The sequence below is a fragment of the Nelusetta ayraudi genome, unplaced genomic scaffold, assembly GCF_046127955.1.
Source record: "Nelusetta ayraudi isolate G7.1 ecotype Tasmania unplaced genomic scaffold, CSIRO-AGI_Nayr_v1 ptg000002l, whole genome shotgun sequence".
NCBI classification, from domain to species: Eukaryota; Metazoa; Chordata; class Actinopteri; order Tetraodontiformes; family Monacanthidae; genus Nelusetta; species Nelusetta ayraudi.
In genome coordinates, this window is record NW_027466052.1 from 308,531 (window position 1) to 368,572 (window position 60,042).

The window sequence follows — 60,042 nt, forward strand, 5'->3', positions numbered from 1 at the left end:
ATGTAAAAACCTGCAACGTGTAAACGCCGGCCTCAGACAAATCCTGTGTGCAATAACAGGTTACTGGAACTGGCAGGCGAGGTTGGGAGTGGAGACAATCCTAGTGCGTGTCGGAAGCTGCATGCATGTGTATTTTCATTCATTTCATGTCAGAACATACAGACAAAATACTGAAGAAACCACCACTCAACTGCCGGTGGACTTTGGGTGAGGTGCTGGAGCCCTAAAGTAGCAATGATTGCAAGCTTTCGGTCATGGACCTTCTTCAGGCATAATAATCAGCGACAATGACAGGATATAAAGGGTGTCGTCGTTGATTAATTGATGTGACACACCTGTGTCAAACATTTCAGCAAATACTCATGGGGGTTGCAGTCCTAAAGATAAGAAGGACAAAAGCCTAAAGGCGCAAGTGTCCACTGAGACGAGCAACACCAAAAAGGAATATTTACAAAATATACACAAAACAGAAAACAAAATAACAGTAGACCAAACGCAACACAATGCAAACATCAGTCAGAAGACAAATCTATTGTGATTTATTTATAGTGCATGTATGTCAGAACATACAAAAAGAAATAGATTGATCCCTTTGTACGTGTGAATCATTACTAGTAATGCTTTATGTGCATCATTTCATGTTTTGTAATACATTTTATGTGCATGGTCCTCAGATGAGCTTCCAACGGAGTCTCCAAACCTTCCGGTTCTCCATACACCCGGCCAGCTCCGAAGAGCCTTCAGCTCCCGCATCCTTCTTCAGGACGTCCACATACGTTAGCGCAGAACGTCCTCGCGATGTGTTGGTTCCCACAGGACCAGCCTGCTGGCCAGGAGCTCCAGATGTTTGTGGCAGTGGCCGGCCAGCTTCATCCTCCTCGCTGCTACCTTCTTGCTGAGCCTCGGCAGTTGCCCGTACAGGTCCTTGTTGGTAATGTGGAAGTTCTGGTCCACATTCAGAACAGTTCGTAGCATTCTGGTGCAGCACCCATCCAGGGACTTCTGCAGGGTGGGTGTCAGGGTCCAGCTTTCGCAGCTATACAGGAGGACAGACTCCACAGTGGCGTGGAATAGGCTCAGCTCTATGTGTGGGGGGAGATTCGAGCACCACACTTTTGACATACCATTCATTACTAGTAAGAAGTACTTCTGCTAATCCTGAAAACATGGCCTGCTAGGTAGCGGTCTAGTGCAGGGTATACATGGGTATATAGAAAGTATACCCACTCATTTTTTTAGTCAGCATTGCATATACCAACTTCTCAGGCACCTCTGATGCGTAACATCCAGTAGTGTGTACAAGCCAATTGGTCTGACTTTTCTTCATAGGATGATGAGGGCATGTCCAACCCCACACTGTATTGAATTGGCTTGCACTTGCTGCCTTCATTGGTTAGCTAGAGGTCTGATTAGTTGAATGTGGGCATGAAAAAGACTGATAAGGCAATCAGGGGCACGGTAGGGCGGGCGATGCCTGGGAAGAGTTCTGGCCATGTTAGGATTAGGTTTAGGGTTAGGTTAGGGTTAAAATGAAACTATTTGCCTATATGGAATACAAGCAAGGTGAGAGAGTAGTTGTCCGATTTGCAGGTGTGGGTGATCAAGAAATAAGGACCTGTTCACTCAAAATGCGTCATTATGTAATTGTCTTTCACTGGCCTATGGGGGCAGGATTAGTTCTGTAATTACATCATTTCAGAAATCCTGATTCTCTGAGGTCAAGCAGCAGAAATTATTAGACAGTGTGTAAATACTACTGGCTCGTGTTTGGGTCAACTGAAGAGAGTCTTACATGTCACTGTTTATAAAACAGGGCGTTCATCTTTTGCTGAATGGACTGCTGAAAAAGGGCCATGAATTAAGAGTATACACCACTGCTGCTGGGCCTGAGGGTTGCACATGTAAATGTCCGCTACTTAAAAGGATATTTCCTCATAATTGCGAACACTTTGACTTAAAGGTGTAGTCAGATCATATATATATATGTATATATGTTTATATATATATATATATATATATATATATATATATATATATATATATATATATATATATATATATATATATATAGGAGGAGAGTTACTGTGGCGGGGGAGGCGGGGGAAGATGAATTTTAAATATAAACCCTGTCATTTCAGTCCATACAGTATTTACTGTATGTCCATTAGATGCCCAGAGAATTTCACCCTATTTTAGGGACAGTGAATAATCATTTATCTGTATTGGCTGCCCTACAGAAATGCCAGTGATGGTGACTTTTATTTTCTATATTTACGGGTACTATGTTACCCTTTTGCTCATAAATCTTGTCAGAATATATATATATATATATATATATATATATATATATATATATATATATATATATATATATATATATATATATATATATATACACATATATGTATATATATATATATATATACATATATATATATATATATATATATATATATATATATATATATATATATATATATATATACAGATATATATATACAGCCAATACAGATAAATGATTATTCACTGTCCCTAAAATAGGGTGAAATTCTCTGGGCATCTAATGGACATACAGTAAATACTGTATGGACTGAAATGACAGGGTTTATATTTACAATTCATCTTCCCCCGCCTCCACAGTAACTCTCCTCCTCCCATTGGTCCTTTGTAAAGTTGTTTCATGAACGATCACTCTTATACGTGCAAACAGTTCAATAGTGTAGGTTCTTCTTCACCAGGTTGGTTTGCAAACCACCTGCTTGCTGCAGTTCAGTGTGTCCCTGTGCTGATGTAGCGTGCAAAACGTTATCAACGAATATTTAGTATTAACTTTTGACAAAACAACGACCATCCAGCCATCCTCGCAGACTTTAACATCTATCACACACACGAGCCAAGTGAGAGCTGATTGTATCAGCATATCCAACACAATTGCATGAGTCAGCACTGTGCAAAACTACTCACAGAAGTTAACCTTGCAAAACTTTTATCACGTCAATTAATGCTCACTGTGAGTTTGCAGTTCACTTGGAAATAAGCTTAAATAAATGCCTCCCTCTTGGATTGCATTCTAGGTAACCATGCCTAAGAACGGCAGCATTAGAGGTGGACCGTGCAGTTTTAACGGAACATTTTGAATCTGAAGTTTTTGCAAACGGGAGGCTTCTTTTCGTAATATTGTCTGCGTCTATTGGCTCGCTCCCAGGTGGTCATTCTACACATACATTACAGTGAATGTGGAAACATTCCATTTGGGTTTCATCTCCGAGGAACCGAGCCAGAGCTGTAAGCAGGCCTCAGGGAAAAATTTACCACTTTTAGTATGGGCGATACTTTGAATTTTGAGGAGTTGCTTTTGTACTTAAAACAGGCTGGACGTAGCAGGTTAATGGATCTCAACACAGAAGTTATGGTGGGGGGGAAAAAAACAAAACAAAACAAATGTCAGATTAGGCAAGTGGGGGCCACGGGCAGAGCGAGGCAGAGGGAGCAATCGGCAAACCAGTTGGGAGTAACGGGCTGGGAGGTTAATATTTCCTGTGTCTCAGTTGGACCCTGAAGGAGAGACAGAGGGAGCAGGTAGGGGGCTACTTGTTGGTGGTGTTATGCTGGCGGGAGGAGGTAGGCAGACGCGGGTCACCTGTAATGGCCAAGTGCCACACCATGGCCATTACGCACTCATTACACCATTTACAATTACTGCTACCTATTCACCCTCCACCCCATCTCCCCAATCCACCACCTCCCCAAACTTTCCCAAGAGACCAGTCGCCACCATTAGCGCCACGACTCAAATGAAGTGGATAATTGTGTCTCTCTGTGGCATACCATGAGACAAGAGAGTCAGGCCAGAGGGGAGGAGGGAGAGGAGAGAGACGGGGGAGGAAGAAATGTTGAGACAAAGAGCCGAGCCAAATTAAAAAGGAGGATCGTTTGTGATCACAGATCCCAGCTTTTTTGATTTTTTTTTTTACATAGTATCTTATAAATTAATGAGTATGCTGTTAAAGGTCAGACCAATGTGATTAATGCCGGTAATGTGTACTGCAGCAGCAACAGCTTTAAAGTCAGTACCAGTCAGAAGTGATGTTAAAGCCAAAGGTGTCCCATCAGGTTCTGTTTTTGCAAGTGACGTTTGATTGCATGTTCATTCAATTCATGGTTTGTCCAGCGGCAACACTGTTTGGTTATTCTCTCTCTCTCTCTCTCTCTCTCTCTCTCTCTCTCTCTCTCTCTCTCTCTCTCTCTCTCTCTCTCCTCTCTCTCTCTCTCTCCCTCTCTCTCTCTCTGAACATTCCTTCAAGTCTCGCTTGGATTTGGTACATTTTTGACGAAGTAGAATGTAAGTTGATAAAAAAAAAAAATTAAAAATTAAAATGAGTATCCTGATATCTGAAAGGCACTTGTTTAAATCAGGTTCCTTTAGTTGTGCCAGAAATGGCATCCAGCTTAAAATCCTGTGCCGGACTGAATCCGTTACCGTGCTGGCAGACCGGCTCCTTTTTCTGGTCAGTCAGTTTTCTTAACAAAAGGGGTTCCTCCTGGGTGGGTTGTTAGCCCTCCGTAGGAGAGTCGGTTGGTGGGGCTGCCACCTCACAGCGTACCGACACGCTGGGGTCTTTGTTTGTATGGATCCTACTCTGCAGACCGGCCCGCCGAGGGTAGCCCTACCAAGAGTGAGCTCCTGATGGTATCACTCTTCAGGGTCAATGGAACACACAAGCCCCCTCGCCACGTCAAGGCCAGACCCAAGGAGGAGGCTTGAGGCTTGGGGGGTTGAATACTGACCAAAATAAAAAGGTTTAGAAGGAATAATTAATTATAGTGAATTGTTGAAAAATAATCTCACTCACATTTTCTTGGGAGGAAGAAAACCATATTACTCTTCAACGACACCCGAGTTTGGTGAAGGTATGCAGCCGGTTATCCTCCAGCATTACCTGAAACTGAAGTGATAAAATTGAAATTGTCAATCGTTGATAAAGAAAAGAAGACTGGGAGACGATGGGAAAGCAGAGGGTGTCTGACATGTCACGGTGGATAGATGAAACAATTGCCATCGACCTCATGTTTCAAGTCTCTGAAGACCCCAGAGTGTCTTCAGGATCCTACAGTTGAGGGCTAAAGCACCCCACAAGAGCAGCTTCAGGATCCTGATGGGCTGTTGGGGGGGTGTGGGGGAGGGCCACCGCTGAGTATTGGAAATGGAACACTTCTTTTATTTTTGCACATCGGGTGAAAAAGAAGAATTCATGAATAGGAAAAGGAACAAAAATGGAGATTCATCTCGTGGCGTCTCTTGAATACTAAATACAAGATGAAGGCCGATGATTTTAGAGCAAGCCAAGACAGACTTGTCAAACTTTGCGCTATTACTATCCTTTGTCTTAGCGCAGTTGTCATGTACAGCCTGTACCCCAATGAAATATTAATCCTGCATAATAACTTTCAAAGGGAAATAAGGCATATGGTTAATTATTAATAGCATGTGTATTCAAGGCATCTCTCTTTTTTTTGCGCAGGCACACCACAACATTCCCTGGCAGTTGCCATTCCAAGGAAGAGAATCCCCACAATAGCATGCTTAAGCAGAGATGACAGCGACTAAACACTGATGCAACTTCCACGAAACATTTAACCTACATTTTACTGCCGTCAATTGAAAAAATAACCAGGTGTGTTGTCTTTCATCTAAGTAAAAGGTGACTTGCAGTCGATTCACAGTCTATTCATACCGTCATGAATGGGCTGTAAAATATGAATACGAGTCACAGTAGTTTGGCGTCACATTCGAGCAGTCATTAGCATGGAGTCAACGTGATATATAACCTTTACAGGACATCACTCTGGGCCCTGAAGTAGACAGATTAACTGGGGGGTTGATTAATTGGAGAGCAGCTTTTTAACATCATGACCAGTGGCCAATACTTGACTTCATACAGTCTATTAAAATAATCATTTGGACCTTTGTAAAAGTTGTTTTAGGTTATTTGCTAAATTTTGGTTGTTCGGCTTGCTATGTACATAACTGTTGACATACCAATAGAGTAGAATACGATGAAGTCACATGACCTATATGTAAAAGCTATGTTATGCTACGTTGATTGCAATATACAGTATAGGAAAACAAAATAATACAGAAGATACAAAGAAGGAAATTATGTCATCTTGTCCTTATTTTACCACTTTCCACAAAACAAGTGATGGTCCCATTATATTGTCATTTGCACAGTGTATTTCTCGTACTTGCTACACTTGAGGTCGATGAGGATGTGCCTGCCCCTGTGTGTTTTGGTCGTACGTACAGTTTAACACCACAGGACACCCCTGATTTCATGCAATGCGGTGGGTTTATGGATATGAATTGGAGGCTGGGCTCCTTTTTGTGTTCCACTTTCCAAATTAGAATTTCCTGCCTTTCGTAACGACACAAAGCATTCTCTTAGTTTTACACTTCACAGTGTGGGCCAGTACGGTGGGACAGAAGTCTACAGCAGTGTTGCCAGGTGCACGAAAATTATTGTATGTTGTAATGAATTATTTTTTGTAAGAGTGTTTGAGCCTCTGTACGATGCATGATCACTAATGCGGAATGGATGATAATTTGACAGTTTTGTGCGTTTGTCAATCCACCACATTCTGTCAAAGTCACAGGTGTTGACAGTAAGAAGGTGTCCAATAATTTCAGTCAAAATACAATCAATTTGAATCTCTGCTAGTAATCCTTCATTTCCTGCCTGGCAACACTGCTGGACTGCTGGTTCCCCAAGAGGTCCTTCAAGCACAGTAAAGAACTTTACAGTGCTGAAGTCCTCTTCCTCTAACTCTCCATCAGTGCCATCAGATTCTCCAGAGCTCTTTCTGTGAGGTTTCTCCAGTCTCAACAGTTCTGGACCGTGGACGTACGCTGCACCGTCTTTTTGTGCACCAAACATTTGATTGGTGACTGATTGCCACAGATGCATTTATTCATCATTGTTGGGAGTCCAAGGAATTCCAATGTGGTCATTGCTAGTTCTGTCCTGATTGGGTTGGTCACAGGTTGTCATTTCCCAATCATCTGTAGCCGAGGTAAGACATCAAATTATCAGGTGATGTGGTGGGGGTGGGGGGGCGGGTGGATGTAAAAATAAAAAAAAAACTCTCCTGCTGGCTTTTGTAGCTGAAAAACCACTATGTACTTTGTCCGTCATCAAATTGGCCTGAAAATTTACAGTTTTTTTTTTTCACCTCGCGCCAATCGTAATCAACAACATAACACAAAACACAAAAAAAAAACAGCTTTGTTGTGGCTACTAGGTTTGGTGTGTGGTGTGCACAGACAGGAAGGCCAAGGTCAGTTAATTTGGAGTGGCTATGTCATAAAGCCATCAGACTTCGGCGGGGGAGGAAATCAGGCATACTGCTCTGATGAGAGGAAACGCTATCTGCCAGCAAATGGATATCACATTTAGTGCATTTCTGTCCCTTTTTAGAACACTTTGTGCGGGGCCCGTTAATATGCACGTTATCCTGCCTCGCTGTGGGGTTGCGCGGAGCCGAGCAGTGAGTAGGGGGGGCTCGGGTTAAGGGAGGCTGGCGAGACGGACCATTTCAGTGTCAATTTACAGCAATTCCTGCTGTCAAAAAGGAGAGGGAGAAAAAGTGAGAGCACTTCCCATTTTCTTCCTCAGATCTTTTAGTTTAATTCAATTGGACCTTTCAATGTCTTATTTATGACACACAGGAAGCATTCGCCCTATTGCATTATGGACAGTAGGAGGGAGATAAAGACACAGATTCTTTAAAGCTCTTTGGCACAAAGGGGGATAATAAGCAGATAAGACGAAGAGTCTGTTTTTCATTGTGTTCTCCTCTGTAAGGGAGGAGAGGATTAAGCCGCATTGCACCTACAGTAAGTCTGTCTGTGTTGAGGAGACGAAACACAAGCTAACCAATTTAAGAACACTTTGAGCAGGTTTGCATCTGTCTCCTTGCTGTTTCCCCCAAATGACAATACGCCGCGCTTACCCAGAAGTTATCTGGACCTTCTGTCAGTGGCTCAGAGTGTTTCAGGTTTTCATCCTAGGACAAGTGAAATAATCTAAACCATTAATGAAAGCCTTTGCATAATTCATATATTTATCTTAGGGCATCGATCAGCGCCCCCGCCTCTAAATTGGGATAGTTCAACTACCCTAGACTGATCAGCTGCGGAATCCTCAAAACTGCAGCGGGGGGGGACCATATACAACGATGGCACATTTAACTCCAAACCCTCTGCACACGTGAATAAAAGGTCAGCCATGATCGAACAGTTCTATCTCTGGCAGCGGTGAGCCGGCATTTCTTTTCCAGGAATCTCAATCAATGTGTCACTAATGTGTTTAACTGAGTGAAACGCAATTCATATTTAAATACTGGCGGGGGGGCGTGGAGGGGGGTTGGTGGTGGCGGGGGATGGGAGGGGGGTGCGCACTTTTGCACACATCATCTCCCTCAAGTTACACGTGATTGGATGCGTCTGTATTCACATTTGAACGTATTTGCCGTTAATTATTCACTTTTTTTCGTCGCCCTCTTGTAATGACTGCCTTTACCGCAGCCTTCTAAGATCACAACCCCTGCGAGCTCCTACGCGGCGCCCTTTTTTTTTTTTTACGCGGCAAAGCACAGGGGGAGGTTGCCAGATAAAGCATAATAACATGACACATTTCGTCGCCGTGGAGCGCTGCCATGATGGCGCCAGGCGCTACCTTTGTTTCCGTCACAGCGATGACTAAAGTCAAGTATTGTAACGTGACACCCCTGATTTCATGCAATGCGGTGGATTATGGATATGAATTGGAGGCTCGGCTCCTTTTTGTGTTCCAATTTCCAAATTAGGATTTTCTGCCTTTCGTAATGACACAAAGCATTCTCTTAGTCAAATCAGTGGAAGCTATTTATATGAGTAATCCCTCAGCCAGCGCTAAACTGCTGTGAAAGGAGGGATGGCTTTTAAAGTAGTGCCGCAAAAGAGAAACGCTTCCCCCGGATGAATGTGGAAACGGCTCCGAATTTGGGAATGTCCATCTCTGGGAGCCACGGTTCAGCCAGCCAGCCGGCCGGGGGGTTGGGCGGGGGATGGGGGTGGGGGGGGTTGAGAGGGGAGAAGCAGGACAGCTCATTTCGTAAATAGCCCATAACGCCGTGTTCACCACCAGTTAAGCTTAGAATAAAATGGTCAAATAAACACCCCTCCCCTCCTCTCGCGGCTGTGGCAGCGGCTCATTCCTCTCCGTCTCGCATTTCAACGGCGCGGGGCATGAATGCCTGACAAGTAGGCTATCATCCAAGAGATCATTAAGCACAAGGGTTGAAGTGCCATCTTCAGTGCCATGGCAACGGGGTTGAGAGATGACATAAAAACAATGCGAGGCAGGAGGCAGGAGGCAGGAGGCGGGGCAGGCGCTAAACGATTGCCCTGATCGATGGATCTGTCTTCCTGCCTCCCTTCAGAGGCCGGGATCAGGGGAGGGGAGGTCGGAACGGAGGAGGACAGAGCCGGGGAGGGAGGCCGAAAGGCTTTCGGGGCTTCATAGGTGCGCTAACAGTGGGAACTATCTCTCTTCAAAGCGCCGATCGTTTCCCTTGCTAGGGTCTAATTGAGGATGTCAAACAGTGCATTTGCATGGGAATGATTATTTTTACTTTGTAGCAGAGCTGAGCTGAGCTGGAGGCCTTGAGTCTGTGCCAAAAAAAAAAAGGGGTGGGGGGGGCGGGGGGGAGCAGGGAGGCATGTGTGAAGGCTCCTCAGTAAAAACAGATTCCATATCAAACCTGTGCGGCTGAATTGTTTCGTGTGTTTTCTTTGTTGTTGTTGTTGTTTTTTTGTTTTTTTTTAATACAACCAGTTTGTGACCTCACCAGTTGCGGCGCACTTTGTGCACGTGCCGTGGTCTGCGCTCTGCTACGGCTACGGAAAGCAGGTAGCGCGGCGTTCCTTCGCCCCCTCCTCCTCCTCCTCCTCCTCCTCCCCCCGAGCGTGTGATCCACGGTGTCTGCTTACCCCCTCCCTCTCCACGTAGCAGCCGTTTCAAGTGCGATAGAGGTGAGCTGCGAGGAGCGAGTGCATTATCTTTTGCAGCTGTCAGCAATGTTGGCGGTTTTGTGCCAAAGCTCCACGGGGCTCCCACTAAACGCCATCAGGTTAGGACTGTGGTTGTTTGCTTTTTTTTTTTTAATTATAGCGAGGGATGCTTTTTGAAGCGTGCGATAAGCACTTCACGACTCCCCCTCGCTCTTGGGTTGCACGCGCAGGCGGCGGCGGCGGCGGCGGCGGCGTCACAGCGCACCCACAAGCACACATGCAGGTGGTGCAAAAAAATAATAATAAAATACTGAAGAAAAGGCAAGAAAACACACAGTCAGAAACACACACACACACACACACACACACATCCGAGCCCAGTTTTTGGTAGTTGTTTCCCTCACAACATGTGCTAATCAGTCTGTTGAGAGCAATCTGTCAGGAAATCTTTAGCTTTAAACAACCCACTGTGAATAGGGATGAGGCCCTTTTCCATGGGGCAGGGCACTGCAGGGACTTAGCAATAGCTGTCTTTACGCATCCCAGAGTGTCAATAAGGATTATGAGAGTGAGCTTTTATCTCTTCAAACACACCGACCAGTCACTCATTTAAATGGATGAACAATTCAGGTCTGCTCAATAAATAAAAAAAATAAAAAAAAAGAATATACTTCCATAAATACATTCAAATCCCGACGCCGCTCAAATTCCAGCACCATATGCTTAATTTAAGATCTAATCTCCCGTTTTCTATTTCCACCGATTCACGGAAGGCAAATCTTTGTACACATACTTGTTTAAGACCTCAAAGGATAAACACAGACCTTCTATTGTTGTTGGCAATGCACCTTTATCCTCAACTTAAGACCCACATTTCCTTTGAGAGTGCTGCGAGCGCATGCAGTATGCAAAGCAGGTGCACTGAGGGAAACACGGCCGACAAAAGGCACATTATTGCGCCTCACAACCAACTAAAAAGACGGGCGGAATATTAAAGGTGACACAACTGTATTTACACATTCTTTCAATGGAACTAAAATAACCTTGTTTCTATCTAGCGGGATCAAATCAAAGGAGGCAATGCAAAAAAAAAAAAAAAACTGCAGAGAGAGAACAAATAAAAGCAAATTTTGACATTTTGCTTTTTGACACCCTCCGTTTATAGGTCAGAGGAAACACCAGCCGACCTCTCATTGTTTTTAAATGCCATTTTGTACGGCCGGAAAGCGAGAATTAATTAATGCGTGGGTAGCTGCCACTGTCAAGAGGCAGCGCATTAAAATCAATGATTAATAAATTCAAAACACACAACAAACTCAGCTGGGAGATGAAAATAGTATTGTGTGCTCCATAGGAAGCGGCCCTGGTGTGGGTCCTCCCACCGAATGAGGCGTCCACTCAGATGGCTAATGGAAAGTAGCTGTTGCCAGCTGTGTGCCTGTGAATAAAATCACTTTAATTAAAGGAATTACAATGGAAAAGGAACTGGGGATGTGTGGAGTAGTATCGACAGGAAGCGGCCTCTCATGTGTGATACGCTTGCGCACGCACGCACGCATGCACGCACGCACGCACGCACGCACACACCACACAAACACACACATTATGAAATCCAGTAAAGACTTAAAAGAACAAAGTGCCGTTGTGCTCACTTTATTAAAGGGACCTAATCCATTCATGCTCCATTGTGCTGTATGACTCTACGGTCCATTCCAAATATGTCCCCTCTCAAACCAAATAATAGGGAAAGATCCAGATACTACTTTCATCCCACACCACGAAGTTCTGAGTCGTCCACACAGCCAACATTGCTTCCAAGCGAGGTCACGTAAATTATTTCACTAGCCAATGTGTGTGTTTTCACGTATATGTGCATGTGCATGTATATCACGGAGTGTACTATAGCATGTTTAACAGGATCAAAATTTGAGGCAGGTGCACGTTCACCTAGATAGCAGCACATTATTAGATTTTTGAAAGTTGAATCTGATTTTGAACCACCTAGGTACAGCATAGTTGTTGATCACATTCATTGGTTTATTTGGCTTTAAAACTATTATTTTTTGTGTGTGTGTTTGTGCTTTGTTTTTGTTTTGTTGTTGTTGTTGTTTTTTTTGTTTTGAGGGGGGGTTATTTAATTTTGTCAGTAGAGCACATCAGTCTTTGAATGATAAGCACCGCCCCAATCATTAAACACAGCGTGCATAGGGAAACATAGAATACATGAACACAAGATCAAATGTATTCAAATTCACATTCTGTATGCTATTACAGCACTGCAGGATGCAACCAATACACCTATTAATATTATATAAGATCATTTGAAAAATATTTAAAAGGGGGGGTGTGGTTAACACCCCCTCCACCAGGGTGCGCCCTATGCAACCGCCCAGGTCGCCTAGAAACACCCCAAGTATGATTCACTATGCAGAGGAGAGAAGTGTTGAGGTTTAATGCATGTAGTGATATGAAAACACTTTCATTTAATGGTCCATGTGTCCACAGCGACATGAGTGTGGACCGCTCATTATAAAACATTATTATTTTTCACTGTAGGACCATTCATTCAATCAGATTAGGAAAACCCCTGTGGTGGAGAGGTTGAAGCAGTCTGGAGCAGTTTGGAGCTACTGTGCCCCTCTGCTGCCAGTAAAAGTAAATAAGGGGGGAAAGACACTTAAAAACACTTTGGACTCTCTTTCAAACCACTTCCTCTGTGCTCTTGCCTGCAGCACATGGTTTCAGCATGCGGCGGAAGACTTGTCTCAGGTAAAACACTTGGCTGTGGGTGAGCCAGCACAGGGAGGCTGCAGTTGACACGAGTTGAAAACCTGTTCACACTGTGAAATGCAGAGATATACCTGGCAGTGGTCAGCCTAATTAGCATTGTGTAAACTTCTTTGGCAGTGGGGCCAGAGGGTAGTGGACGTTTGCTCTCTGAAAACAGTCCCACACTCCAGGTTTAACTGGGAAGCGTGTCAGCATTTTAGAGGTTGCTGACAGCCTGCACGGTGAAACAAAGGTAAATGTTGCTTCTTGCGTGTTCAGAAGTGGGAAACGCAGTTATGCATGTTGCTACAGTGCTGTGTTTTAGGTTAGCGTAAAGATATAAGACCTGGGTAACATATTAGGGACATGAGAGCAAACAGTGAAAATTGAGTCTCAAATTACAGATTGTGTACAAAAGAGATCCCTTTAGATATGCAGCATGCTATCCAGGCACTAAGCTAAATTTAGAAGACAGGCACGACTGAGCTGAGAGAGTATCACAATGAACGTTGGCAAATGCGGTTTGGAACAATGTGACACTCTTTTCATTGTGTTATCCTCTGCAATAAATAGCTCAGTCAGTAGGATAATAGAAAATAGAAAATTCTCATCAGAAATTCATTTGACACCAAGTCTTTAAAGAAACCGAAAAGTAGTGTTCTATTTTACTTTATTTATTTATTTATTTTTTTTTAGAGTTACCGGGAAAATTATAGTGTGTTTTTTGTTGTCATACTGGAAAACTTGCCTGGATGTTACAGCTGCGGGTAGGATGTACTATGTAATTTCCTTGTTCTGAAGTGAAGGAAAAATAATCTTCACGCCACATAGAGAGACAAACAAGCATCCATGCTCACACCAAGTAGTTATCATGCGTGCCTTTGGAATGTGGGAGGGGGGGGGGGGGGCAGCACCCAGAGAGAAGCCACACAGACGCATGGAGAACATGCTAACTTCACAAAGACAGGCCATGGCCATGGCTGTGAAGTAAACAGTTTTGGACAAACGGTTGTTTTTTTTTTTTTAATTATTATTATTATAGAGTAAAATTACCCTTTAGTAAATCAGTTACATATGAAAGCTTGCTAAAACAATATGCTTCTCCCAGGGACACAATGGTTATTTTTTTTCCCCCCCGGCGTACTCGTTCGTGTGCATAAATCGATGGTAACACAAAGGCTGCTGCATTAAATCAGAATAGCCACAAGAGGGAGGCAGAGACACATGGAAAACCGCTTGGAAGTTTATCTCTGAACGTGCAGCTCGTCTCCTGTTCAAACACAGATTTGTTGTTCACCGTGTAAGAGCCCAAGAAGGTGGCCTAAAAGGCCCCAAAACAAGTGGCGACTCATCCTGAGCAGCGGCCACCGGAAGACAACAGGCCGCGGTGTGCGTTCCCCTGACCCGTTTTGTGATCACCACGCAGCAGCGTCTCACACTGGGGGTTTTTGAAAGAGAGGCAGCAATCAAAGAGCGTGATGCAGTCAACATCCCTCTCTCAGCGCTGTGGATTAGCCTAAGTCAATGAAATATTTAAGAGTAAGAGAAGAGAAAATAAGTCAGTGGCTGACATCAAAGTGTCTGCTTATACACACTGCAGCAACTTGTTTACATGGGATGGTGGCAAGGCCCTCGGGGAGGTCTGGCCTGGTTCTTGCTTTTGCACACGACGGAGTCGAGAGAATATGTGTTGTTTGGCGTGGCAGTGTCAACATACAGTGGGGGGGAAAGTAACCCCAAGGGACAAACAAGTTTGCGCTGTCGGTTAACACAAACTGCTGCGTGTTTGGTTGGTCCAGCGCGGCGACTCAGGGCATCTGGTGCTTAAAAACCGGCTGATAAGAAAAAAAGAGTGCAATCAAAGTGCAAAATAGTTTACCTCCATAAGGCTGTTTGAAACAATACTTCAATGCTTCAGTGACGTAAAATGTCGACAGAATGTGGACTTCGGCTCAGAGACTGTGTTGGTTTCCGACGTATCTCTATCAACAGAAAGAGTTTAAACAGCCAAACAGAGCAGAGGTGCTCCAAGGGCTGATTTTAGTAGCACTAACTCAATTAAAAATAATGGAATAATAAATGTAAAATAATCATAAATGAATACATAAATAAATCATTTTAAAAAAATATGATTGTCTTTATCAAGTGAAGACTCTCCAGCGTGCCAGGGAAGAACAGCCCTTTAAATATTGCTGCAGTGCTGTGACCAAAATCTGCCCTTGGCGGAAATCTGACGTTTCTGAGCACTTTTCAAGCCTTGCAAATATTGTACGTGCTGTGCAAATTTAAATATGAATGCTTCAGACAAAAGGAGACTCATGGTTCAGGTCAACTTGTTTTTTTTTGTTTTTTTGTTTTTTTTTAATGTTCTTTAGTTTTATTTTCTCACTGAAACTTTCAGAGTCACTGGTGAAGAGAAAAGTGAGAAAATGTGGTTAATTCTGACTTGAATACACTTGGGAACTGTTGGCAAACATCAGACTGCTTTAAATAAGTGCAATGTACAAAATCTTTACAGTCATAGATGAGGAGATGCAGCTGTGACAATCTGGAAATAATTATGTCATCTTGAGAGTGTTTAAAATCAAGTCTCTGTGTTAGAAATAGTGAACATCCTCAATTTGTGCTCATCAATTTTTCCCATATACAAATTGACCCCAGTGACCTTTATCAACATAGCCAGACTACATTTAACAAATCCAGGTCGTCAATGGCCAACTGGAACGCCCCTCATTAAATACAGTACAGGGTGCGGAGGCATACAATGTGAATAATCAGCCACAGACGGTTAAGCCCTGTAGTTCACACCACAGCCCCGGTTTGAACCATCAACATAAGAAAGCAACTCGTTTGCTGTTGGGGCGGGACATAAATCTGGGCTCCGAGGTGCCCCCCCGCTGGGGTTAAATCCCTGGCACTCCCTAAGCCAATTTTACAACTGAAGAGGCCTTTCAAATGAAAAGGCAAGACATCTTCAGATAAGAAAGAAAAATGTTTGGTTGCCTGCAACTCAACTCTGAAAGACAGGTTTAGAGTAAAATAAAATACATTTTGTATAGAACTTAATAAAACTCAAGGTAACAGGAGGAGCACTTGAATAGCGCACGCCTGCCTTTGTGTGTCAAATCTCACTAAGGCAGCTGTGTTAAATCAAAGAAGTGTGCTGAATCAAAGAAGACTTTAGAAGTGAGCAGAAAAGAAAGAAAAATGTAGACAACCTTTATCCATTCCACATCATTATGTCTAAATACATTTTTTAAAAAAAATCTCTTTAATCTCAATCTCTATATTCCCACAGGACCTTCAAGAAGAAGTATTGAAGACTGATTGTGGAAGAATGGGCCCAAATCAAACCTTAGCAATGCACTTTTGTCCGCACAGGTGGGATTTTCAAGTCGTTAGTGCCAGCACTGGCTTTTATACGGAGTATTGAATACATTTCAGTAGGAGTTTTCAAGTTGGCAGGAAAGTGTTTTGATTGGTAGCTGGTGAACTTGGCCCAAGTTTCTTTTCCTTCCATCCGTCTCTAAACAGTTGGTCAAACTTGTTTGTGCCGTGTTTATTTTGAGCCTGTGCCGGTGGAAAAAAATAACAGCAGAGTGAAAAGATATAATTTTCCAGAGGCAGTGAGTGATTTGAAGGTTGCCCACCCCGGGCTCCATTTATAGAGGCAGAGAGAGTGCAGAGGTTGACATAAGCTTGGGTTCGCTATCTATGGCCTGACTTTGATGTGTGTCGATGCTGCACGGCGCTCGGTGCAACGCTGTGGTGGCAGACGTAGAAACTGTGAAATGATCAAAACGGGTGGGCGTCAACACACCCTGTTTTGACGAAACACCGAGGATTTATTTTAAATGATCTAACGCACCAGATGGAATGATTCACATATGTATGGGATGGGGAATATTTGGATGGCAGGCGGTGTTCTTCGCTCTAATTTTATTGAGGAAAAATACATCATCCATACATTGCCTGCTGTATTATCACAACCTACACCCACACAAGTCTATATATACAGATAAAGACATGACTGAATGACTGATTTAAAAAAAAAAACAAACAAGACCTATAAAAATGAACAGTCAATTAATCAGACCTGCAACATTACAAGTTAATGAACTTGAGCATGACAGTATATGTGCTGTTGTTTTGCTACCAGACTTTCCATTTGTTCTTGTTATACACTGAGTGCACTGAGGATGGATGATCGCATCATTGGTATGGTGTCCAGTTGGTGCCAAGCAAAGCCAGTTTCAAATAATAAAAAGCAGTTCAAATAACAAAATAAATTAATTAATTAATTAATAATACATCCAAAAAAAATCTAAAATCTGTATCAACTGGTCAACTTGGTTCTCCGGGTTTAGCGCTTTAACGTGCTGATAGACAATGCTGCACTGACATCTAGTGGCGTAAAGAGTAAAATAAAGCCCGTTCACAGCTTCACATGAGAAGGCACGAATACTACTACAACTCCTCCAACTACTACCACCACTACCAACGACGACGACGACGATAATAATAATAAATAATAATAATAATAATAATAATAATAATAATTTTAGAATGGTCACTGTATTTATTTTCACCTGGGGTTCAATAAGTCTCGAGTCGAGAGAAACAGTCTTTCTTGGAAGAAAAAAAATGTAGCAGCATTTTATTTTAAAAAGTCAAACAGAAATCTTACATTTGGTAATGGGAAACCGATCGCTGTTTAGGATTCAATTAAAAAAAAAAAAAAAAAAAAAAGTTAAATACAATCAACATTTTAGCTTCTCAAGCCTGACTGGTTCACTTGTCCATTTAAGTAGCCAAGCTACTGGTCCCTAAGTAATATGTGGCCACGTTTTGTCCAATAAAATGGCGGCTATAGAACCAAAAACATGACTAATACACTATTTGTCAAAAAATAAAAAATAAAATAGAGAATAAAAATATACATAAAAAATGAAATAATGCAAAAGCCCACTTTTATAGCAGCACATAGAGCCAAACATGACCCTCGACATAGGTTTTTTGGGCAAATGAGGCCACCGATGACAACAGTGAACACACACACACACACACACACACACACACATGCGCACACACATACACACACACAAACACGCACCATTGAGTAGAGACTCTATAAAATATCCAATATATTTGGCCTCTGCATAGAAAAATATGGCAACAGTTAAAATATAAGTATGATTAGTAGTTCGTGTAAGCATTTGTGTGAAATGGTCTTAAAGACAATAGAACATCCTTGAGAACCCTGTTCTGCTTTTTCATAGAACAAATAGGTTATTGAACTGCTGGGTTTCCTGTGTGGATGGCCATCATCTAAGCTGGGAGGGTTGCAGTGTATCTCTAACACAGCCAAACCAATGTATGCACCTGCAACAGATATACTGACACAGTACGAAGAAAAAATAATTGATTCGACGCAAAACTTCTTCCATTATTAAGGAAAAATAAAAATATAAAAAATGGATTCCAATTCACCGTCATCTCAATATTTGTCAGTATTACATCACTAATTAGAGGCCTTTGTGCATCCTTGGTCTAATTCTTAAATCTGCAGAACCCGGTCGGACCAGGTCTTCAGTTTTCTCACTGCTCAGTGGCGGGGTGAGGACACCCGAAGGTACAGGGCAGGTGCCGTGGCGCTCCAAATCCGCATCCTGGTATGAGTGGGCCTTTTCCTGTCGAACAGAGGAAACTCAAAATCAACCTCGTGAGCATTACAATATGAACAGAAAAGGATGTTAAGCTTAAAACTTGCCCAGTAATGTGAGACTTAATGATTTTAGCTGAACAGGTCCATTGGGACGCACATCCGCAGAGGTTAGGGAACATGTTCATGAATAGAAAGCATGGGTGGCTGCGCTTCCGTTACAGGTTTGGCAAAATAAAAGCGATGTTTCTAAAAATTTCGACAAGGTGCAGCTGAGATTTGCAGGGGTTTCCACTGAACGGTGTGAGGCGCTTAAACCGTAATCCTCGAAAAAACTGAGACTTACGAGAATCACGTTTGCGACCGTTTGTTTACATTTATTTGCCATCAGGAATGCTTGTTATATTTTTCCCTTTGATCACTTGTCAAAAAAAAATCCCTCTCCTCCTCCGTCCAAACATAACACGCCATTTTTACTTGAAGTGAACTGGTCACGTGACCCGCACACGTCACGCGTTTCCATGACACTTTTGCGATATACCTTGATATCGATGCGTCTGAAAAACCACCTCATCAGAGCGTAAAAACCTTCTAGCCATGTTTGAGAGGTTTTTCAAAATGTAGGCGTTTCCATGGCCACTTTTTGCATTGCGATACTTTGGTTTTGCGCAATTCTAGAGGTCATGGAAACGCAGCTAGTGTCATACGTGATGTGTTTTTTTTTTTTTAGGTGCACTCTTTGTGGCGCATGCACTTTTTTTTATTAAGAAAAAGAGAGAAGAAACAGTTTCTAAACTTTGATTCTTTGCATCTAGACCCCAACATACATCATTTCAGAGAGTTTCAGAGAGTTCACAAGTTGTTCACTCGGCGACCGAGCTAGTTCAGAGCGATTTGTCAAGCTTTCTTTTTGTGCCTTACCAGCCAAGTCATATAGGAGGCGTGAGTCTGAATGTTGTGCACGTCATCTGTTGAGATCCCCACGAATGACTTCATGGCTGAGCCCCCAACCTCTCGCAGCGCCATCGCGAACGGCACCATCCACCTCACGCACTGCTCCACCTCCACCCTCTTCAGAGCTGCGCGGACGAAAGGATCACAGGAAGGGTGTGAAGTGGCTCGAGCGAAGGGACGTTAAGCTGAACGACAATTTGGTCTCGGCGACTCCAATTTACCAGACACGGTTTCCACCAGCTCCAGGGACGAGAAGTGAAAGAGCGCTGAAGCAGCCAGGACACCGTTGGAGAACTCAAGGCATCGCACATCAAGCATGGACAAATCTAACAACTGGAGAAAAGAAATAAAACAGAAAGACGCATTGGGGTTAGCAAGGAAAAGAATTGTCACATCTTTGGGACACCAAGTCAAAAAAAATGAATCCCTCAAATTGCCTCTGTTGCAGCTTTTGTCAAAAACACCATTACAGTTGATTTTTTTTGGAAACCACTTAAATTACTTCAAGACCTGCGTTTCCCTCCTTGCAAGTCGCCACTTTCTACAGTCGCAGTCTATCAAATGGTCCGGAACAGGCACATGCACACACTTTACCTCTGCAATCTGAGTGAAGGTGGCCTGGGGATATCTGGGGATGAGCAACGTGTCGGCCTCTTTCAGGTAGGCCACCTGCATGTAAACACTGAGCCAGGAGATGGACGTCTGTGGAGTGAGGCACCAGTTCAGCCCCTGCGTTCAACAAGATAAGAGCGAAAGAGGAGAGTCAATTTTGATGGCGAGTCATCGCAAGTGAATACTAGTGAATACCAGGGCTGATAAAGTCATCAAGGAGTTGCGCGTGTTTTTACCGTCATAATAATGATTTCCATATGGAGAATGTCATCTTCCGTACAGGCTTCATCTGTAACGTATGCAAACTGGTGGACCTTAGGAGGGTAAATCTCCTGGAAGATACAACAGCAAGGCGAAAGGCGACTTAAAGCGACGCGTGAAGGAACGGGAGAAACTGCCAAGTAGAATAACGGGGCGGAAAGAAATGCCAAGAAGCTTAAAAATTGAGGAATCCGAACATCCAGCTGACGCGTACCTCGACTTTAGCAGCGATAAAGAGACAAGTTATGCCGATGAGTTGCAATCTTGACTTGAAGACATTTCTCTGTGTGGCCATGAAGCGATCGAAGTAGTTCTGAGCGTGGTGGTATGTCTCCCTGCGTAGTTTGTACACCTCACTCACCTAAAAGGACAACAGAAAAACACAGTTGAAGAAACTATGGGAAACTATGAGCTGTTAAAGTGACATTGGCCACAACATACATGAAAAGTAAAATTCAAGAGCAATGCACAATATAATTTTGCTGTTGACCAAATCATGCTTAAAGACTGACATTTATAGTGCAAGAATTTCTTACCATCCGGAATTAGTAAAAATTTGCTCAAAAGTTTAACAATCAAGTTCAACATTTATGGAGCAAGGTCAAAATCAAGCATCTCATGGTGCTCGGGGAAGTGCCGTCATACAGACCTCCATGAGCCAGTCCAGGAGAATTGCCCTCATGTTGGACTGCAGATGAGGATGATTCTCCATCATGTGGACGTCTCTTGTGTAGGTCTTGTCCTTCTCCAACATGTTGTTCCAGACGACATCCTTACTGGCCCAACTGGCGGGAAATAAAAAGGCATTTAGAGGAAACAAATGTCTCACCCGTCTTATTTTGAAATGTAATTTTTCTATCATTCGTTTTACAGTCTGGTTTGAGGGCTTTGATTCAACTACTACAGTTGTCGTTATGTACAGTAGGTTGTTTATTGTCGGTGTGTCGTCTGGGATGTGCTACTGTGTGTACTGTCAGTGAAGACAAATCAATCAATCAGTTCACAGCTAAAGTCCTATTAGCAGAAACCCCTATACTTTCTGCTGGACACTGCCATCGTGGGAGTTCTCACTGGATTAGAACAGCATCCATTTAAAAACTTGTGATTGGGTGACAGTCGTGAAAACTCGGGAATACACAAAGAAAGACAAAATGGCTGCCGAGGACCCAGCTGGCCGCAGACGTCAGGTGACTGAATAACTCCAAATTAACACTTTCATTATCCCTCCAATTCCAAAGTAGTTGCAATTCACCTCTAAAGAGAAGATTGCCAATACTGCCGGACAACCTGGTGTAGCACATGAATCTTGTGTCGACTGTCAATTGTGTAGTGCAGGGCAGACACGCTCATTGGCAAACCATTGGCTCCAGATAAGAGCAAGACTCGTGTCTTGTGTCTCTTCCTGTGCAGCACAACTTGTTTTAGTGTTTTACTGCTCAATGGCCATTTGAGAGGAGGCATTTATTTTCATTTTCCCCCCTCAGACCAACACACAACAGCTACTGAACCTGTCATAAATCAGTAACTGGAGATTGAACGCAGTGCACCATTTACAGTGCAACACAAGGCTTGTCTTGTGATCGCTCAACTGTGGCAAGGCATTCTGAAGCGACACCCATCGTTTGAACCTTTGTTTCCTCGTTGTACTTTGCAGAGGAGACGAATCCTATACGATATCCACTACACATGAGGAGCACCACTCACCACAAGGTAGGAAGAGGTGCGCAGCGCGCCGGGGTGGTATATATGTTGTTGACGCCATAGTGGGGGAATCGAGCGTTCATCAGGACCGGCTGGTCCTCGTCTTGATCGGGCGTGGGGATCAATCTGTGAGGACTCGTACGGCAGGGGTCATGGTTCTGGTCGAGCTACACGGGAGATGCGAGAAGAGCGGGACGACACAAGGAAAGTGTGAGACGGGGGCCGGGCGGGCTGGGAAAATGGGTGGAAACACAATGCAAGAGAGAGAGCGAGAGAGAGAGAGAGAGAGAGAGAGCCAACCAACCTCCAACTCCCTATGTTTCTTCTTTGTCATCTCTGCTACCTCCTCGTCGGCATCCAGGTCCGGCAAATGCTGGACACAAGAAGGGGAAATGTAAATAAAATTGCTGTGTGTCCAATGACAACAAACACAATGCAATTCAGAGTTTATCAAAGATAGAAACTCCTGCAAATCAGAGACGGGGATGAAAACCACCACTGCAAGCGTCGACTCGCACTGATCAAACTCATCACTGATGGTTTTGGTAAAGAATCAAGTTGCAGTTACACAGGTTCATAACTGGGAGCTTTGACGGTGATGTTTAGTGTAATACCGGTTGTGCATGACTATGCCTGGCTAAACGACAGGGCTGAGAAGCATGTAGAGGCCACTTGTAGGCTAATCTGCGAGCCTTTGAGAGTGCTTACAATGGCAACGTCTGCCTTCCTCTTTCTCGGTCGTACTGTAGTTTCCCTGGGCGCCTCCGGAGCAGCAGACTGTGGTTGTGTCTCTTCCCTGCAGCAACAGCAACACAACAAAAAGACATAGCAGTGTAAACGGCTGGCGTCGAGTGGCACAGAACTCGGCAAAGCCCGTAGAAACGCGTTTAATTCCGCCTTGCCGCGGCGAGCTAACCGGGGTTACCCGGATGGCTAAAGCCCGGCGCAACTCAACTTTCCTTTCTGTCGTCACCCGCTCTGATTGACGCGCCTAAACACTCGAAAGAGGGAATCCACCAAACTCACCGCTTTTCCCGCATTATATTCAGGGGTCTGTGTGTCCGTTCTGGAGCAAACCTGTGAATAAGAGGTGTCGTTGTAAGTTTTTTTTTTTTCCTTTTCTTTTTAATTTGAGGTTGGAGTGAACACATTGATACACTCCCAACCCCCACACTCGAAGCTCCCTCCCTCTGACAAAGCCCAGCAGCGTATAGCCTTGGCGCGGCCAAATGGAAACTGTTCAAGTCGCAATAAAGTGCTACACGAGGCACAAGTATCACTGAAATTAGGCAGCCACACACATCGGAGGCTAAAGTAACTGCCGAGCGTTTTAATTTCGCTCATTTCGAAGGGACTCTCGTTATTTTCCACCGTGAACTATGGACAGCTGGCTTGCCACATAATGGCCGATCGAACGGCAGCAGCCAGGGCGCCTGTTTTGTTAAGTACTTTTTAAACGCTATAAGTAAATATATTTTTTTAAACCCCGTTTTCAAAAGCAGCCTTTATGCGTGAGCATCGACATAGATGTTTGACTGACGTGCAAGCACTTTGTTACACATTTTAACTTTACAGCAAAAAGTTTCATCCAAAGCTAGCTTAAAGAAAAATGCAAAGACGAGGTTATAGTCGATAAACTCGCTGGATGCACTCACCCCAAGTCCTGACCCTTGAAGTTCACTCTTCTCCACGCTCTTAAAAAAATAGAAACCGCTAATTGTTAATGTTCAGTTTTTAGCGCCAGAATGTTCCAGTTGTTCCTCTGCGTGTTGCCTCCTGTGTGTCCAGGCCGGTGCTAGTTCCTCTGAGCTGGCGCCTTGTAGAAACCAGATGACTGGGAGCATCAGCGTCAGGAGGCGCGCCATTTAACTTGGCGCTAAACCGATCGCTGCGTCTGCTTCTTTTTTTAAACTCATTTCAACACTGTTAAGGGCACATTTCACTTTGAAATCACGTGCAGTTCTAATGTATTCAATAATATTTGATGATCGTTGGACGGAAAGAAAAATAAAAATAAGTTTGTAAGTGAAGGAGGCGTGACCGCCGCCAGTGACAGCTGGAGGGGCGGCGCTTCCGAAGCGGAAGTCCGCATCCACCGCGTGGCTAGTCTGTCGGATGTAAACAAAGCCGCAGTCCTCGAGATTAAACCCCAAAAAAGACGCTAACACGGGCATTCTCCGACGAGGTAAAGCGAGATTCGCGATCAGCAGACGCTACAGATGATTATATGTCGCTGTCACCCCTGGCGCAACAAACGCTTTGCGTCGAAAAACGTCAAAGTGTTAGCCTGTGAGGCGCTCCGGCTGCTATTGCGCCCATTTCCCGCTTGGTTTCCATTCATGTCCAAAACCAAAGACCCGCCATACGCTCTTGTAAACAAAAATTACTGCTCCGTTGCTAAATTTGTTTTTATTTTCATTTTGTTTTTCAGCTTTTTACGTTTGATGTCTTGTAGTAGCTTGCATTGTGACCACTGATTTGAGAATTATCCATTATTTATCAATCTGTTTATTTAAGCAGACCTTTGGACGGTCACGTGACTTGTACCCGCAGAGGACAAGAACAACTTTCTGTCGAGCGGTTTTGCCCTTAAAACGGCAATATGAAGTTTGTAGACGTCTTCGGTCGTCTGAAATCCGTGATTATTGGCATGATTCATGTCAGAGCCTTGCCAGGTAAAGTGACTCTGCACCGACCCTTGTTCTGGTGGTGGGCGTTAAAGCTTCTCTTCTATAGAAAAAAAAATGCTATTATATACTTGTTTTGCTTTAATAATAAGCTATAATAGTTTTGTGTTGCTAAATGTATAATTAATCAGCCTTACATTGACTCTTTTTTAAATCTAAACTTTAAACTGATCATGTCTGATTTTTGTGCTTCTCTGTCTGCTTATATGTTTATGTGTGTGTAACAGAGATTTTTTATTATTATTATTATATCCAAGAAGTACAAATTAATTCAAAGTATGCTCTTTGATATGTGGCAACATGAAACACACAATGTGACCTACCTGCCTCCCTTAAAAAAAACAACAACACATCTCTTGTTTACTAAGCTGTTTCGTGTGCAGGCACACCACTGGGTTGTATGAAAATGTCGCAGATTGTCGAAGAAGCTTGCCGGGAGGCAGCAATCTACCAGGACGCAGGGGTTGTAAGTCTCCGTGTGTCACCTCACATCTGAAGTCCTTTTTCCGGTTCCGCCAGTATCCCGACCGCAGCTTATCCACCTCTCTTTCAGGATGGTGTCATTATTGAGAATATGCACGATACCCCTTACTCATTCTCTGTGGGCCCCGAGGTGGTTTCATGCATGACTGCAGTGTGCACAGCTGTGAGAAGCATCTGTCCGTCCATGCCGCTCGGAGTGCAAATTCTGTCTGCTGCAAATCAGCAGGCGTTGGCTGTGGCTCTCGCTTCAGGTTCAGTCTGTGCATCATTACTGCTGTGCTGTACATGTGGCTAAAATAAAAGCTAAAAGAAAATGTCTGATGGGTGGAACATAATGGATGCCTTTAGTCCTATGTTGGCAAATGCTCCAAGGTATTTTCAACAGTATAATTCTACGACAAGTGTTTTTTGGATTTTGTTTGTGTGCGGCAGTGTTGGATGTCTGGTCTTGACTGAGCAACTACAACCTCCAGAACAACAGATATCTGCCTACGTCCCAGCCTTTCAGAAATGTAGCCGTATCAGACACTGTGGCTCCAGGCAGGTGAACTAATGCTACTGTCATTATGATAGGTCTGGATTTCATCCGGGCGGAAGGTTTTGTGTTTTCTCACGTGGCTGATGAGGGCTTGCTTAATGCCTGTGCTGGCGACCTACTGAGATATCGCAAACAAATTGGAGCGGAACATGTGAAAATCTTCACTGACATCAAAAAGAAGCACAGGTGAGATTCAACATAAAAAGAGCTTTTAGAACAAAGCAGACCTACACACACACACACACACACACACACACACACACACACACACACACACTGCCTGTTATCTGTTGTCTCAAGTCTTTAGTTTGTAAAAACATACAAATCGATCAAACTGAAAATAAGAAAAAAATACTTCCGATATTTGTGGCAGGAGAGCATTAACATTCTTATCTCCACTTGTTTTATTCTGTAATGTGTGAGCAAACACAATTGAGCTAAAACACACAATCAACATGACCAGGATAAGGCACAGTGAATTACAAAGAATGCCTTGTCTTGGGTAAATATTCACCAGTAACTTTAATTTCTAATACTTTACTTTGTTCTTTCGTAAGTAAAAACAGAGCTAGTATTGTAGCGTCAGTGTTGTGAGATAATTATTTTGTGTTTTTAATCCCCGATGTTGCCCTTAGTCCCAGTTTTAGGTCATTCATGTGCAATGTGTATTATATTTTAGTGTACACGTCAGAGCCTTGGCTTTTACCCTTTGTCCACATTATCACCAAGTACTTGCATGCAAACTGTGTGTTTCTCTCACAGTGCCCATGCCTTGACGTCAGACGTTAGCATCGAAGAGACGGCACGTGCAGCTGAGTTTTTCCTCTCCGATGGAGTGATCATCACAGGAGTGGCCACTGGAGCACAGGCAGACCCTCAGGAACTGAGAAGTATTCTATCATTCTTTTAACTGCACGTTGACTCTTTACAGAAATTAAACCCCAACAATTCTGCAGCCTGACAGATTATGATATCCACCGTCTTATGAAGTGCAAAATACTTTTGGCCCCATTCACTGAAAGTGCACAAAATATGTCTTGAAACAGTAATTCTTGTTTTGAAACAAAAACAAATATGCAAAACTACTTTTGTGAAAAGCAGTGAAAAGCAGTTTTGGTCATCCAAATGTAACTGTTCCAAAACAAAAAATTGAAAGGTTTTCTTCCCACCTTTTAGTTTGAATTCTATTCTGCCATAGGGGATTGAACTGTTGTTTCTCCAGTATTTTCTCGTTCAGAAACTTGTAAAACCCTATCAGTTTTGCTCCACCAGAGGGCGCAACCACTTGGAGGAAGCTCCTGTAAAGAACTGCAGCAGTAGTTGTTGAATATACTCCTAAGGCCAAAACAGTGAACATTTACACCTCAAATTGGCTCTCAGGTTAACTGTCACCCTATTGGTGCCTGCTGCACTGTGCCTCAGATCAAAACATTTTTGTATTTGCCTTGGATGTGTAACAACGTGCATTATCAGTTGGTTTTGACCCCGATAGTTATTCGTCAGGCCCAGCCCACATCTGTATCAAGCACCAATTTGCAGATAAACAAACAAACGCAATTTGCCAAGGAGAATCTTTCTCCCAAGGCCAGTTGCGTAAGCCTCCTCAGCTGTTTCTCTAGATATTGTTTGAAAACATCTTTGTTTGGCTAAGCAATTGTTTCTGTAAAGAGCAAAAGTTAACAGCCTGCAGAGAAGCCAAGTGATCCTGCAGATAACAAGGCTGCATGTAAAACACCTGACACCACAGGGAAGCCAGAGTAGAAGCAGTGGACCTTTGCTAAACTGGGCACCACACACTGCTGAAAAACAGCTGAGCACAGACACAGGCCAGTTTAGTGGCATACAAGATTGATTCTCACCACAAGAAGACATTGAGAAACCATGCAGACGAAGGAAAGAGAATATATCACTATCAGCACCTGCACATTTACAGCATATAGCTGCTTAATGAAGGAATTCAATTCTGCATATTCACGTGTGCTGCTTTACAAGAGATTTTATTATCTTCCATTCAGGACCTTGAGTCTGCCTCGTGAGGGTCAACAGGTCTAAAGTCTGGACCATGTCTGTCATAGCAACCCTAGGGCTTCTACTTTTAGCAGAGTCTCTGACATGACACTCTAGACTGTAAACACATGCTGTTTAACAGGCACAAAGCCAAAACTCATGCATTGCAATGGACATATAAGTAAAAGCTTCTATGTGACTTTGTCACAGCTTCACAAAAGAACAACCCTTGAAGCAATGAATCTGTAAAAACAAAACAAAAATCAAAAGAGAGGATGTGGTTGATCCCCCACCATGACCTTTTAGGGAAGGCTTTTCAAAGAATATATGAAGGTGTAAAAACAATCAGCACTTCTCAAAAGGTTACCAAGGTACATTAGTAACAGGCATAATTAGCAGTTGTTGTGGGGGGTGAAAATCATTCAAAGGTTCCTTCTTCCTTTTGGTGCAAAGAAAGCCTGCCAACACTCTGCCAAAAATAATAAGAAAAAAAACAAGAAATCCTGCCCAAAACTGAATAAAGAAATATAAAGGCTTGTGACTTTCTGCAGGGGCCTAGCAGCTTGAACTACTGTACATGAGAGTCAAGGGTCAGTGAGAGGTGATCACATACAGACATTGGACCGGATACGGCTACGTGTTGGACATATCACTCAGTGAATTATAGGGAGCGGGAACTATTCCAGGTTAATATCTAGACAGAGCAGCACTCCTGACAAGTTGAGCACGTCTGTACAGGACAAACATAGTATGATAGAGGGCAAGGTGCTTCAGCTTTGTCATTGTAGCTGGCTGAAAGTAATACAGCACCAGTGAAAGGTCTTACAACTCTCTGTTGTAAGTAAGGATGAGAATGTCTTTGTCAGTCAGTACTTCTTGAAAAGACAGTCAGTCCAGACTAGCGACAGGTAGAGGGCCACAAGTTTGAAAGATATCAATCACGCTGTCACTGAGGAGAAGGTAGTAAAAAGAGATGAAGTTGACACCTAGGTCACCAGGTCAGTCAGAGAGAGAAGCTTGTGGCAAAAAGCCCAGCATGAGTACCAGTACTGTACAGTGAGGGATACAAATCTGTTGGTAATATTAAGCAGGCTAAGCTAGTTAGGGGAAGGAGACTTAGAGTTAAGAAAAGTAGGAACATTTGGGAATTAATATTATCCCAGAAGAGTTGAGAGGCAGGCTGGCCTTGGAAGGATTCCTTAAAGGATCTAGCCAGGAAAAAGGATGGCAGCAGGAAGCTGCATAATAGTCAGAGTCTGAGGAACATTCTAAAAATTACCTGTGCAGATCTAAGTGAAGAATATGAAAAATAGGTTTTCCAGAGATAGATCATGAAATTGTGTTGCGTTACCTATGTGGAAGGAAGCTGAGGCTGTTAAAGAGAATTATTTTTGTCATGTTTTATTTGTATCGATGTGCCGACATGCCTGTTTCTTCCAGGACCTCTTGGCAAGGCCATGTTTGAGGCGGGTTATGTAGGGTCAGGGTCATAATAATGTCTGGAAACGCTTAGTGGCCCTCACACTGAAAATAGACGTTGACAGGCAAGCTCAGGTGCTTGGAAGAAAGGAAGTAAAGGAAAGCAGTTGATCTGAGTGGGAGAGAAATGCAGCGGCTTAGCAGAGGTTGGTGCAAGTCTGTGATTGGAAAATGCAGTCAAGTTGTGACTGAAAGCTTGTTGTGTCCCAGGATTATGGCTTGAACCAGTCTAAAGTCGAATGTAGTGTTTGGGCTTGTGAGTCCAACTTCATTGAGATGACGGTTCAGTGGGAATACTGAGATGAAGAAGTGCACTAAAGAAAAAGGCCCCGGTTCACAGGCTTGGGTGCAAACACTGAACAGCGAGAATGGAAAGTTATTGCTCGTACACTGGAAGATGTGATGTGGGGCAGTTGTAGTAAGATCAGGCAGACTGTCAGTACTTTAGTACCTTGGGGTTGCGTGTGCCTTCTCCTTTTCATGTCAAACAAGGGGGCACTTTGTGCGTGGAGCTCATATGGCAGTGTGAAGCTCAGCCACAGCTGTGGCCAAACTTTCGGGCCACATCTGTTGAGTCGCACCTGTTCAGGAAGAAGGGGTGTCATTCATCGCGGAAACATGTGGCGCAAACTAACTCAGTTGTGTCTGCTTCACCCAAATGCCGATAGATTCTGCTAAAAATGTCTTTGTACACAAACGTCGATGCATCATTCCCCAAAAATGTATTTCTGGGGTTATTTAAAGCGAGTGTTAAACTAATGGCCTCACTGACAAGTTTTGAATGTCCCACTGAAAGCTGATATGCCCAACTGTGCGACAGCAGGTCCGACTGTAATCTCCTAGAATTTTGGCTCTCCAAAAAGCATGTGTTATATAATGTAAAATAACAACTGTTTGTACTTGTACATCTTCTGATCCTCCCGCAGTGGAAAAGTAATGATAAAAAGTACGTAATGTAGTTTGACCGTTGAAATGGTTCTATATTGTAAAATGTTAAATCCCGTTCCTCTGCCTTTTGCACGCAGAAGTATCTCATTCTGTGAGGATCCCAGTGCTGATTGGTTCTGGAGTGACACATGACAACCTTGAAAGCTACATAGATGCCAACGGGATCATTGTCGGCTCTCATTTCAAGAAGGGCGGCCACTGGGCCAATGCACTTGACCCTGAAAAGGTGAAGAGGTTTATGTCAAGGAGGCGTGAACTTATAAAATAAAGATTTCATGATGATGGTGATGATGGCTCCCTGTAGTCGTTCCTAATGCTTAGAATTGACTGTGATGCAACAACTAACAATTCATCAAACCAGAAGCTTAAGAAAAACAAATTTATTTGTGTTTTTTTGTTTTTTTACATATTATAAATACATGCAAATACAAAAACATAACAGCCATCTGTATTTACATTTGCGGCCATTTATGTAACATGAGAGATTGGCCAGTCTGAGAAAAATATAAAACAGGCAACTCAATACTTGTTCCTTAAGGCTTCCTTAAGAACAATACTACTTAATGCTTTTTGTTGCTACACTTTTGTACAACAAACACACTGTACACTTCATTGTGGTATGAAAAAAAGAAAATTAAGTTGTCACAACAGCTAAAGGTAAAGCACAAACTATAATACGTGAAAACCAAAGTCCACATTTACCATAATCCAAGGGCAAAAAGAATCCAGGGCAGAAGTTAGAATGCGATCAGCATCACACAGGTGCACAGTTGAGAATAGGGCTACATTGTTAGGCTGCGTCAGACATTTTCTTTCATCAGTACAAACATCACTAAGTCTAATTGTGGCGCACAACAATGACTGAGGTCTTTTCTGTGTTGGTTCATTAAGTGCTAAAATGCACCACCTTGACATCAAGATGAAACAATTCAACAGATACACAGGCATCTCTGGTATTTCACTTTGTAACTTTGTAAATTCTCCTCCCAGCACATACAGATCAGCTACATGGCTTGGCTAATTTGTTTTGTCTCATCTGAATTTGAAAGTGACTGTTACAAAGGTGCACTTTGCAATGTCAATGCTGGGTAGAGACATGAATGCAGTTCTAGTTACAAGCTAGTTGTTAATCTAAAAGGCACTAACACCCTGAAAGTCCTACTTAACATGTTAAAATAAAACAACCTGTAACTGTATATTACTGATGTGTTGCCATCTCTTTACATTTTTTTTTTTTTAATAATTGTTGATGTGACGCAATGTGTGATGCAAAAGGGCTACAGTTCAGGTTGCCTGTCTATAGTTAAACCCGAAGTGGTACATTTTGTCTGAAAATGAAAAATAACATGTGCTTGTGGAGGAGAAGTTGGGAAAACCTGAGGACATTACGGTCAATAAACAGTGCTGCAGGATATCGACATTGAACGCACCCTCCTTGCTGTGCCGTCTCTCTCGCTCAGTAGTTGTAGAGGCGCTGGCAGGGCTGCTTGAAGTGGCCGTAGCGTTTCTCTGCTGCGGAGAACCGTGCCTTTGCCAGATTCTGCCTGTTGAGGGCGCTGCGATTCAGCTTCTTTCGCTCGCTTTGGGTCCTGGCCCTCTGGATGGCCAGCAGGTGGACGTTGCAAGGCAGGGGAACTCCCCAAGCGGCGAGGCGCCAGGACAAGCGCAGCTTGACATCCACAGGCCTGGACAGGTACAGAGGGGGGGGGCAACAGGATATGTTATAGAAAATATGGATGCATGGTGGTCAACTGCTAAAACTGTGCACGCACATTTCTTTGCACAATGGACTTATGTTGCACGTTATATTTTACCTGTAGATATATTTTCATGTTTTTATATATTTAGTAAAATTAGCTGTTCTTTTTTTATATTGTTGTCGTTCATCAACGACACCCAAGCAAATTCCTTGTAAGTGTAAAACTACCTTGGCAATAACCGTGCTAAAGGGAAAGAAAAGCCAACTTATTTATCGACACACCATGTGATGTGGCATGAATACGTGTGACATATTTCACATATGACATTTCATTTGTGGCTTGGCAAGATTTCTCTCAAAATCTCTGTATTGCAGCTGCCAAGTTGGAATTTATATTTAAATAAGCATCAGTTTGTGCTCATTTAACATCTTTAGCCACGCATGAATCCATTCTCGACCAATCAAATCCTATCTCCAGTAACCAATGAAAGACCTGATTTGGGAAAAGCTATATCAAAAACACTGGATAGCAAGTATTTTAAGTTATCATGTAGGCTTCGACTTAAAAAAGGGTTTTGACTGCCACAGTTAAACAAATGCTGCGTCTGTTATATTTGCAAATTAGTCAACACAGAAAAGTTTCTGACCTGGCAGTCTCCTCTTCATCCTCCTCAGAGACTTGCTCTTCCTCCTCTGCTCTGCTCAATCCACATTTAATTTGGTAGACGGACATGCTGGGGTGCTCAATCAGCAGGTTCTCAAGCGGATCCGTCTCTGGCGCAGAGAGCAGCGTGTTCTCTGACGAAGGACAAGCGCTGGTCAGTCTTCTCATACCCGCATTAGCAGCACAATCTCTCTCAAGACAAAAACCCACTGTCATATATGAATAGTGCAATAAACAGCTGGGGTTTTTCCCTCACCTGGGAGATTTACAATGACCCATCCTCCGTCCTCAAACTCCATCAGCTCCTCACAAGTGTTGTCTGCTCCCTCGAAGTCCTCGTCAGTATTTCCAAGCAGGTGGGACAGCAACTTTCCAAACATCTTTGTGGTTCTTCCAAGCACGTGTAATAAATAAATCTAAAGACATAAGTTAACGTCAGTGACAGTTGAGTAAATAAAGTATGTAACAAGTTCATGTTGCTCAAAGGGGAGATTATGTAGTTATTAAAAGGTGAAATTGTGTTCAAAGTTTTAGAGCTGTCTGTCTCGTGCATCGCAAATAATCTTAATAAATTGGTTTCATGAACTGAGTTCGATAGATTTTTTTTTTTTAAATATCTCTCTGGAGATTAACTCCACCTACTTGTGACGTTTAGATTTTGAAGTTGATCTTACACATTGCAAGTTAATAATAATAACATACTCAGACAACGTTAACTAGACAGAGCTTGAAAGCCAGCGCCCTTTTCGAATTGGGTAGCAGCGCCCTCTTGAGGCCATCTTAAGGAAAACCCCAAAGACCGACCAGGAGCAGCTATATAACGTTGCATAAACAAGCGTTGCACCCATCGCCGCCTCGGAAACCTGAGCGGCCTGAGATATTACGTGGCAGTGACGTGGTGAGTTTTTAAAACTCATACAGTTTCGAGTTCGCCACTGATATAAACGGGATGAAATTACAACGATGTTACATTTCCCAAGGAACGGATTTAGATCTCTAAGGTGAATTAAGGTTTGGTGGTGGTGTGTGTGTGTGTGTGTGTGTGTGTGGGGGGGGGGGGGGGGGGGGGGGTGACTCCAACGTTCACAAAGACGAGTCAAAGGAAGAGGGGCTTGATCGTCGTTACTGTATTCATCAAAACACCGCACGTCACGGTTGTTTACTCCACACACACACACACACACGCGCGCGCGCGCGCGCGCGCGCAACAGGAAGGAAAACTTAAACCGTGGATGGCAAAAACTCACTAGTTGACAGTTACACTATGAGCCTATCGTAGATTACATTATTTTTCAGCAAACAGCTCCATAAATAGCACTCTTCCTGTCTGCTCTGCGTCTGTCTGTCTGTCTGTCTGTCCAGACAGCTGAGCGCTCCCTGTAAACACAGAGCGGCGGAGCAGCGTCATTTCACAAATGCAATAACAACTGATGACGACACAATCTCAGATTCGAGGGGGCAAACATTTTTCAGAGATTGGATTTTGTTTTCGAGCCGCAAGAACACAGTTACATCCCAAACGAACCTCCTCACAAACGTAAAGACATGTCAGCCTTCGAGTTAAAAAACAAACAAACACTGAATTGGCCACCGCAACATGTTAACACTACTGGCGAAAGTATAATTTGTTGTTTGTTTTGTTTTTTGCAGTAATTTGTCGTTTGGCACAAAAGCATTCCATCGTAGTTGGAAGAGAGCTGGGGTTTTTTTTCTCTCCCTCGGCGATAGCCAACATCGCCCATAGCTATATGTTATATGTTGCCGACGAATAATGCATACAGTTTAATATGGTAATGAGCAAAATAAGACAAAACACGTCTCTTACCGGGCGTGTTCCGCAGACCCTCGTCCGTCCAAAGTTTGTCAACCCGTAAACAAAGGAGTTTTATGTCAAGTTAGTTGGGGGCGGGCGGGTAGGATGTATACTTCCATATATGGCTTGTGGGCGGGACATGTACCGGAAAAACAGTGGGCAAAACATCACGACACATCCTGAACACAAAGGGACGACAGGAACAGATCGATGTTGGAAAGTCTGACGTTTATAGCGGGATTTATTGCAAATAATTAACTGAAAATTGTAGTTGCCAAATATAGTAAACAAAAAAAATAAGTAAATAACACATAAGTCTAACGAAGACCTCTCAAGTCAGTACAATTACACGTTACCTGTAAAAAATGTAATTACTAACCCACTCAAAGCAAGTTAGTAAATTAAATAAAACTAAAACCTTAAATTCAGGCAGTAGACCAAATGATAACAAATGACCTGTGTGTGTGTGTGTGTGTGTGTGTGTGTGTGTGTGTATATATATGTATATATATATATATGTATATATATATATATATATATATATATATATATATATATATATATATATATATATATATAGAGAGAGAGAGAGAGAGAGAGAGAGAGAGAGAGAGAGAGAGAGAGAGAGAGAGAGAGAGAGAGAGATGTACATATATGCATTTCCAAAGCAAATATTACCAATGTTCCTCCTATGTCTTTGGGGTAAGGACAACCACTGTAAAGCCGGTGCCGGTCAATACCTAGTGGAAGGTATTTAGGGAAAGGCATTTGACTACGTACAAAAACGGGTTTGTTTGTTTGGTATTGGCGGAAATGTGAGTAACACAACTATAGTTAATAGAGCAAAAGGAAGTGCAGTGGGGGGGCCATATACCATTAAAAGTCTGTAATAACACGATTATTATTTTGTTTTGCTTTTTCAGTTGAGATATGTTCCAACAAAACTCAATAATTTTGTTATTGAATATATAAACAAAATTTGAAGTTTCTGCATTTCCAGGGTGCCAATTTGGGGTGGGAGACAAAACCAAAACACACGAGGGCGCTCTACTGCAAGATATGACCGTATCAAAAATTAAAGGCCATGGGTTGTTGCTGTGGAGTGTGGTGTTGAGCGAAGGTGTAGCGGTAAAATTAATGCTTGCATAGATTGTTGTGAAGACTGCTAAAATAACCATGTCTGTGTAAATTCGACAGGAACCATCTGCAGCAACCAAGACGGCAGACACGTTATCTGATCTACAACTCCTTGTGAGGAGTTGTTGTTTCACACCCCGAAAGAACAGTCTGAACCCTAAATGCACCTTCAGCTGTTAGTTCCCGTTTTCCAGTTATCCTTAACTGCTGCTCAAACTTGCCGCTGAAGCTTGCAAGTTCCCGCCTCCTACTAAGATGTAACCACTTCCCCATTTTGCTGTTGTGTATTTAAATGTCTTGCTCACCAGTGTCCGGGGAGCATTCTTGCAGCGACTCTGTCTGTGTGCTCCCAGCTGTAATAAACTCTCACTGAGACCAGCTCTGATCTTGACTTAGTTTTATTCCTCTTGAGTAAACGTCTCCATTGATTTCCACGACAAAGGCAGGGAGGAATATTGCTGGAGGTGGGTCTATTTTTTCACACGGGGACTACGTACATGTCTATATCTGACGATCTGACTCCCAACACACGACCATCATTTTTTTTTGCTGCATTCTTTGTGTAATTGGGAAATCAAAAGATGAATAAGGATAAGTAAAATACAAACTGGCTATTGATTTATTCGTAGTGGTGTCCCACTTGCACATTTAGACGTCGAAACTGACCAAATTAAGCACACTTAACTTCAAGCCCTGTTGATGTGACCAATGAAAAATACTGGCAGAAGCAGGTTTAACAGATGTAAGGGACGCAGAGGGAGAACAAGGAGGAAAGATGCTCCAGCTGTCCCACAATGAATTAATGAATTAATAAATGTGGTATGTTTACTTTCTTTTCATGTGGTTGGTCAACATTAACAAGCTACCACCAAAGGAAACGTGGGCTGGAGAAAGTGACGGAAACTCCTGCAGGGGTTTCCTGATGCAAAGGGCACAGGTGCTTTGAAGCATCCATGAAACACTCCCACTGTTTACATCATTCATTTACAATGAGTATCTTCCACTCAGGGCGAGCGGGTGCCAACCTCATGTTATCTCCGTCACGTGGATGCATACACGTGTAAGTCAAGTGAAAGGTCAGAGGTCATTATGGAGGTACCGTAAAACAGTTGGCCTAGGCTGTGTCTCAATTCAGGTGCTGCGTCCTTGAAGTGCGCATTTTGGAAGGAAGTTGCGTCATAGCACTGCGCGAAGGCTTGTCCCAATTCCCGAGGGTGCTTAGGACGCTGAAAATGCACCCTCGGAAATACGCACTCGTTTTAGACGATTCCAAGGATGCACCGCACTATCCTGCTGCAAAGCATCGTGGGATCCTGGGAAGTCAGCTGAAATTAGCGGCATGTACTGGTTAAGACACGACATATAAATCTAAATATTGAAGTTTCACATAAAGTATCCAGTTTTTAACATAGTATTTTATTTATTTGATCATCCAACGCCATCGTTAGATGGCGAACCAACGGTTAGCTTGATACTATAAAAACGTCACTTCCGGGGGTTGGCCAGCCGGAGGGAACGGCGGTGACGAAACGAGGAAATACGCCGAAGGCTGGACCGTCCCGAGTGGTTACCAGGGAGGCGGGGTTTGGTCCGTCCTTCTTGGCTGGGAAGTCTACGAACGCTTCCTTCAGACGGAGGACACTCGGTCTCAAGGGTGCAGAACATGAATTGAGACACAGCCCTAGTACTTCTGCAACCCCAAGCAAAATGGAGCAGACACATAATGAATTGAATGGACCAGTCTACAATTTCGTTGTGCACCAGGAGTTTCCCAACCATAAATTCAAAGGACAAGCAAGACAGTACTTTTCAACCTGTTATTTTAAGGAATCATTGAGAAGAGGTAAGTTGATTATTATAATAATCAAAAATGTGTAAAACAAAGTTCTCAGCAAAACATGCATTTCATAAAGCATAAAAGATAGAGGTATAAGTTAATTTGATCAATGCATTTTTTAAGTAATGAGGTCAGTTTGAATTTAGTGCCATAACCTGACCTATGAGTTGGTGAGGCGGTTGTAGTGCACTGTTGGTGGTGGGTCAGTCAAACAAGGAGAACTAGTGAAAAAGGTCAATTTCATGGTAAATTGAGTTTTTTTTCCTCTTTAAGAAATCAACATTTCTTTCCATGATAAACATTAATTTTCTTATATTCTTAATAATACACAATGATATAACCATGTGTATATATATATATATATATATGTATATATATATATATATATATATATATATATATATATATATATATATATATATATATATATACATATATATATATATATATACATATATATATATATACATATATATACACATATATGTATATATATATATATATATATATATATATATATATACACATATATGTATATATATATATATATATATATATATATATATATATATATACATATATATATATGTATATATATATATATACACACACATAATATAATATGTGTGTGTGTGTGTGTATTTGGTGATCAAGGAGGAGCCTCGGGACTTAAAGTAAGTGGTGGTGGTGGGCCAAAAACAAATAGGCTGGCAGGCTGGCCAAATTGTGCAAAAGTGGGTATTAGACAGGTCAACAGGGTGAGGATGGACTTTTTCTAACAAAACAATGTGGAGCAGCGGGGAAGATCAGAGTGGAGCTGATAGACTGGGGTGATGAGCTGATGATGACCAGGTGGGCTTGATTGCTAAGGGAGAGCAGGTGTGAACCATGACTTGCAGTGAGGGGGCGAGGTCCAGGAGGCAGGCAGGCAGGCAGGCAGGCATAAACACAGGGGAATACAGGGTCCAGCCACACCCACAAAACTCACTCAACAGAAGCCCCTCCTGACACTTCTGGATTGCCATTATCATTTCCCAGTCAAATATATTGTCATTCTAATTTCCAGGGTCCATAACTTCTACAAACACCAATACACAACTAAATACTTTTGATACGGTTTATCCTAAAATATACAGTATTTATCGGTAGTATAGTATAGTATAGTATAGTATAGTATGATCATGGGTCTGCCCAACCACACATTTAAAATAGATGGAGGGAATGGTATATTAGCTAGTGCATCTCACCGACAATTTTATCACCCTAAAATTGCAAGTGAATGCATGACAGGCACTTAATGGCTGCAGAGGGTTTTTATTGTTGGCTAGTTTATAAATACAATTTTCAGAAGTTATGGTACATCGTCAGTTTTGGTTGAGTTGACAATGAGTTTTTTGTGACTTATGTTAAGTTACGCATGTGTGTGTGTGTGTGTGTGTGTGTGTGTGTGTGTGCTCATATATATATATATATATGTACACACACACACACACCTATATGGATATGTAATAAAGCCAGCTAGTTAGTGTAAGTTCCATGAACATGTCAAATGAAAGTAGGTTTATTCATCAAAGTTTTATGTTTCAGTGGTCAATAAAACCTCAATTTGGCCAACAATGGTCCCTACAATAACAAAATCCATGTTCTGTGTGTGTGTGTGTGTGTGTGTGTGTGTGTGGTGCGATTGTAACGATAAGGGTGAGGGGGAGTTTGACGCCTTATCTGCTCCTTCGTTGAGAGGACATGATTATAGTAATTGTTCCGGTCAGTAATTGCACCAAGCAGGAGATGGTGTGTCTGTGTGTCTGTGTGTCTGTGTGTATGCATGATGAGCATGTGGGTGTGTGATAGGCATTTTGAATTCACCATTTTATCCCTGCCAGGCAGCAGCTTGGCACACACGGCAGGTAGTTGCAATTTTACACAGCCTAATCAATCGCAGTCAGCAGTGCAGACATTTTGGTCAAAATGACTGTAATTTACAAAACTAGTTGTGTTTTTTTCTTTATCACACTTTCTTTTAGTTCGATTGCATTGTGTCAACTAATGTCGCGGCAGTTGTTTCGGAGGATCGAGATTCGGGAGTGTTGCATTTCGTCGCAGCCTGTGGACGTCCACCGGACTCTCTTGTTTCCTGCCACAGGTGCCCTCAGGTGATTGGAACGGCGCTCACCTAAAATTCCCAAATGGCCTCGTGGAAATCCGCACTGGGTGAAGGTGTAATTGAGTGACGCTACACACTAGCAGACAACTGTGCGTACATCGACAATGGGGGAGTAATGAAGTCTGTACTGCAAATTGCCGGTGCTTCTCAGTCTCCAGGTGAGAGCTGTGCCCTCCATCTGTCTACACCCAATCAAGGCTGAGAAAGTGTGCAAGTTGTTGGAAAACATATTCTGTTATTTAGACTCCTAAAAACTAACTTTACTTGTAATCTTGTGACCATAGTTTGGCTGTTTTATTATTATATGTGGTACATCCGGTGTAAAGCAAAATCCACTGTGTGTGTTGTCCTGTCCCCTGGGCCTCCTTGTTTTCATCTCCCTATGTCTGGAATCTCTGACAAAACATTCATTTGAACACAAAGCCAGAGTTTCTAGTGCAGGCATGGGCCAACTATGGCCCGTGGGCCATATGCGGCCCATTAAGCTTTTTAATCCGGCCCGCTGACCTTGCAGAAATTATATTAAGAGTAAGTAAGTCATGAAATAGCTGTATTTCATCCATTTTTTCAGTGTTTTAAAAGCAGTTTCAATAAAGAGCGAAATACGTTGGGGCTTCAGAGACACTGATTTTCTTGGAACGCTTTTGTTCATTTTCAAGACATTTAAACATGTTTTCTACATATTCCATATTATATATTTCTCTCCTATGAGGTGGGTCACCAAAACACTCCATCCATCTGCTCCTGCTGCGGCCCCTCTGTCGCATTTTAGAACCCATTGTGTCCCACCAGTGAAAAGGTTTGCCCCACCCCTGGTCTCGTGAATGATCTGATGCCTTCTCGTCCATTACCTGAGCTCCAGCAGTTCATCAGTTGTCATGCTTCCCCCCCCAGACTTGAAGCAGCGCCCAAACCAAACCCTGATGGGCTCGGAAATGGTTGCCTAATAGAATTTTCTTTATTGGCTGTACGATCAGGGGTGTGGTAAGTATTGGGCATGTGCAGTAAAGAAGGCAAGGTGGGGAGGGGGAGGGGGAGGAGTCTAAAAGCAGAGCCATGCGCAGCAGACAGTAGAGATTGCTCTTTATAGCCTTGATGCTGAAGGTCCGTCCCAGGGTATAAACGTCCATTGCGAAGCCCTCTGGAAGGTTAATGACTTTAGTAGCTTCATGGCCATGAGCTCATTACTTAGACAGGCCAATCTAATCAGCAGCCGCACCAATGACCAGTGAACAAAGCAACCCACTGTGTTTTTAAAAGGAGCCAGAGTGCTCCAGCTGGCCGAGGATACCCTCACAGCTTCTGCCTTGTGCACTGTAGGCAGAGACTGCTTATTTATAATTACTGTACATTGTTGCATTAACTTCTGACCAGCCAAAGACGAGCCGACTTCTGACGTCTTGTCCAGGATGTTATATACCCCGTCATGATGAAATTCTAAATGTCCTCAATGTCTGCTGCAACATCTGAGTCAGATTGTTTTGCCTCCGTGTGCACTCTGAGATGAAGTGCTTTCAGGCCAATAACAGACAGGCAGACAGTGATGAAGAGCAGCAGCAGCAGCAACGGCGGCGGCAGTAGCAGCATCGACTGTCCCTGCATCGACTCATGAACCTGATGCTCCGTGCGTCTACAGTGTTCAATACAGGAGGAGCAACAGTGTTTGGGTTAGTTCATCTCACACACTGACAGAGGTATTTTGAAGCCAGAGTTTTGACGGTACACAGTTTCCTGAAGGCTAATTAGGTGGTCTGGGGTAGCTGTTGCCTCATTTAGATGGTTGCTCTTCTGTACAGCGAGCCTAAAACCATGTGTTACTGCCACTAATATTTCTGGTCTGGACACAAAAACTGCATAACAGTTTTAAAACAAGTATTTTAAGCAGCTCACTAAAAATAGCAAAAATAAAAATTTTATGTCACGTCGATGACTTGAGATTGATCAGATTGATGCACAAACTCCACATCTTTGAATGGCACTCAAGAAAAAAGTTTTATAGTACCTTAAAATGATGGAATAGGAACTCATTCTTTCGGATTCAACAATGTGTTGTTTCAAAACGCAACTTGTTTTGTGTGTTTTGCAATATTTAGTTGTGCTGCATTCCAATAACCACTATATCAATTATAACCCCGCAAGATCTCAAGTCTGAAATCTTGCACGTTAAAAAAAACTCCAAATTGGTCTGACTATTCCCTGACCAATCAGCTGTCTTCTGGTGCGTTTAAACCAGGAAGCAAACGCTGAACGCGGACCCTAAAAAGCACAGAAAAAGATGGGGAGGAAATAAAGGAAGCTAGTGTGAGTCTGGCTGGCGCGAAAGAGATTAGCATGGATCCTGTTGTTTTATGAGACCTGTATTTTCAGATTAAAAGAGAAACCAAGAAAGATTTGCTTTTCTTCTGGTTAGCTTTGGAAAGCGCATCATGACTTGCAAAGAGAAGTAAAATACACCTGATGTCACCCTTTGCCCAAATCGGTAGTGTTCCTGGTTTAACTGGCAGAAAGAAATGTGATTGGTCCATTTCAAATTTGAAAAAACAGAGGGCTTTGATTATTATGATATTTTTCTTTTGTTTGTTTAAAACTAGATTAGAGGAATCAAATGTCTAATGCCCACACTTGCATTTTAGCGTTTACAACAGGTGGACTCATATTTCTGCTTAACAATTTTGATAAAAACACATCTGTAGAAATGTAAAGTTACCTTGTAACTTTATTCATGATTCAAAATATAAATATATATATTTTTTAATCATTCTTATTTACTTACTTACGACTTGTCCTCTGACCCGTCACAGCTGTAAACTACCATTATTTTAAAACTCATCCCTCTAGTTTCTCCATTTTATTAAATGTAAGATTATGTACCTTTTTTTTTTGTTTGTTTTTTTAAAAAACTCATTCCTCTGGTTCCTCCATTTTCTTATGTAAGACCTTTAACAATTTCAACAGGATTTCAGTACAAATTAAGTGCTTAGTGCAACTCACTCAAGCCTGTCTGCCTATACCAGTGAGTGGGGTGATTGTGCTCTTGCAATTACACACACGTGAGTCGTCTGCTGGGTGTTTGTATGTGTGTGTGTGGGTGACAGAGAAAATAAGGCACGGCAGATGGAGTGAAGCACCAAGGGAACACTGATAGATAACAGTGCTTCTGTTCTCTGCTCTGCTGAACACCAATCATTTCCTCCTTCACAGATAAAGCTCAGAGGAATGGGAATAAATGTGTGCGTGCGTTCAAATCCGTGCAGGGGTGAGTGGCAATGAAACTCTCACTGTTTTAGAAGTTGCGTATTAAAAATCGTGGTATTGCTGATCCAGCTGTCCTTGAGTTTGTTCCCCATCTTGGCTTGGTCTGACCCCCCCCAAGCAAACCAAGTGTGTTGGGCTTCCCTCAGCCCCAGATGGGTTTTCAAAGTCTTACAAGGGGATAGAGGGGTCAGAATGCTCCCAGATGCTTTGGCCTGTTGCCCACATGCAGGATTGGTAGCTAATGGTTCTGACCTCCATTAGCGCCCCTTTCACGTCACAGACTCACCTTTTTAATCGGCCCCGCTTGTGTGTTTTTCACCCGACTCACAGCTTTTCTCAAATGTAATGTATTCTTTGATCTGGTTCAGAACCAGGAAGGACACAACAAAACCCACACTTAAGGGCAATAACCATAGTTGCAGCTGCTTCAATACATGTTTATCACACAGGATCTAGTTTGGTTGCCTAAAGAAGTAGGTCATAATATGACCATTTTATTTATTTATTTATTTGGTTCAAGAAAATTCCTGAATACACTGATTATGTTATATATTTGTTATAAAACAAAAAATGCACCCATACATTTACGCTCTAATGCGCGGCTTGGTGTTGTGGTTGGTTCTTGTTAGGGCAGTGACCTGATCTTTTGCCATTTAGTAACATTTTAAGTAGAAATGTAAAACATGACGACTTTAGTAAAACATGACCATGCTTCTCATTGTCATCTCATTGTCACGACGGAAGCAGATCAATTCTTATTAGGGACCAAGCGCAAGCAACATCTCTCAACATCTATTTTTTTGTTATGTCTCTTTCATATTATAATACCCCTGACACCTTTCTAAACCCATCTACTCCCTAAACATGCTCCAAAACCCATCAAGTCCGGCACACAAATTGCACACAATAGCTTATCGTTTTATGCATCATTACAAGCCTATACTGTGAACTTACACGTAAGAAGAGGCATTGATAAAATGGTCTTGTGGTCAACAGATGTTTGCTTTATGTAAGAATGTACATAGAGACCCAGTTAGCTGCCATCCATACTTTCAGGGAAGCTGGGGAAGGACAGGTCTCCACTGCACCTTGCACAGCACTATGCCACCAACCTCCTACAAACTCGAGGGATTTCCATCTTAGCTACGCAAACATCAGCCTCTATAAATGAATGCCTACAGAACCTCACAGCTCTGCTGCTGCTGCTGCCATTCAGTTTTGAAAGGCTGCATAGTCCTTGAGATGACAAAAGTACAACTGTTGACTGTTATTTTTTATTTTTATTTTATTTTTTGTTTTCAGCAAAGCATTGTGATAAAGCTTTTCCCTGAGACACTAATTCATTGTAAACATGATCTAAGCAGATTGGGTAAACATAAAGACCCAAACCTGCTTTAAGCTTTGGGCCTTTAAATTTGAGGGGCAAAGGGACAATCTAACTCTTACTGTGTGTGTTGCTACCAGTGTAAAGCACTGGTGTGGTTTGCAAACTCCAGTTTCTCCACATTAATGTCTACATAACCTCACAACCCTCCTCCTGCTGCTGCTGCTGCTGCTGCTGCTCGGTTTTGAAAGCCTGGGAAGTTCTTGAGAAGACAATGCACAAACGCCTGACTGTCAGTCCAGTTGTACCTGTTGTGAAGTTAAAGTTTGAAGGGGAAGCCTCAGTGAGAACAGGCGCCTCTGTGCCTGGCTTAATTTTAAGTGAAAATAAGCAACCTATCTCATTAACTAAAATCCAGTCATTGATAACTGTGACCGGTGACTCAAGAGTAAGGACACTGGCTTTACCCAGACACGCAAGGTCAAGAGGAATCTTTCTAACTAACTTAAGACTAAACCTAAGGAAAAGCAGCATCATTCCTTGTCGGGTTCAAATAGACCTTCAAATAGACAGCCACTGCTGTGATCTCTTAAATCCTTATCTTTTATCTTAGAACCTTGAGCCCTACAGTCAATAATTCTAAGTGTAAACATGAGCAAGTCAGGAAGGAAAAAAACGCTTAAGAAACCCTTTCTTGTGCTGAGGCTTTTAGTATAACTTTTTTGGGGCTGGTGGAGACTAAAATGAGATCATTGATAACGGTGACAGGTGACTATAGACTGTAATTTACAGACACACAATTAAATCTTTAAAAGCCTCGAACATAGTAACAGTTGTTGTCAGCATATCTGTAGATGTTTGTTTTTTTTATGTGGTAACTGCAAGTGTAAGACAGAAACTATGGGCGACGCAAATATAGCCCTGAAAGCAAAAATCCATTCACTTCAAGCATTCCTACCCCGACCCTCCCACTCCCTAACGCACACATTTACACAGAGATTAAAGTCATTTATAATCTGTCTTCAAACAATTCTGTCTCATGTATGTTGAGGGTGGTATCGCGCATGTTTATTGCCCAACTCTGTTAAACAGTGACCAGATGCAGCTTAAGGACCGTCACCCAATGGTCGTGACGAATGAATTGTCTCTGAGCTCCAGCAGAAATGGAGCAAACGGAGTCCCAACGCCTGGTAAAGGGTCTGGTCGCCACTGCATGGTAAGGCAGCGCAAGACGGGTGATATGTTTATTGGTTGGTTGGTTAGTTAATTATAGTAGGTGGTGGGTTTTTACAATTAGCCAAAGCTGCTTGTGGTGACAGTGAATCGTCCAGCGCACTTGTTTCTTTCACACATATAGCCTCGTGTCACTCTGCTTCCGCAACGCTTCTGTTGCAGCTCATACATACACAGCTATACCTTGGTTGTTATGTGCGTAGTTGGGCTAAGTTCTATCAGTGATACTATAACGATAGGGTGATCTCATTCACTTCTCCAGTGTCCTTTAATTCAAAATAATAATCACCACATATGTTTTTTTTTTTAATTTTATTTCATATCTTGCTGTGACTTGTTCATTTTCCAAAGCTGTTTTCCTTTTTATTTGCATTCAGTGTTATCTTAGGCCGAATGCATAATGCAGAATCATGCTGGGTCAATGATCTGATGATGTTCTTTTCCCTACAAAATTAGCCAGCCAGCTAAATATGGAATGTCTGCCTGAGTAATAGTCTTTCATTGTTGGACGTAATGTTTTCTAAAAATCTTCTAGTCCTGTCTCTGCCTGTGTTCTTGTTAATATTTCCCGATGTTTGGCCAGTGGGTCAAGTTCATGTCACCCCTACCTGAATCATAATTGTGTTATCATCGCCATCAATTTCATCATTTATGTAGAACATTCGTGTGGTAGGAAAAACACACTGATCTGGGATACCTTAGTTGTTTCTAATTCCGTCTCTACCAGAATAAATCTTTCCTTTTTAAAATCCTGTGTAAAGTGTGTATACATTATGGTTTTCCATTCTGGATCATATAATGGTTAAAACATTTGTATATTGGTTTTGTTAGTTAGCACTTTATGCTCTTCTTTTGTCCCAAGGGGAATTCATTTAACTGAACATACTTCAAGTAGAAAAACAAACAAACCAAACTTTCAAAGGTACAGTGGGTAAAATTTTGGTGATCAGATTTTAGATTGCAGCGCCCACTCAACCTCCCTCTCCCAAGCTTGACAGTGAATCATTGACTAGTGAGTTCTGCATCTAATGAGGTTTCCGTAAATACACATTTGTTTGCCCAGTTTGCGTAACTTGAAGTCAGAGACAAGACGGCCATTATTACAATATTTTTTTTCTCACACTGACAGACACAGAGTTGGTGAAAGGTGAACTGCAAATTGTACATTTGTCAAACTGCAGCTTTAGAAGTGACTTCCGCTTTTTTTCTGGTGTTCTGGTGGCCTTTTCTGATGGCCCAGCTTAGAGTCTCTCTGTATTCCCCAGCATTTAAGAGCCCGTGGTTTCCATTTGCCCAATCCAATATCATGCCCAGGAACCTTAGTTTAATTAGTTATCTGGTAAGACTTTAATTTGCACCACCTGACTAACAGCAGCCTCACTCTGCCTAAGGTTTGGACTCTGCTTATTCGGTGGCTTGAATGACAAAGGCAAAGTCAGTCTCAATCAAAAGCGCTTCACAGTCTTCGTCCTCTTCAGCGTCATCTGGGGCATCATCCTCTTACTGACTCTGAAAATATACAACTCAGACAAGACCCTCCCACAATCTGATGGCCTGCCGCCTCCATGCCCCTCCTCAGTCACCAAAATGACCATCACCCCCCTGGAAAAAACAAAGCACTTTTTGGTGTCTGCCTTCATGGACCAGAGAATCCATGGCTTTGACATACGCATCATCGGCATATTCAAGAGAGACTCCATCGTGCCACTTTCATGTGTCTTCTGCTGCAGAGGCCAAATTCCAGCCAAAACTTCGGCCACAATCTTAGGGCACTCAGACAACTATGGGTTCCCCTACATTACTACAGACGTCATGTGTCCGATGCCTGAGGACTGTGCGGCCAGACACGTGATACTTGTGGATGAGCAGAACAACATGCATGATGTTAACCACACTTGGCTACCCATACGAAACATTGAAACCAAGGAAAACAAAGGGAAAATGATGAAGTATAACTTCACTGTGTGCATCTCCACCATGTTTGACAACTACAACAACGTGCTTCAGTTCACACAGACCCTTGAGATTTACAGGTAAGAACTTTGCCAAGCGATTTTTAATTCTGCCTCCCATAACCAGAGTGACACCAGACAGCAAGACCAGTCAATAGTAACAATGCAACACAATGACCAAGATGCTTCTGCCTCAATAATATTTTATTAACCCTCATAGTGAATGTCTTGGCTTAACTCAAACTTTTGAAGTCAGTAAAAAGTTACCCTAACTTTGTTCATGCATTTCATTAAACTGCTTTCCTGTTGCATCAGTTTTCTTATCTTTGGCATTTTTAGGCTATTACATCAAGACAAATTTGCATAAAATAGACATGATTTTCACAGTAAATAGTTAGATTAATTGATAAATCTTTTTTGTTCATCTTTGTTTTATCATAGATCCAAATGATTGGTACTTGTTTGCTAAATTATATTCTTGCCTGTTCATCACGTACATCAACGTTTTTTTTTTTTTAAGCAGTTGGTTGTTGCGTGTTTGCTGCATGCCAGTAAGCATCAGACGGAATTGCCAGAAAGCATCAGACAGTAGGGGTAATCATGCTTTGGGTATGCCCCATGGCATGGTCATATTGTTGTGTGATGCTATACAGAAGGATTGGCATATACCAGCCCTCTAGTTAAAAAAAAAGAACTTATTTTAGAGTGGGCAGTATCAAATCAGAATCTATGGGAAATGGCATGCTTCCATAATTCATTTGTATGCTAACAATTTAAACATGGCTAGTGTACCAACCACCATTTTCATTCTCTGCTTTTCCTTTGTTTTGCCCAGATTGCTCGGTGTGGACAGAGTAGTGATCTACAACAACAGCTGCGGCTCAGAGCTGGACCGCCTGCTGCAGGTTTACATCGAGGATGATTTCGTGGAGATGGTTCCTTGGCCCATCAACAAGCACCTGGTTCCATCGCATGGCTGGCTGCACTCAGAAAGCGGCGGTGACGTGCACTACTTCGGTCAGCAGACCACCCTTAACGAGTGCATTTACAGATCCATGGAGCGCTCTCGCTACGTCCTGTTGAACGACATCGACGAGATCATAATGCCGTACCAACATGAGGACCTGATGTCTCTGATGGACATGCTCACCAAGCAGCACCCAAAAGTAAGATATTTCACCTCATTTTTGGGGCTGGGCAATGAATTCGGTAAACGGTCCAATTCTGATTTTTGCCCTTATACAAGCACAAAGTACTAAATTGTCTTGGTCATACAATTATATGACTAGCTAGTCGATTCCCAGCCTGAACAGGGTTCTAGTGGTGTCACACTTCTGTTAGTGGGTCACAGTACTTTTCCACTCAGCATGCCAGCCACGCCCACCTTATCAGCCACTCCAAACACCTGTGCTCACAGCTGCTCTTCATCTGCTATCAGCTCAGTATATATGCTCCTGCTCCACACCCATTCTTTGCCAGATTGTTCTTTGTCCTCATGCAAGACCTTCCAGCGGGTCTCTGCCTGACCATCCGTTGCCGACCGAGTCTGACCCGATCCAGCTTGGATTTCCCTGGTGTTCTGACCTGCCCGCTTCCGCTCATGGTAATCCGCCTCCTGCCTTCTCGGTTCCGACCTCGGTTTTCCCTGACGTCCTGCCCCCCAGCAACCCGACCAGCCTTCAGTCCCCGACCTGCCTCGACCGCCAGCTCCCCGGCAACCCGACAAGCCTTCTGCCCCCGACCACGTCTACAGCCTCTGCGTCTCTGGTGTCTGTGTGCCTGTTCCCTGGCCCTTGTTGGTTCGGGCCTGCTCCTGATCCAACACCTTCCCCCTCATTGCAATCTCTACTACGCTGTTTGTGCTGCATTTGGGTTCACACCAATGCCCCGTTTCAAGTGGATGTTGTCGCAGAGGCAGACGACAAAGTTTAGCTAGGTGAGTGGAAAAAGGCAAAGTTTAAGCAGTGGCACATGAAGATTTAATTTCTGCAAGAGCAACTGCAGTGGTCGAAACAGCAGCTACACGGGAATGTTCGACACATACAAGGATGGACAAAATTTGTATACCACTGAATAAATATGAAAATATAATAAGTAGATACTTATGCATGTTCCCTCCCCTGGAGTGTATCTTCCTCTCTGAAGGTAAGATAGGAGACAGAGACCTGCAAGAGGATTTAGCGCCTCTTCGCATTGGCGAAATAGACCTGAGACACCCACGACGCCAGAGCATAGCAAGTCACGAGAAGAAAACTGTGATACACGATAAGATGTACATAAACAGACTTGAATAGACCATTGTTCAAATGCAAATTCACAAAGGAAAACCTAAAGGTTGTAAAGAGAGGCATAGAAACCATAATGAACAACATAAGCAAAAAAAAATCCCACTACAAGGTGCATTGTGTCAATGTGTTTGCATGGAGACATCTTAGTCTACATAGGCAACTTCTGCAGAGACAAATTCAAAAACATTTAAAACCAAAACAATTGGATGTTTTTTTTAATTTATGGGGTTTACCATCATTGTCCAGCCCTGGCTCGTTGACACGGAGACCACTAGTATCAATGTCTATTGACCTATTTTTGATCATCCCTTTGTGTCTTCCTTCTATTCTAGGTCGGGGTGTTCATGATTGAGAACCATATATTCCCAAAGAATCATTTTGAGCCAAGCAGGAAGTTTCACTTGCCTCAGTGGAATGACGTGCCAGGGCTTAATGTCCTGGAGCACATCTACAGGGAGACACCGGACAGAAGTATTTATCACCCGCACAAGATGCTGCTGAAACCTAAGTAGGTGGAAAGGTGGATGTAGTACAGTAGTGGAGTTTCTATATACATGTATATGCTTCCCATTTTCTGAGAACGGGATTGACCTTCACTTGAACTTCGGTCTTTGCATGCCACAGAATGGTGGAGCAGACGTCGATTCATGAAGTGCTGAAGAACTTTGGGGAACGTTACAAGGTTCCGCTGGAGGTTTGCCGGATCATTCATGTCCGCACTGCCCTGCGGGGGACACTGGAGGTGCTCAACGTAGACAAGCGGCTGTGGGACTTCAGTGAAAAACTGATTCCCAATGTGGACAAGAGACTGAAGCGTGCTGGACTGCTGGCTTGAAAGGGCTTGGAGCTGATGGATGACTTGGAATATTGGGAGGTGAAATAATGTGCTGGCCTTTCTATGTTAAAGTGCCTCTTAGTCATTCAGTGTTCTCTTGAAAAGAGGTTTGGGAGAAATGTTCTCCCAACTTTTCTCCACTGAAGAGGGCTTTTTTTTTTTTTTTTTTTTTTTTTTACAATCCTGAACCATAGCAACTTCCAGTCACCAGTCAATTTGTGATTCCGCAATTTGTTGATGATCACTGAACAAGCACAAAGTAGTTGCATTCGTTGAGCACAATCCAAACCCCTTGACTTTTTCTGATGGTTAGTGTGACACAATAAATATTTAAATTGTTTTTGTCCAATAAAATGCAAATGCAAAAAAATGTGTTCAGGTTTACATACTGTAAGTCTCTCTTAAAACATTGGGTTTTGGTGAACGATACCTGTGTGCTCGTAACCAAATAGATGCTATACCAGTGTGACCACTACACCAAAATTAGAAAAAAACATTCCGGGCCGGATCCACAGAGATTGCCCGACTTTTGCAGCAAAAAAAACAAAAAAACCTATGCAGATTGTGACAAAAAAAAAGTCTTATCCACAGACTGCACGTCGTATCAAAAAAAAGATGGTGGTCCTTTGATTCAGACCAAACTGTGGGAAAAGCGCCATTTCACTCTCTGCCTTCTGACGCACAGCAGCAGAATTACCTGTTCTGTTGCTTCGAGTCAAGCTGCTATCCCGTCCTCAGCCTCAGCTTATCAATAGAGATCTGTAGCTCTACCATTGATCAGTGTCTCTCCAGCGACTGATCTGTGTGGGCTGAGGTGGACACACATCCTGTCCTGGTGCTCCTTTTTTCATCAATTTTGTCTTCCTCCACCTCTTCGATTGAGCAACCAGTGGCTGCATCATTTGACGCTCTCGCCATTGCCCAGCTGATGACTCCACACTATGAGTTATAGGGATTGCATTGAATTTTACAGCGCTGCACCAGCTCTCCGTCACCATTAAACTCGGTGGATGCAGCGGAGCATCGCGAGACAATGATGGAGAAATATATTTATTCAATCATTTGCCAATGAGTTCCCTCAGATGTGGCCATCACGGTGAGGCTTTTAGAGGATGATAAATCAGCCCTCCTGGTGGAGGAGGAATTTAGGCCTATAATTGGCTGCGGCTTTAGTGTCTATACTGTTGAAGAAAGCAGGCAGCGGAGGAGAGAGTGCCACAGAGCTCCTACCCTTTGTCGTCACTGCGAGCATCCATCAAAGCCATGACGCTGAACTGGGGTTTGCTTAAAATAATGCCTCATCCACTGACGCAGGAGACCAGTCAGATGGATGACAACAGGCTAAATTAAGAATTAAGGCTATTCAGTGGCTACAAAGCTTTATGTTTAATGTGATTGTTGGTTTCTTTGTCTCTGTGTATTTTTTTCTGTATTGTCCAGTTTATGACAGATAAGGATATGCTGATGTACTCATAGTAAAAATATATATAGCATTACCCACCCCGTTAGACATCGCTCCACGGATTTCCTTCTTGCCAGCTTCAAGAAAAAAAACAAAAACAAAACAGCCGGGCCTGGGGGGAAAAAAACTGTAGGGGGAGCTCTTTAGGAGACAACTGCAACCAAAACAGTGAAGAAGCAACAGATTTGCATCGTTCCCCTTTAATCTAAATCCAGCCTAGACTAGCGCAGTGCCCATGGTTAGCATAAATCTTGGTATAGTTAGGGGGCGTCTGTTCTATGGTTCTTGGTCAATGTGTCTGTGGTTGATCATGGATACAGATTGAGGTGTATAGCTTTGATTGGTTCAAATGTATGGCTTTATATTGTCTTGTGTTTGTTGAGAAACAACTTTTTCGCCTTTGAGTGTTTCTTTTTTTTTTTTTTTCCTCGACTGCACTTCCTCACCCCCTTTTTAGTGGTGTTGAAAGGGGAAGAGTACAATGACAAAAACGCAAAGGAAACACAACTGTTTTACCAGGCAAACTGCTTGAGATCCAGTGATCTTTTTTTTTTTAGAAGCAAGGCCTGGACATACATGCTAACTTTGAATGTGCTCCATGGTGGAGAAAATGCAAACGACCATGACGAAAGGTAACAGAAACACAACTAAAGCAACAAAGGCCTCAAATGTCATGATGTTGGTGGTGAAGTGCAATTTTGTTTATTTATCCAAAGTGGCTTTGGGACTTGATTTTTCATCAAGTCATGACTTTCGTATTTCTCTTTTACATTTTCTCATTTATAGCACCACATACTGTCATTTTATATTTGTACATCATAGACTAGAATGCCTTTATTTATGCCACATTTTGGAAATTTGCATAATTATAGCAGCATATACAGTGCAAAGAGAAGATAAAAAATATATGAATTCAGAAGAAATAAAGAAGTAAAATTAAACATACAACCACACTATAAATAAACTATATCAAATATATACAATTATTTAGTTATATACTCAGTTGTGCATATATAATAATAACATAATGTGTATTCACCTGTATGATGCGAGTACATTGATATACAATGATATTTTTTGCTTTAAAATGTATTGGAACGGTTAAATGGTTAAATTATTGCCGCACCGCTGTCAAATGTCTTTAATTTACTCAAAAATTAAAAAGAGGATGGACTATTTCCTGATTCTGAATAAGCCCATAAAGTGTAGTGTCTGTGCTGCGAGCAAACACCCTCACACGACACTGCGAGTGTTGTGAGGATGACCATTAACCTTTAGCTGCTCAATTAGAGGAAAAGATGGCAGAGGAAGGGGGAAGTGGCGGTAGCCTTTTTAGCCACCATGTTCTGTAAGAAAATGACATGGTCTGACAAGGAATGAATCACATCTGTGACATTTGGTGCCCAGAGGTTTCATCCTCATGCACCTCCACACCACCACCACCACCCAAACAGGCAGCGTCTGAAGAAAAGCCAAGTGTCAATCGCGCACATGCTTCCTCAAGCTCTTGGAAGCAACGGCTGCATTGAGCGTGTCCAGTGTTTTCACCTTCCTGGCGACTGGTTTTGAGCAAGAGCTTAGTTCAAACTTCCACTAAATGTCAGCGCTCACACCAAGAAGAAGCGCCAAGATTGTGATTCCTGGATCTTTTACTTTGTCTGAAATGATTCATTCGAACTGATTATAGAAATGCGTTTTCTCTACCACGGTGAAACTTTACACTTCTATCATTCATGCACTTTACAAGGCTACTCTTGAAACATCCCCTTTTAAATTCACCGGCCTCCTTCAAGATGACACGCTTGTGTGTCCATCCCCTTCATCAGTGTGTTTGTTTACCCCTCACCACCGACTTCATATCAAGGCTTTGGTTTAAAAGTCGATGAATTCTTTTAACCAGGTCTCGATCGGATCGGGCCCGTCACCGCCTGGCAGGGGGAAGATAAGGCCTGTTATCTCCTCCTGACAAATATGCAGCCTCCCTCTGTCCTACTGATGACAGGGCCCGGAGGAAGACAAAGGGAAGAATGAGAAAGCATCTGCACTGGCACAATTAGCAGATGATGCTCAATTAAATTACAGGAAAGCCTGCAAATGAGTGGAAAATATTAGTTGTGAAAATAAATGCTGTGATTTTAAACATAAAATGTGTGAATGCTAATGTCAGGTGTGTGCATTTTTTTTCTTACCTGGCATTTTTTCAGTGTTTTTCTTTCCCTGTTCTACTGAGTGGTGACAAATCAAACCCATTCTGCGAGAAAGCTTTCAGAACACTTTCTCAATATTTTTGAAAGGCACACGTCCCCAAGCTAGAGCTTTACAAATACAAAAAAAAACAAAACAAATAAAAATGAAAATATGAATGTCTTATTTTATAATAACAGTTATGAAAATAGATGTCCTAGGTTTGTACTGTCTTCCCTGAAGTTATATCTAGGACTTTCTTATTAATAGACAGTGAAGTTTTAAGGTGATGTTTTTCTTTCTCTCTCGTTCTGACAGTTTCGACTGCGGACCCACACGTCATAGCCAGAGTCATCTGACGTGTTTGGTGACGCGTCTTTATCAGCGGACCAGTTTGTGAGCAATGTCAAACCGTGGCCCACGCTTCCAGACTGGCCACGCCCCCCCGCCACCTCCAATCCACCTTGGAAGGATGTTGCGACATTATTTTTAAAGCTGCAGTCAAACGTTCCAAGTTTAATCAGTTTAATTTAGTCACCAATCGTGAACAAATTAAAAATCCGGAGCAACAACTAATTGAGAATACGAGAAAAAAATAAAAACAATTTGTTTTCATTTCATTTTATACTCAGTGAGTCAGTGAGTCAGTGATGAGTGTTTTCAGGGGAAAGTCTGTCTGGTTTTTTTTTTATTGTTTTTTTTTAACAAAGTTGATCACTGGGACCGCAGACACCCTGCGGTGCTGTAAAAAAACATAATTTCTTTATTATATTACAAGGCAGCACACTTGCATGCACTAACCTTCGTGTGTCACACACTTAATTTGATGTGGGAAGTGTTGGAATCGCTCATGCTGATTTCAGTCAACAGAGCCGTTACTGGCAACTGCACAAAACAACATGAACCATGGGGTTAGCTTGGATGTACATAGTTTTAATCTTTCATATAAATATATGTATTTTTTTTTTAAATACCTTTTTGTAGTATTCATCCTACTTTTCCAAAGGTGGCTGAAAAGAAAAATAGAGCCAAATTCACAAGTCAGATGCATTTCCCAGGTTGCAGGACCATAAAGACAACTTTGTTGATCGTACTCCTTTTACTTATTTGTAGAACATTTTATAGGGTTTATGGGCTGGGGTTACAGGGTCTTTCTACCAGCGATCATCACTTCTTAACCTTGACTGGGAAACATGAAGTGGGAACTATTTAGTTCTTTCCCCTTGTCCCTATTTAGACGCTGTTTCCCGGTCCAAGGGCACCTGCTGCACACCTGTTTCACATGAATGACTCATCACAAGGCTTCAGAATGAGCCTCATGATGAGACCCATCTAAAAATGTGCAGGTCGCCAGCTCAGTGGGCAAAATGTTTCACTGAGAAACCGTGGGGATATTGTTTCATGCAAAATCAAGGCTGTGGAATTTGTAAAGAAAAAAAAATACAATATATATGATAAATATGAGGTTTGAGGATAATATTTTTCAACCAAATCTGTGTGGCTAGATAAGAAAGTTTTTGACATTTACTGGTAAAATGTAGCAAACTCATCTACAGTGGTTGCGAAGCAAAAAAAAAAACAAAAACAAACACAATTGTATTATCAATCATTTATTCCTTTTTTCAACACTAGAGATTTCATTTTCAAATGCTCTACTGCTCAATGCAGTAATTTTGTTTATATTCAAAAGTTTTGGCTTGAATTTGAGAGTGTGAAAACGCTATTTAATTTAATTTCAGTAGATTAATACTGGCGACACGGTGGCGCAGTGGTTAGCGCTGCCCCCTCACAGCAAGAAGGTCGTGGGTTCGATTCTGGGGCCCGGACCTGAGACCTTTCTGTGTGGAGTTTGCATGTTCTCCCTGTGTCTGCATGGGTTCTCTCCGGGTTCTCCGGCTTCCTCCCACAGTCCAAAAACATGCATCTGAGGTCAATTGAACACTCTAAATTGTCTGTAGGTGTGCATGTGAGTGTGAATGGTTGTCTGTTTCTATGTGGCCCTGCGACGAACTGCCGACTTGTCCAGGGTGTCACCCTGCCTCCGCCCTAAGACAGCTGGGATAGGCTCCAGCAGACCCCCGTGACCCTGAGCTCGGGACTAAGTGGGTATGGAAAATGGATGGATGGATAGATTAATACTGACTAAAGTCATTGATTGTGGATTTAAAAAAAAAATTCATGAGCTAAAATGATTGTGTTACAATTAAACAGCAATGACACATTTTGTTGTCTTTGATTTGTTTTGCAGCAGGCTAGAATTAGCCTCCCTTGCAGTTCTGTCTAATTTACTTTACTTAGCTTTCGGCCATTTCCCCCAGGAGAAGCCTTAACGAGGATATAATTCATGTCATTGATTCATTTGCAGGAGCAAAATGTGCTTCACGGATCTGATGCTGAGATTAGACAAAGTCGTGTCTCTCATTCTTGTCCTTGTCTCAATTAGCCACTTTGTAATTTGCATATACTTTCCACTTCTTCAAAGCTTGTCCCTGCCGCGTGCAGATGTTTCGTTGTTTGGCACAATTTGCCATCCGCGAGCTCCAGTCGGGCCGAACAAAGCAAGCTAATTGCTAGCATTTAGCGTTTTGCTTCTCTTTTACCATTTCCAAAAAAGCAGAATGTCTAATCAGGGTTGGGCACTCAACAAAGCCAGGCAAATAAGTCGGTGCTGCAGTCCATCATTACTTGGTGGGTGATGGTCTGATGATACTGAGGCTTGTTTCCTCCCTTTCCTTTGGTCTGCCAAGATGGAGAGCAGTGTAACTTTGAACTCAATGAGATATGCATCAGATGACTCCGTCCTTGCTCTCATTATTGCGCACCGGTGCTGCAGCTGCTGCCTGTTTAACTCAATTTGTGTGTGAGTTGAGTCCATATTATCTGATGTAACCTGAGTTATTTTTTTCTTATTGGGCCTTTTCTTACCAGCAAACAACCTGCCACCGATTTCTGCTCATGACACCATAATTGGTCCTCTTTTTGAGGCTAGCTCGAAGACACATTCACTGTTGTTGGTTTAAAGAAAACACAATAAAACAACAACACAATCATAATATATAGAAAATCTAGTCTTAACCAAAGTGGAGACAATCCACATCTGCCCCTGTGGATGGAGTTTCTTGGCTCCAACCTGGTGATGTTGACTGTGGGAGTGTCTTTTGGATTACTTGACCCGTCACTCCTCTGTTGGTTTATCTACTAATGAACCACTGATGGGAAGAGACAAACACAGTAATGGTCTATTGAGCTCCAGATGACTGTCCTTACTGCTACAGAAACCACTTTGTCTGAGCAACAGTCTGTTGGTTTGGTAAAAGCTTGGCAACATTTGCAACTTGGAAAAACCTGGGGTGGGGGGTGGGGGGATTATTCATTTTTTATTTATTTTAAAAACTGATTGTTTTTAGCAGTGGTCTTGGCCTGGGGACAGTTGAGAACAAAACTCACAGAGCGACCAGCTGCAACTAACAATTCTAGTACATGCTAATTTAAGAGATAGTAAACTAACCCAAACCCTAAATCTGATGGATTTTATGAAGTATCCATCTTGCAAAGAGCACAACAAGAGCATTTGTAAAATAAAACCGTTGGTGGATTGGGTGAGCCTACTGCTGCTCACAATCAAACCTAAAAAAAAAATAAAGAAATCATATATTTTTTTACAGCCAGTTTTGAAGAGAAGTAACAGCTTGAGGGCGAACCGCACCACTACACAGGAATGACTCATTTCAGCATCTCCTCCTCTTTTAATGAAAGTTAAAGTTAAAGTCCCAGTGATTGTCAAATCCCTAAGGATGTGAAATTTGTCCTCCGCATTTGACCCATCCCCTGAGGGAGCGGTGGGCAGCAGTGGTGCCGAAATAAATAAATGCTATTAACTTTTTACAAAGCTTCTGCTAATCCAGCATCCATACAAAACTTTGTCTTCTTCTGGGTCGTAGAAAGGTAGTTTGGTGCAGTGGTACCTGACTTTCATCACAACTCAAAGTACTACGGTTATGATCATGAAATACTAACTGGCTAGGAACGTTACAGACTGAAATTGAACAACATGCATGTGCAGTCTGAGATTTACATTTTTTTGTAATCCATCCACCTTTGCAAGGTTTTCTTTTTTAATTGCAACATATGATAGGGTTATTCATTTCTCATTTCTCAAAGACAACAATATTAAGTAAGCACACTACTGGGAAATGTGCAGTAATGTGTTTTGTGTGTGTGTGTGTGTGTGTGCGTGAGAGAGAGAGAGAGAGAGAGTGAGAATTGACTCTATATAGGTCACTGTGAATTTGTGGCAGTACTTTTCTGTTGACCCATAAAGGATGGTGCACACCATCTGAGACAGGAAGTGGCCCAGCAAGGAAAATAAACTTGTCAGGGATGACATGATGAGGGATGTTGGAACCTATTTCAGATCATCCCTCCAAAAACTAACTATGCTTCTCCCTCTGTCTCTCCCTCTCTCCCTCTCTCTCTCTCTCTCTCTTGAATAATGTCCCAAAATATTTGAGACTTGTTGATACGAAAAGCTTGGCTAAATTACCTCTCCAGCGTGAGACAGAATACAATAAATGAATACCATGTTTTGTCAATCTACCAACGCTGACTTTTGTTCCAGAGCATATTGACAGTAATGCAGCCCTGCCACTGCCTAAGGAGCGGTTGGAGGACATGTGACTGTCACTCCCACAGCATGATGGAGGAGGAGTGATTGCCAGATGCCCTCCAGCAGCTCCTCAACAGAAAATATATATTTCCCACAAGCACAAGGAGTGATGCTCAGTCACTTCTAGCGATCAGCTGAGTGGTACAGTGAAATACAAAGAATGATATAAAGTTTTAGACAGTAGACATTGTAAATATTCAGTAGCTAAACAGATTTGTAGATATGTTGAACCAGCTGAGATGCAATGTCCAAGTGAAAGCCAAAGGTTTAGCAAAATGCAACCTCTCAACTCAGAGTTTTGGAAATCAGTCCGCAGGATTTTAAAGGTAACACTACTGATACCTGCTCCACATAAGCAACAACACTCACATTCACAGTATTGGCTCTGCCCTCTGAGACCACCTTGTTTTTGTCCCGTTCCGAAGGTGTTGAAGTCCCAACAAAACGTCAGTTTTAACCGAAAGTTCGGGGAAGAGCATCAGGCTGTAAACGGTGGGATAATACGCACTTCCGGAGATCTCTAGAAGTCTAGATCTACTCCCAGTTAAGCACAGGTCAGCGGGCTCAAGGAGGACAGAAAAAGCGCTTTAAGGACAATACACGCATCAGCTCCTCAGAGTAAGGCTGCATGGAGAAACAATCTGTATGAGGGTGCCATGGAAAATGGCACCCTCATACAGATTGTTTCTCCCCTCCCCACACGCAGGAGGGCCGCCATATTCGACTTCAAGGGTGTGTGCATATATATATATATATATATGTATATATATATATATATATATATATATATATATATATATATATATATATATATATATTTAACGTGTATCAAATATGTACTTTGTAACTATTTGTACATACAAAAGAAAGAAATAATAGATAATACAAATAATAAAAACAAAAAAGCAAAACCTAAAACACTGCACAAAGTTTCAAAAAGAAGGAGAAAGAAGTAAAAAAAACTTTTTTAATTCCTACCCCTTTTTACCTATTCTTTAGTTTCTAGCAAAATATTGTCAAATATTGCTACACAGATATCCATCTGAATACATAATATATAAACACCCATATAAATATATATCATATGTACACTCCATAAATATATCATTTATGGAGTGCACATATAATTATAAAATAAAAATATATTACATGCATGTATAAATACAGTATAACACAATATTAAATAATATAACATGATACAGTATACAATATACTGTATGCATATACTACACAGATATCCATATAAATACATAACTGATGTTATCGCACTTCCTCGTCCATAAACTTGTTTAGAAACCTTTTTTGTACTTTTTTTTTTTTTTAAACAGATTTGTATTTGTACTTTGTTTTATTTCTGTCTCCAGACTGTTACACAAA

The 60,042-nt window shown here is 42.3% G+C and overlaps 4 protein-coding genes across 6 annotated transcripts; 2 read left to right on the forward strand and 2 right to left on the reverse strand.

Annotated features, from left to right (window-relative positions):
- Window positions 1-17,673: 17,673 nt before the first annotated feature.
- On the reverse strand, window positions 17,674-23,803 carry ccne1 (cyclin E1). Its single transcript, XM_076030097.1, has 12 exons — window positions 23,666-23,803; window positions 23,037-23,087; window positions 22,719-22,806; window positions 22,315-22,383; window positions 22,014-22,177; window positions 20,959-21,094; window positions 20,524-20,670; window positions 20,285-20,380; window positions 20,031-20,165; window positions 19,658-19,769; window positions 19,404-19,561; window positions 17,674-18,510 (listed from the first exon to the last, which is right to left on the reverse strand). The coding sequence occupies exons 2-12, from the start codon at window positions 23,048-23,050 to the stop codon at window positions 18,346-18,348; spliced, it is 1,284 nt and encodes a 427-aa protein (XP_075886212.1). The 5' UTR covers window positions 23,051-23,087; window positions 23,666-23,803; the 3' UTR covers window positions 17,674-18,345.
- A 283-nt stretch (window positions 23,804-24,086) lies between these two features.
- LOC142890948 (uncharacterized protein F13E9.13, mitochondrial) lies at window positions 24,087-30,440 on the forward strand. Of its 2 annotated transcripts, none has more exons than XM_076030337.1 (7): window positions 24,087-24,195; window positions 24,528-24,685; window positions 25,081-25,163; window positions 25,251-25,431; window positions 25,754-25,904; window positions 26,481-26,608; window positions 30,230-30,440. In XM_076030337.1, exons 2-7 carry the CDS (start codon window positions 24,613-24,615, stop codon window positions 30,418-30,420), a joined length of 807 nt encoding a protein of 268 aa, XP_075886452.1. In that variant the 5' UTR covers window positions 24,087-24,195; window positions 24,528-24,612; the 3' UTR covers window positions 30,421-30,440. The 2 variants fall into 2 exon arrangements, with proteins under 2 accessions (XP_075886452.1, XP_075886503.1); XM_076030388.1 differs by having other exon boundaries at window positions 24,089-24,195; window positions 24,531-24,685.
- Window positions 30,441-30,517: 77 nt separating this feature from the next.
- LOC142891159 (tumor protein p53-inducible nuclear protein 2) lies at window positions 30,518-34,465 on the reverse strand. Of its 2 annotated transcripts, none has more exons than XM_076030621.1 (4): window positions 34,341-34,465; window positions 32,772-32,931; window positions 32,499-32,649; window positions 30,518-31,837 (listed from the first exon to the last, which is right to left on the reverse strand). In XM_076030621.1, the coding sequence occupies exons 2-4, from the start codon at window positions 32,893-32,895 to the stop codon at window positions 31,609-31,611; spliced, it is 504 nt and encodes a 167-aa protein (XP_075886736.1). In that variant the 5' UTR covers window positions 32,896-32,931; window positions 34,341-34,465; the 3' UTR covers window positions 30,518-31,608. The 2 variants fall into 2 exon arrangements, with proteins under 2 accessions (XP_075886736.1, XP_075886790.1); XM_076030675.1 differs by lacking the exon at window positions 34,341-34,465 and adding an exon at window positions 33,763-33,915.
- A 12,209-nt stretch (window positions 34,466-46,674) lies between these two features.
- Window positions 46,675-50,630, forward strand: LOC142887629 (glycosyltransferase family 92 protein F13G3.3-like). Its single transcript, XM_076025418.1, has 4 exons — window positions 46,675-47,311; window positions 48,066-48,396; window positions 49,851-50,026; window positions 50,143-50,630. The coding sequence occupies exons 1-4, from the start codon at window positions 46,866-46,868 to the stop codon at window positions 50,351-50,353; spliced, it is 1,164 nt and encodes a 387-aa protein (XP_075881533.1). The 5' UTR covers window positions 46,675-46,865; the 3' UTR covers window positions 50,354-50,630.
- Window positions 50,631-60,042: the final 9,412 nt, after the last annotated feature.

What these genes read in the sequence shown, in the direction of transcription:
- LOC142890948 (XM_076030337.1), top strand. Translation starts at nt 24,613, where the DNA reads ATGAAGTTTGTAGACGTCTTCGGTCGTCTGAAATCCGTGATTATTGGC. An exon ending in GGCTGTGGCTCTCGCTTCAG is followed by an intron (nt 25,432 to 25,753) that starts GTTCAGTCTGTG and finishes TCATTATGATAG; the next exon opens with GTCTGGATTTCATCCGGGCG. An exon ending in AGACCCTCAGGAACTGAGAA is followed by an intron (nt 26,609 to 30,229) that starts GTATTCTATCAT and finishes TTTTGCACGCAG; the next exon opens with AAGTATCTCATTCTGTGAGG.
- LOC142887629 (XM_076025418.1), top strand. Translation starts at nt 46,866, where the DNA reads ATGACCATCACCCCCCTGGAAAAAACAAAGCACTTTTTGGTGTCTGCC. An exon ending in CAGACCCTTGAGATTTACAG is followed by an intron (nt 47,312 to 48,065) that starts GTAAGAACTTTG and finishes TGTTTTGCCCAG; the next exon opens with ATTGCTCGGTGTGGACAGAG. An exon ending in AAGATGCTGCTGAAACCTAA is followed by an intron (nt 50,027 to 50,142) that starts GTAGGTGGAAAG and finishes TGCATGCCACAG; the next exon opens with AATGGTGGAGCAGACGTCGA.
- ccne1 (XM_076030097.1), bottom strand. An exon ending in TTATCGCTGCTAAAGTCGAG is followed by an intron (nt 20,381 to 20,523) that starts GTACGCGTCAGC and finishes TGTATCTTCCAG; the next exon opens with GAGATTTACCCTCCTAAGGT. An exon ending in CCTTCACTCAGATTGCAGAG is followed by an intron (nt 19,770 to 20,030) that starts GTAAAGTGTGTG and finishes TCTTTTCTCCAG; the next exon opens with TTGTTAGATTTGTCCATGCT.
- LOC142891159 (XM_076030621.1), bottom strand. Translation starts at nt 32,895, where the DNA reads ATGTTTGGAAAGTTGCTGTCCCACCTGCTTGGAAATACTGACGAGGAC. An exon ending in GGTCATTGTAAATCTCCCAG is followed by an intron (nt 32,650 to 32,771) that starts GTGAGGGAAAAA and finishes GTCCTTCGTCAG; the next exon opens with AGAACACGCTGCTCTCTGCG. An exon ending in GATGAAGAGGAGACTGCCAG is followed by an intron (nt 31,838 to 32,498) that starts GTCAGAAACTTT and finishes GTACCTGTCCAG; the next exon opens with GCCTGTGGATGTCAAGCTGC.